The sequence below is a fragment of the Camellia sinensis genome, chromosome 4 (assembly GCF_055761805.1).
Source record: "Camellia sinensis isolate YWXY chromosome 4, ASM5576180v1, whole genome shotgun sequence".
Classification (NCBI taxonomy): domain Eukaryota; kingdom Viridiplantae; phylum Streptophyta; class Magnoliopsida; order Ericales; family Theaceae; genus Camellia; species Camellia sinensis.
Window position 1 is genome coordinate 15,097,594 of NC_138964.1, and position 72,089 is coordinate 15,169,682.

At 39.0% G+C, this 72,089-nt stretch overlaps 3 protein-coding genes and 1 long non-coding RNA gene across 5 annotated transcripts in view; all 4 read right to left on the reverse strand.

The window, feature by feature from the left end:
• Positions 1-9,627: 9,627 nt before the first annotated feature.
• On the reverse strand, positions 9,628-10,317 carry LOC145823595 (uncharacterized). The gene has a single exon (XM_082923082.1). The coding sequence runs from the start codon at positions 10,315-10,317 to the stop codon at positions 9,628-9,630; it is 690 nt and encodes a 229-aa protein (XP_082779208.1).
• Positions 10,318-12,685: 2,368 nt separating this feature from the next.
• On the reverse strand, positions 12,686-13,387 carry LOC145823596 (uncharacterized). Its single transcript, XM_082923083.1, has one exon. The coding sequence runs from the start codon at positions 13,385-13,387 to the stop codon at positions 12,686-12,688; it is 702 nt and encodes a 233-aa protein (XP_082779209.1).
• An 11,988-nt stretch (positions 13,388-25,375) lies between these two features.
• Positions 25,376-26,578, reverse strand: LOC114308099 (F-box protein At5g07610). The gene has a single exon (XM_028253593.2). The coding sequence runs from the start codon at positions 26,576-26,578 to the stop codon at positions 25,376-25,378; it is 1,203 nt and encodes a 400-aa protein (XP_028109394.2).
• A 45,493-nt stretch (positions 26,579-72,071) lies between these two features.
• Positions 72,072-72,089, reverse strand: part of LOC114308094 (uncharacterized) — an 11,612-nt gene continuing 11,594 nt past the window's right edge. For both annotated transcript variants that reach the window (XR_014366060.1, XR_014366059.1), the window contains one exon: positions 72,072-72,089. This exon is cut by the window's right edge and continues 296 nt beyond it. This is a non-coding gene — a long non-coding RNA (uncharacterized LOC114308094).

Genomic DNA, 72,089 nt, shown 5'->3' on the forward strand with positions numbered 1-72,089 from the left:
GTGTCGCTGTAATCTAAAGTGAAGCAAGATGAAGAACAGAGGAACAACCCATTACAGGACTGGGAAATCTTACCCCGCTGGGGTCATTGACGAAATCGAAGGATCGAATTGAATTGGAAGGAAGTAACGAAATGTGATTGAAATTGATAGTGCGAAAGGAAGGAGTTGAGTAGCGTCGGAGGAAGAAGGAGGAAGAAGAAATTGGGGAATCCAGTCTCGATGGACATAACGATCGGAGATGAGAGAAAGCCATCTCTTTGAAACACGCTTGAAAGAGAAAAGAGGCATGGCAGGAAGTCGAATTAAGATCTGTTTGAGAAGATCGTTGTTGTTGATGACTCTTTCGGAGGAGGTGAGAGTGAGGGCGGTGGAGGAGGGCAGAGGAAGACATAGCGGCGGCGGAGGAAGCAGAGGAGGAGGAAGAGGGTGTGGGGACGAAGAAGATGGAAACGAGGGTTCTATATATATAGAGATAATTGAATGAATGTATAGTTGAGTTGAGTTGAGTTGCGATTCCTCTTCGTTTTTCTTTTCTGGCAAATGGCAATGCTGTTTAGTTCTCACACGGATCAGCTCTGATACATACATATATAAGCATCTCCAACGGTAGTAGGCATTTTAGCTATCTAAATATTACTATAAAGTATATATTTTATTTTGCCTATCAACTGTTTTATGTTTTTACTCCAACCATGCTCTTTATTTTAGCTATTTATCCAAATACTATTAATTTTATAGAATGCCACATTAACAACAAAGATGGAGGGAAATGATCCTAATGATTGAATGCATTTTGCCTAGCGTTGAAGGCTAGCTACATGTAGCTAGTGAATATGAGTTGAGCCAAAATGACTAATCATATGCCTAGTGCATTGGAATTGAAAAAAGTGAATCACACTAGGCATTTTAACTAACAAGTATTATATGCCTAGTGCATTGGAGATGCTCTAAGAGACGTTGCTGCTATCCCTTCCCTCCTTCCTCAAACTCCTCTCTTTTTTAAATTTGAAAAAAAAAAAATTAATCAGTGAGTTGGGTTTGAGTTTTATGGATTAAGTTTTTTGAAAATTAACGCCTTGTTTGGTTTATTTTTCAAAAAAAAGTTTTAGAAAAAATTCTCTATAAATAAATTTTTAAGAGTAATCAAACCAAACAAATTTTTCTAAAAAAAATCTCAAAATTTTGTTTGATTACCTACTTTCCAAAATCATTCTCTCTCTCATACACATTAAATCAATTACTTTTTTTAAAACTCTCTCTCAAAAACAATTTTTCAAAATCATTTCTGAAAAAAAGCAAACCAAACATGTTTTCGTACTTTTTATCTCAAAAACTACTCTACAAATACAAACCAAACACACCCTAAGTTTTTTGGTTTTTGTATTTTTTTATTTTTAGTGAATGTTTTAAAATTTTCAACATTTTTTTTTTTACTTTTTTAGATGCACCTTATTTAAGCCTCGTTTGGGAACCTTCCCTTTTAGTCAAAAAGCTAAAAAGTTACTAAATTGGCCAAAAAGTCAACAACCCATACCAAAAAATCAAAGATTCTCTTCTCTCTACTTTTTGCACATCTTTTCGTAAAAAGTCAAAAAATCATCCCAAACATACTAGTTTTTTTTAGCTCATATTTTAGCCAAATAGCCAAAAAGTTATTAAATTAGCATGTTCTCAAACGAGGCCTTAGATGTATCTAAAGTAAAAATTTTGTGAAAAAATATTTTAAAAAATTAATAAATACATAAAAATACAAAAAATATATATATGATGAATTCTTGTATTTTTTTTATATTTTTGGTATTTAGTGAATTTTTAAAAGGTTTTTTTATAATTTTTTTACTTTATAGGTGTATTTATGTTTGTTGTGTCTAAAAAGTAAATTTTTTTTTTTAAATATTAAAAAAAATCAGTAAAAATAAAAAAACAAAGAGAATAAGAGAGTAGAATTTTCTGAAAAGTGTTTTTTGAAAAATGAAAACAAGCAATTAAAGAAAAAATAAAATAAAAATGTTATAATTATTGAATCTGACTTTATATTTTTTATGAATGATATTTATTGATAATCTTACAAAATGAACATTTCATATCATTAAAACTAAACCTATGATAAGCTCTACAATTCTCAACCCAAAATAACTCTTCATATTTAAATTTTAAAATAGATACCCAATTTTGACATTTGACTTTTAATTTGCAATTTGTAACCATTAATTAAAAAATTTAGGTGTTGTTCGGCAATATTTACAATTTATTGTTTTGAGTAAAAATAAAAACAAAAAACATGTTTGATACATAAGTATTTTAAATTTTTATTTTCAAAACAAGTGAAAATGGGGGTTATGGGAAGTAATTTTTAAGAAAATCTAGTGGCCGAAGGTGGTTATTGTAAGTAAGAGATAATTGGTTGTGATGGCAAGTGGTTAATTAGTGATTGAGTGGCCTAAGGTGGTTTGCCGAGGGAGATCATTGGCAAAGATAGCCAATAACGATGAGTAGGGAAAACAGTGGAGTAATGGGTAGGATAATTACTAATAAAATTGAGACGAGAGTAAGATAGATCGAGGTAGGAGAGTAATGGGTTGTAGTCGAAAACAGTGGGAAAAAGGAAGAAAAACTGAAAGAAGAAAATTAAACAAATAGTGAAACCAACTTTTTTGTGTTTACAAAATATTTTGTAGATTGTTTATCATTTTTTGAAAAAGAAAGCACAAATTAAACGAGTTTTTGTTTATAGTTTTCAAAAATTTTATAAATATAAATAAAAAATAAAAAAATATTAAAAATATTATTGTTATTTTCATGAACATACATTCCGTCTGTTAGCTGTGGACCAATCACAAATAATGAAATTTATCTATCTAAACATAGTGTACGGGGGCAAAATATCCTCTGCTTTCCGTACTCCTTGGACTCAAGCTTCACGTGACGGCGTCTAACCTGGCAACACAGAAACGGTGAGCTGCCCAACGGTAGGTTGCCGAATAGACCCTACGATGATCAAGTCAAATCACTTGAGGAAGAAGAAGGTTGTTAGAGGGAGAGAGAATGTGTTTTAGATGGCATCAATTGATTACCTCTAACGTTCATCTTCTGCTCCTATTACTAGGTTGACCATGCAGCCTCAGGATTGTGCGCGCACTACCTCTGTTGTCCTTTCCGAGACAGGTGGCAGTGCTTGCCTCTTACCACCTTACGCGTGTAAAGGCCTAGTCCTCCAACCAATACACGCAGAACTGCTCAACAGTATTGACGCGTGCCTAGAGCAGATTTCTCTCCCTCACGCCATTGGCCCAGGTGGCGCACTTAACCGGAGTACCACGATCGGCCTATCCCTCGTGGAGAATTGCCACCACAAGTAACACAACCGAGTTGTGTCTCGCCGATCTGTCCCTTCAGAAGAAGCGAAAGTTTGATTCTCATGGCCGAGCTGCTCGTGACCAGTCCATCCTGACTGACCGGCCATGAAGCATGCCGGCCTTTCCCCGCTCTACCATCGTTCTAGGTCATATGAAGTCCAGCCATCTCGGCTAACCGATCGGAGGCATGCAGGCCCTCGCCTGTCCTCGATCATGCCCGGGCTGCCCTTAGCTCGGTTGCTTCACACCACCGCGCACCCATTCGAATGTTTAACAGATCCTAGCGCGGCCAGATCTTATCCCATGTCTGACCGGTCAATCTAACTCGGTAGTGCAAGACAGGCCGGGAGGCCACGCTAATCGAGAAAATAGCTCGGCACCGCGAGGTTTGCTAATCCCCGAGTTACCGTAGCTCGGCCGTACTGTCAGATGCAAATCTCCCCTCTCAATTGCCCCTTAATCCCATCCGAGCTAATCGTGATTGGGGTTACCACCATGACCGAGCTAATGGTCCCCGAGTTGCGCCAGTGCAAGCCGAGCGTGATAGGCATCAAAGCCGTTTCCGAGCTATTCCATTCGGTCGGCCATTGTCTCAATAGTCTTGTCAAGGATCGAACAGCCGTACTGACAGCCGCGCTCTCAGTGCCACATGGCCTCACGCCATTGGACCGTACAACCCAGCTGTCTTCCATGCGCAGAATTCAAACGGCTACCGCCGTTTGGGTTTTCCCCCCTCTTTAAACACTAAACGAAGGGTCATTCGAGCCTTCTACTATTCATCTCCTTCTCCAAGCCAAAACCCTAGCCTTCAAACGTCCCACTTCTGTCATTGCTGACCCCACTGTGGTTACTGTCTCTGTGCTTCTCCTCGCTCATTCTTCATCCTTTCAGAAGGCTGCAACCAAGCTCGCGTGCTGTATCCTGCTTCATATCTGATTTAAGTAGGCCCTTCTATCATACTTTCGTACTTTCATGCTCGAGTTCTTCGAGTTCTTCATTTTCGTGCTTCTGTTCTTGCTTAAAAGTGTTAGGAACCTATCAATACCTCCTCTATGGGGTAGTATTGGCACACCTTAGGGCAAAGTGGAACTGGAGGAGTGGATGGGGCCGTCGCGCCCGTTTCTCCTTGGCTCAAACGAACAAACTCCATTTTTGGGATGAACTAGATGAACACTAGATAGAACCGAGCTAAATGCTCATTTAGATCCGTAGGTAGAGCTTCAACCGAGCAAAAACTGGTTTGTGGCTTCTCGTTGAGGCCGCAATCGAGCCGAAAATAGGGAATCAGAACCGAACTAGGAAGGCCAAATCAGCCAAGTTGTCTAGCCGAGATAGGGTCGAACCGGTTAAACATCCAAAAACCCTTCACCGAGCTAAAAAATCCATATTGCAGCCGCGCAATTTATGTCGTGCTAACCCTTGGACTTGTTTCTTAACAATGCAGAACAAACTAGGACCGACCAGGCCAGTCCAGAACTGTCACTGGTGGAGCTCAAAGTCCGAGCAAATACACCAAAATTTTTCACCGAGATACAAATTAAATCACCGAATAAAACCGAGATAGATGAGGAAGTATCGATTTATGGTGAGCTCGCCCGGTGCGCTAGCCGAGTTTCGTAGGGAGTACAACATTCCAGACGATGTCATTTTAAAGCTGGCCAAGAAGGGAGTTACCCCTTGGGGCAACCTAGACCGATGCCCCTTCACGATCATGTCCATAGTCGAAGGAGGACTTCACTTCCCAGTCCAACCCTTGATCTACGAATTTTTGAGGCAGACAAGGCTTTGTCCAACCCAGGTGTCGAACAACACATATAAGATAATAAACGGTGTGGCCGAGCTAAACAGCAGGCTCGGTCTCAATCTCGGCCTCGCTGAGATATTTCATCAATGCAGCCTCAGCAAGAATAAAGGTGGGTTTTGCTAGTACCTAAAGGTAAAGAAGGGCCAAGCAAAACTCATCGAGGGCAACCCAGACAAGGAGACCAATGATGATGACTTCTTGTGGATGTCCGGTCACTACGAGGACACCGAGGCGCCCATACCGGGCTGGTATATTAGGAAAGATTTTGGCAGTGCTGGTGAGTAGCTCGGCTAACCGCACTATCTTCTTTCTGCATTAGTTTCTCTCTATGCCGGTCTGACACTCCTTCTTTTTGCAGATTATAAGCACTTAGCAGAAGACTACAACCGGGCTAACCAAGAGGCCATTAGAGTCTTACTGCGTCATCCAGAAGAAAAAAGAGAATCACCAAAGCTGCTTGGCTTTGAACCGACCTACAACTACAAGGCACCGCGCAAAAGCCAGGTCACCGACTTTCTTCGTGCTCTTTCCCCAGAACCTGACCCAAATCTTCTGCCGATCAAACTTGTTCCTACCACCGCCGAGCAAGAAATGGCAAAAATCTGGGCTATCAAATCAATGATCACCGGTGAACCGAACGACTCCCAGCCACCAGGAGCTTCTGGGGGGACTTCCTCCACTCCAGCCGGTCAAAATGAAGGGGTTGTGCTGGCTCTTGCCAGTGAACAATCAGCTGGCCGGTCGAAGAAACGCCCGAGGAAAGATCTGGCTGGACAACATCTGGTGGATGAGGACTCCACCGAGCAAGCTTCGACCAATCTCGGGGACCAGACCGAACAACAAATCAGCGGGCCATCCAAGAGCCCAAGTGCCCCCCTCGGTCTGGTCGCCAAAATTCAAGTACAAAGGCCGTGCTGTTTCTGCAGCAGACTCTGTCTACGCGGACAAGGACTACTCGCTCGGTTTTAACATGACCAAGGGGTTGATCCTACCCGCCGACATGAAAAAACATGACGAGCTGTCCGACCTGAAGGTCCTCCGCTCGGCGGCGAAATCCATAGTGCTGGTAAGTTGTCAGTCTCCCTCTTTTTTTTTTTTCCTCAAGTTATCGCCCGGTTTTTGCTCGGTTTCCTTAATGCTAACAATCTTTCACTTGTTTGTAGGCCGTGCAAAAGAACTATCTCGCCCATGAGCGCATGATCGCCGTGCGGCAGAGTTTGCGCGACACCATTGCTGAGAACAAGGTGCAAACGGCCGAGATAGCAAAGCTCAAGGCCGCGCAGGAGGCGGTTGAGGCCGAGCGAGATACGCTAAGCCAAAAGTTGGACCGGGCTGAAGTGGACAAACAACGGGCCGTGAAGACGACGAAGACTCGGTACCTCACCGAGCTACGCAAACTGTGCGATGCCCACAAGGAAAAGAAAGACAAGGTAGTTGATGACGCCGAGGACCGGGGATACGCGCAGGGCGAGAAGACTTATGAGCGGCAAGTTCAGGCTACCAAGGACATCTTTTTCCAGTGCGGTTGGAAAGCTACCGTGGAAAAAGTTGGCCTTGGTCAAGATGCTGATATGTTCCTGAATCCCCTTGCAGCCTATATCCCGGTCTACATGCAAGCGTACGCTAATGCCGCTCAAAATCGGCTCATCGAAGAGGCAAAGAAAGCAACCGAGGAAGAAGCCGCCGTCGCGCAACAAACCGAGCAAACTTCTCCCGAAGCATCTCAAGATGTCCAAGATCAAGTGGCTGATCGGGAGGTTGTCACGATGGAAGGCGCTGACGACGAGGCCATGGATGGGTTGCTCGAGCAAACGGTTGAGGTCGCCGAGCAAACAGTTGACCTTGAGCTAGATCGATGATGTTCCTTTCTATTTTCTGTTTTGTTTTTGCTTCTTTGCCTTTTTGGAATGTAACCGGGCTATGCCCCACAGTTGTAATGCAATTTCCTTGGTCAATGAAATTCGAACTTTTTTGCTCGCTGATCTTCTATTTCTATTCGGTTGACACGTGCAAAATTTCTTCATTCAAATTTTAATGCATCACGACTGGTAGGTCGGCCATGCCGCACAATATGCCAAGCTAAAATTAGAATTTCATCAACTCAAATGTTCGCAAATCATAACTGGAAGCTCGGTACTTTGATTCTTCGAATGAACCTAGACATTCTCATTTGGCCGAGCAAAGTCAGCTCGGCCTTAAGTTGGGCAAAGTGCGAACATTTAGAGTAAAGCGAGCATAAATTAGCTCGGTCTTTGTAATTTTGAAAACACCCAAACATTTTATTCTGGCAGAGCAAAAATCACCTCGGCCGCTCTAGCTTCGACATCACTTCAAGTCTCGTATTTGGGTGGGTAAAGATCAGCTCGGCCCTTAAGGAAGTTGGACAAATTAGCAATATTTCATTTTGGCCGTGCAAGACCTGCTCAGCCTCTAAATTGGGCAAAACACCAATGTGTCAATGTGGCCGAGCAAAATTAGCTCGGCCTTTTGAGTTGGATAGAACGCCAACACTTCTTTTGTCCGAGCAAAGTCAGCTTGGCTTTTTGTAAGTTGGACAAGGCACCAACGGATCACTTGGCTGAGAAAAATCAGCTCGGCTCTTATCAGTTGGACAAAACACCAACATTTCGTTTTGGCCGAGCAAAATCAGCTCGGCCTTTACATTGGACAAAACACCAATATTTCAATTAGGCGAGCAAAAATCAACTCGGCCCCTACGCCGATTGGACAATTCACCAACTGTTTGTGCGGTCTATTTTTATACCGGCCATAGGGAAATCGGTTCTGCCCGGTGCAGGTTGGTCTCCTTGCCCCTGGCCTCTATAGTGGCCCAGTATCCTTGCCATGTCATTCGTACAGAAAGATATAATCCAAAAGAACAATAGGGCTATTTTTCATTACAAAAAGCAATGCTATCTTTTACATCAAGTGCCGAAAGGCTAAAGGTCTAGAAGCAACAAAAGCAAGTACATTTTAAAAGTAAAAGATCTTAAGGTTGGCCGCATTCCACGGTCTGGGGATAGCTTTACCATCTAAATCTTGCAGAGTGTATGCCCCTTTGCCTGCCAGGCCAGTCACCTTGTATGGTCCTTCCCAATTTGCACCAAGTTTTCCTTCGCCAGGGACCACCGTGTTGGCCATCACCTTTCTCAAGACCCAGTCCTCGATTTTGAACAGCCTGGGGTGCACAACCTTGTTGTATTTCTTGGAGAGTTCCTGCTGATAGGCCGCTATGTGGATCAGAGCCCGTTCTCTTCTTTCCTCGGCTAGGTCAAGCTCCAACGCGACTGCCTCATTGTTCAAATCTGACTGGAAATTCTCAGACCGGATAGTTGGCATACCAATTTCCAACGGGATAACGCCTTCCGTGCCGTAGGCCAAGGTGAATGGTGTCTCTCCGGTCGATCGCCTCGGCGTAGTGCGGTATGCCCATAGCACATTAGGGAGTTCTTCTGCCCACTTCCCTTTGGCTTTTTCAAGATGCTTCTTCAGCCCAACTAGGATGGTCTTGTTAGAGGCCTCTGCTTGCCCATTTGACTGAGGATAGGCCAGTGTTGAATTGTAGAACTCAATCTTCAACTCTTCGCAAAATCTGCGAAAGAGTTTCCCATCGAACTGAGTACCATTATCTGAGATGAGGGCCTTTGGTATACCGAAGCGAGTGATAACATTTTTCCAAACAAACTTCTTCACATCTTTTTCCTTTATGGTTGCTAATGGCTCGGCCTCAACCCACTTGGTGAACTAGTCGGTAGCAGCGATGAAGAACTTGTGGTTACCCGGGGCAGCTGGGAGTGGCCCCACAATATCCAGTCCCCAAAGCGCGAACGGCCAAGGACTTATACGGGGGAGCAAGTCTCTGGCTGGCTGGTGGATTTGGTGAGCGAATTTCTGACACTTTTCACACCGGCGAACGTATTTCTGCGCGTCTGCCTGCATACATGGCCACCAGTAACCTTGGGAGATTGCTCGGTAAGCCAAAGATCAGCCCCTTGTATGGCTCCCATAGATGCCCTCATGAATCTCATAGAGGAAAGCTTCCACTTTGGCGGGATGGACACACTTTAGGATCGGCCCGGTAAAAGACTTCTTGTACAAGGCTCCGGACGGCGAGAGCCAAAACCGCTCTGACTTAGCCCGGATTTGGTTGGCTGCCTTCTTCTCTTCTGGCAAAATTCTATCTTTTAAGAATGCAATGATGGGGTCCATCCAGGATGGTCCCAAGTCGGTGCAGAGTACCTTGGGCACTTCTGGTTCCTCAATGCTTGGCCGAGGTAGGAATTCTATCAGAAAAGGATTGGGGAAAGCTGTTTGCGTGGACGCAAGGCCGGCTAGTTCGTCAGCCGTGCTATTTTCTTCATGGTTGACTTGCTCTACGCTTATTGCGGCGAACTTCTTAATTTCTGCGCGCACCAGCGCCTGATATCTGGCCATTCTTTCATCCCTAGCTTCATACTCCCCAGAGACCTAATTGACCACCAGCTTGGAGTCGCTGAACACCAGAAGAGCCGAAGCTTTCATTCTCAATGCGCTTCTTAGTCCGGCAAGGAGGGCTTCATACTCCGCCTCATTATTGGACGCTGGGAAGCCGAGCGTAATTGCTTGTTCGATGACTAGCCCGTCTGGGGAAGTCAACACGATACCCAGCCCGGTGCCATGCCTGTTGGATGCCCCATCAACGAAGAGCTTCCATATCTCACCAATGAACAACCTCCAGCAATCAGATGGGTTTTGCAAGCTTCTTAACTCCAAGGTTCTGGTCGGCTCATTCTGGTCTCTTTCCTTGCCTTGGCTGGGTTCATACCCCAATGAGTTATCCGGGCTCTCAAGTTCGACCGCCATTTGCTCTTCTTCCACTTGCGAGCCAACATTTGTTACCATTACCTGAACCACGGGCTGTGTTAAATCCGTACAAGCCAAATCAACCGGGCAAACTGGATGCGTTCCATGGGCAAATTCCGCCACAAAGTTTGCAAGAGCTTGAGCCTTGATTGCGGTGCACGGGCGGAACTTGATGTCGCATTGCCCCAATTCCACGGCCCATTTCAAAATTCGCCTGGTAAAGTCCGTCTTTTCAAAAAGTACCCTAAGCGGAAACTCGGTTTGCACAACTATTGTATGGGCATGGAAATAGTGCGCCAGCTTTCTCGAAGCCATCATCAGAGCCAAGGCTAATTTTTCTAGCGGCAGATATCTTGATTCAGCAGGGAGCAAGATCTTGCTTACATAGAAGATTGGTAGGTGCTAGATGCCTTCAGCACTAACCAATATCGCGCTCACCGCATGTTAAGAGACAGCCAAGTAGAGATACAACTCTTCGCCCGACTGAGGTGTGACCAAGATAGGGGCTAAGGAAAGGTACACTTTTAAGTCTGCCAGTGCATGGTCACATTCGTCATCCCAGAAGAACTTGGCCTTCAAAGTTTTAAAAAAGGTCCTGCAACGTTCTGAAGACCGTCTGATAAATCTGTTCAGCGCGGCTGCCATCCCAGCAAGATGTTGTACGTCCTTCGTGGAGTTCGGGCACTCCAACTCTTGTATCGCCTTGATTTGGGATGGGTCGGCTTCAATTCCTCGGTTTGTGACCAAAAAGCCCAAGAACTTCCCAGTGCCGACTCCGAAAGCGCACTTGGAGGCATTCAAACGAAGCTTGTGGTGTTTAAGTATAGCAAACATCTCTGCTAGGTCGGCGAGGTGTTGAGACTTCTCCTTACTTTTTACCACCATATCGTCGATGTAGGCCTCCATGGTGCGGCCTAAAAGGGGTGCGAACATCCTTGTTACCATCCTCTGAAAAGTTGCCCCGGCGTTCTTTAGTCCGAACGGCATGACTTTATAACAATGCAACCCTCTAGGGGTAGTGAACGATGTGATCTCTCGGTCCGGTTCATACATGGCTATCTGGTGGTAGCCGCGATACGCATCCAGGAAGCTAAACCTCTGATGGCCAGCGGTCAAGTCCACCAGCTGGTCAATTCGAGGGAGGGGGAAGCTATCCTTTGGGCATGCACGGTTGACCGTTTTGTTGTCAACGCAGACTCACCATTTGCTATTCTTTTTCGGGACAACTACCGTGTTGGATATCCATCGAGGGTATTGCACTTCTTCTATTGCCCCTGCTTCCAACAAATTTTTGACCTCTTCTGCCACTACCTCAACATGGTGCAGAGCCGAGCGGCGAATCCTCTGAATGACCGGCCGCGCATTAGGGAAGATATTCAACTGGTGGCAAATAAAGCTAGGGTCGACGCCAGGCATGTCATAAGGCGTCCACGCAAAAGCCTCCAAATTGGAAACCAAGAAGTTGACATAATCTAACCGCTCGGTGCTAGACAAAGATGATCCCAAGAGGAAGAACTTAATTGGGTTATTCTCGTCGATGCGCACTTTCACCAAATCCTCGACCGATTTTTCCTCGGCCTTTCTTCCTACGTCTTCAAGGACCTCCTTTCCCTCGGGTCCCTCAATCATTTGGACAAACCCTTTGGCTGCTCGGCTGCCATTTACCGCAACGAAGCATTGTTTTGCCATCACCTGGTCTCCCCAAACTTCCTCTATTCATCCGCTTGGCGCCGGGAAACGCAAAACCTGATGGTAAGTCGACGCTACTGCTTGCATGGCGTGCAACCAGCCCCTACCCAAAATTAAGTTGTAGGTGGGTGGGACTTTGAGCACCCAGAACTCTGCTTGCTTTGTGACTGAACCTGCTTTGACCGGCAATATGATCTTCCCTACCGGCCATTCTAGCTGAGAGTTGAAGCTAATCAAAGGGGATGTCGTAGGGGCCAAGTCCTTGTCCTCCAACTTCATTTGTTTGAATGCATCATAATACATAATTTCGACCGAACACCCCTAGTCGATCAAGATCCTCTTGATGTCAAAGTCTTTGACGCGAAGAGTTACCACTAGGGCATCATTGTGGGGCATCTGGATCCGCTCCAAGTCCATGCTCGAAAAGGTAAGGATGTCCTTCTCCTCGGTCTTCCCTTTCTTCACAACGGGCTAAACGGAGAGCACTTCCCTTATGTGCTCGGCTTTCTTAATCATCCCTCTGAGCTCGCAGACCCTTGCTGGTTCAATGATGCCATGGATGACGTTGATTATGCCTTGAGGTGCTGCCTCTAGGGCGGCTAGGCCGTTTGGCTCGATTTGCCCCAATGGCGCGGCTTTCACACCCCATCTATGTATTGGTCAAGATGTCCCGCGGCCACTAGCTCCTCCAAATGTTGTTTGAGCGGCAAGCAATCCTCCGTTCGGTGTCCCCGTTCCTCATGGAAGGTGCAGCGATATCTTGAATTGAAGCCTCTCTGTGCATTCCCCAACTTAGCCGGCCAGGGACCAAAGGCTCGCCTCGGATCTCACTCAAGATGCGGTAGATAGAGATTTTAAAGACCGTGGTGATTCCAGTCCGCGCCTTCAATTTTCTCTTAGCATCCTCCTCTGTGTCACGCGGAGCGTCAGCTTGGTCATTTCTGTGACCTTTGTTTCTATCATCGCAGTTTGGGCCACGACGTTGATCTTTTCACTAGTCATTTGGACCGTTATCCTCCTGCTCGACCGAGTGAACCTTCCCCGCCACCCTTCTGTCCACCACGACCAGATTAACCTTCTCGGTCGCGGAGGTGGCATCATCCTCCACACGAATGTGCTCATTGATCCACTGCATCAAGGACTCCATGGTTTTGGGTTGGTGCATTGTGAGCGAATCTCGCAGCCTATGTCCAACTGGGAGACCCCGCTTATATTGAGTGATCGCCAGATTGGTAGGGCAGTCGAGGATTTCGTTGTAAATTTCCCAGTACCTTGCATTGTATGCCTTCAACGAACCTCCAGATTCCATCTTGACGCCCAGGAGATGGTCGACCTCCTTCGGTGTTCGAGTGTTGGTTTTGAATCTGGTGACGAAGGCTTCCGCTAGTTGCTGCCACCCATCGATACTCCCCTCTGGAAGCCTTTCGAACCATTTCAGGCCCAGTTCTCGCAAGCTTGCCGGGAATATGAGGCACATCAAGACGTCATTGCACCGGTGGCCAGCCATTACTTGCCGGTAATGACTCACGTGCATGTACGGATCCGTCTTGCTGTCGTACAAGGTGAACTTAGGCTGGTGGAATCTGGCAGGGAGCGATGTACTCTCGATTTTTGGAGACAGCGGTGTGGCTGTAAATCTCGCCAGCTTTTTGTCCACTAGTGCAGGAGCCATCACCCTGGGTGTTGGCATTGCCATTTCTCCGCTACAACGAACTTGGGTGCCCAACCTCTGCAACGCCGGGACTCTCTGAGCCTCTCGACGGTGCGCCCTCTCCTCTAACACATCCCTCAGGTCTCTGGAACGGGTGGAGAAAGAGTATCGCGACGTCGATGAGGGGCGCAAGGGGTGGTAGGTGCTGTCGCGAGTGAGGGACCTGCCCTCCTTTGGGTCGGAATCCCCAACCCCATAGTTTCTGGTGATATAGAGAGAGTGTGTCCTCTCCTAGCGGTAGCTGCTAAAACGAGGAGATGGGGTGCGCTCACTGAGGTTGTCCTCTCCAGCAACACCCTTCCCCTTAATCTGGTGTTTCAGCATCTCCATCTCAGCCGCCATCTTGCAGATGAAGGCGTCCTGGTCTTTGAGTTTGTGCTCCAGGCGCTGTGCACGGGATTCCCCCCATCGCCGACGGCCCTCTGGACTCGTCGAGCAATCAGTGCTCCTTCCGCATTTGTCTCGCGTACTTCGCGAAGAAGTTTCTAGGCCCGCCATGGCTGGAACATTTTGGGGGCCTTCTTTCCGTCGTACAGACTCTGGTGTGATACCATCGACGACGAACAGTGGAGTTTCGTCGTTGTTGGCCATGGAAACGGTCGAAGAAACTCGAAGAGCAAGGTTTGAGTATCAAAGACTTCTCACAGACGGCGCCAATTGTACGAGGGTGAAATATCCTCTGCTTTCCGTACTCCTTGGACTTAAGCTTCACGTGACGGCGTCTAACCTGGCAACATAGAAACGGTGAGCTGCCCGGCAGTGGGTTGCCAGATAGACCCTCCGACGATTAAGTCAGATCACTTGAGGAAGAAGAAAGCTGTTAGAGGGAGAAAGAATGTGTTTCAGATGACATCAATTGCTTACCTCTAACGTTCATCTTCCGCTCCTATTACTAGGCTGGCCATGCAGCCTCAGGATTGTGCACGCACTACCTCTGTTGTCCTTTCCGGGACATGTGGCAATGCTCGCCTCTCACCACCTTACGTGTGTAAAGGCCTATTCCTCCAACCAGTACACGCAGAACTGCTCAACGGTATTGACGCGTGCCTGGAGCAGATTTCCTCTCCCTCACGCCATTGGCCCAGGTGGCGCACTTAACCGGAGTACCACGACCAGCCTATCCCTCGTGGAGAATTGCCACCACAAGCAACACAACCGAGCTGCTCGTGACCGGTCCATCCTGACTTACCAGCCGTGAAGCATGCCGGCCTTTCCCCGCTCTACCATCGTTCTAGGTCGCATGAAGCCCAGCCATCTCAGCTAACCGATCGGAGGCATGCCGGCCCTCGCCTGTCCTCGGTCATGCCCGGGCTGCCCTTAGCTCGGTTGCTTCACACCACCGCGCGTCCATCCGAATGTTTAACAGATCCTAGCGCGGCCAGATCTTATCCCATGTCTGACCGGTCAATCTAACTCGACAGTGCACAGCAGGCCGGGAAGCCACGCCAATCGAGAGAACAGCTCGGCACTGCCAGGTTTGCCAATCCCCGCGTTACCGTAGCTCGGTCGTACTGTCAGGTGCAAATCTCCCCTCTCACATAGTGAACAATTTAAAATCTAAAACAAATAACAATTTAATTTTGTCATTTCAGAACTCTCAATTTTTTATTTTTACATCTAAAATACGGACTTGATTTTTGGATTTGAACCTCCATTTTGCAATTCTAGTCAACAATTGGAAATTGGGTTTGTTTTGTTTTCAAAATTTGTTTTATGAAAAGCACTAAAAACTAATTTTGTGAAAAAAAAAATAAAAATGAAACTCAACATTTTAATATTGTTGTTCTTTTTCTTTTCTTTTTTTGGGGGGCCAAAAAATAGTTTTTAAAAATTAAAAAACATCTTTTTGGTGTTTATTCACCAAACTGGTTTGTTGTAGTTTTCAAAAAACAAAATTTGAAAATGAGTTTGGTAAAAATAAACAAGATTTTTTGAAAAAATTTCAAAAATTAGTTTGATGAGAAAAAATAAAAATAAAAAACACTCATTATTTTCATATTATTTTCTTTTTTTTTTGGGTAGAAATATTTTTTGAATATTCTTTTCTTTTTTTTCTTTTTTTTTTTTTTTTGGTCAAACTAGTTTGTAATTTTTCCAAAAAAAAAAAAACTAAGGCCTCGTTTGGGAACAGGCTAATTTAGTAACTTTTTGGCTATTTGGCTAAAAAGGTAGGTAAAAAAAACTTGTATGTTTGGGATGACTTTTTGGTTAATTACGAAAAGATGTGCAAAAAGTAGAGAGAAAAGAGAATCTTTGACTTTTTTATATGAATTGTTGACTTTTTGACTAATTTAGTAACTTTTTAACTAATTAACTAAAAAAATAAATCCTCAAACGGGGCCTAAGTAATAAACAAATAATGATACATGAAGAGTTTTTGGAAGGAGAGAAGTATGAGTGACAACGTCTTGGCTATTAAGCACATATATTAAAGTTGAGTATTAATATTTGCCAAAAAGGAGAATCATAATGAAAGTAAGAGATCTTTTACTAGGTGGGTGTCGAGATAAAACTCTCAACACCTATATAAAATTGCCCCCAACTTACCACTAACTACATTACATATGCTTAATGACTAAGACGTTGTCGCTGGCCCTTCTCTCCATCCTCAAACTCCCTTCATATCACATTCCTTATTTACAGTTCAATTTATTTATTTTTTTAATTTATAATTTCTATTTCTTCTAAAAAAAATATGGGAAAAAATAGAGTGATATTTCTCTTACAATGAGTACATAGTACTAGTTTAGGAACATAACTAGTCCATTAGATTTAAAATTTGGAAAATGTTTGGGACCTGCTTTTGGAGATGACCCCCATATCTCTAAAGTGATCCTGACTGTCCATGTATATATGGGATCCATTCATGTATGTGTAGGATCCACATCATGAGTGGTTCAAATTTATAGGAATCTCATGAAATGGACGCCTCAATCATTATCCTTAAAATTTTAGGAAAGAAGTTCTCTTTATCTCACGATTGTACTTTGTTTTAACTGCTTTGCCCAAAGCGACATCTACTTCTTTCGACAATGCTACGTAGCTCAAATTTTGTGGCTCAAAAGTGGTTCAAATGGTCAAAACGACGTCGTTTTGAGTACAGAACAACATAAAAATGGCCAAAACGACGTCGTTTTGGCCATTTGAGCCACTTTTGAGCCACAAAATTTGAGCTACGAGACATTTTTCCTACTTCTTTTTTCTTTGTCAATAGATTTGCATAAATGCCATCCATAACTAAACCTCTTCTTCCAACCCCTCTTCAATGTTTCTTTCACAAGCCTCTGTCACCCATTACCATTAAGCAAGGCATTGGATAAAAAAATTTTAGAGATTGTGTACTTTTATTTATTTATAAGTTTTAATTTAATTTATAGTCTTATTAGAGTGGTCTTCTATTTTTGGTAACTTAGTTAGGGTTTTAAACTTAGGATCACGCTTGTCTCCGGTCCGATTCGAAATGGAGCGTATTATTGGGCCTGTGAGGCCTATCACAGGTTTAATTTCGATAATTTGAACTGTTCAATATATAGGGCTCATCGAGTACTTCATCTCTGCAAAACATTACGTTGATTGGATATTAATAGATACTTAATCAAGTCATATTTTTGTCAATAGTAAATATGATTTAAAAAATGAATTGTTAACAGAAATATATTCTAATTAAGTAACTATCAATATTCGATCAACTTGAATTTTTTGTAGTGATGAAATACTCGACTAACCCTACACATTAAACAATTCAGATCATTGAAATTGGACCTATAGTGAGCCCCACAGACCCAAACAATACCATATAATCCACAAAGTGGACTGGAGACAATCTCAATCGTTAAATTTATAAATATTATGTTTTTGCATTGTAATCTTTAGGTTTGAAAATATTATTAAAACTGTAACCATTATGTGAGATTATTTGACCCTTTGTATTCTCACTACTAAAAAATAATCAATTTTTGTGACTCCACAAGCCGTCACAAATAATAGAAAAATGATTGTAAAAAACCTTTTGCAACGGCCATGTGCATTGACAAATGAAAGATGAGAATACGAGTGTGACAAATACTTTTTGCGATGATAGAGTAGCAGTCACAAATTATTATTTTTTTGTGACTGCTTAATCTACTTATTTTGTTGTTTTGTAATTGTAAAAAATATACCTACTATGTTTTAGCGACCATCTTTTCACCGTCACTGTCACCCATAAATGATACAAATGGATCTTTTTAGCGACAAATATTTTGTTATCGCAAATAATTTATCATAAAAACTATATCTGCATTTATTACAACAAAAATATCAATTGCAAGTGCTTGGCAAAAAAAAAATTTAATGAAAAATAACGTCAAATTAACAAATTAATTTAAACATGTAATAGAAATATCAACCTATATTCTCATATATATATATATATATATATATATATATTCAAATAATATATACAGTAAATATAAAGATTTAAATTGGCAAAAATTCCGACATTCATGCATATATACATATATATGCTCATACAAAATATAAACTTCTATACATGCAAAACAAATATCCATCAACCATTTTTGAAAGTGTTTATACAAAGTATTAAAAGGATTTAAATTCTCAAAAAAAAAAAAAACACAAACAAACAAAAAAACAAAACAAAACAAAAAAGAACAGTATATTCTCAATTTGGCTCTTAATATCACCCACTTGATCATATCAGTTACTCCCTCAACAAAACCTGCCAAAGCATATATTTATATTAAGTTTAACACTATAATATTAAAATTTTAAAGTCTAGTAATAAGTTATTCAAACTTAAATTGAAAATTTAATGAATTTCCATATATTAATTTAATTTATTTACATAACAAGTCGAGTAATGTTGCCACATGCCTAATAACACAAGAATTACATAACAAAGTCCCAAGACACGTGGAAACGTACGATTTTCATACAAATAATGTTATATACACCAATTGACATATCAATTAATGTATTAACGGATGATGTGACATAATTTTAGAGGTTTTGGGTCTTTATAATTTATATGATGGATGAGATTATAATTATGAAATGATTATGTCATAACACATGTTGGTACACTAATTAATATATCAATTGATGCATGTAGCACCACTGTTTTCATATGGGGCTGAAGACCTTGCTAATTCATGCTTTGTTCCAAGTAATATTCCTGTTTATTTTAACTAAGGTTCAGTTGTGCAAGGTATATTGATGAAGCTAAGGAGCAAATCCTAAATAAGCCCAGAAAATATGCAGGAAAACACTAAAAAAACTGATTATTAACAACATATGCAATACTTTTGCAATCCAAGGAACATATAACAAAGCTACAATGAGTGAAAAAAACATTTATAACAGCAATTTTTTTTTTTTTTAAGTGCTAAAGTACACAAATAGTTTTTAAAAAAAAAAAACAATTCTATAGAAAATCCCCCAACTTTAATAAATTGTTTTAGCAACGTTGACCCAATTGCAAGAAAACCTTAGCAAAAAACACATTATTTGAAACTTCAATCATAACCCAACCCAACAAAGTAGTCCAAATACAAAAAAAAAATTAGCTTAAGTACACACAAAGACACCACCTAATACTTAAAAACCTCCAGAACAAAACGACACACTAGAACTATCTCAGCTTGGCAAGAATCCATATGTGGAAACTTAAGACCAAGGTGGACACACCATATTACAACTCCAGCATATTTTCAGGTTTCAAGCCATTAAAAAATGTCAAATAGAGCAATACTCTTTTCCTAAACTCACAAATTACGTGCGAGAGTTCCTCAAACCGAGGAGTAAATATGTGGAACTAATGGCTTCTTATATCATGTTGTCAGAAAATATTTCAAATTTAAGCTCAATTAGTGGCATATTCTTCTCAGTTCAGTTTTCAAAGGCGATCAAGATTTGAATTTAGCTGTATGTGCCTACAAATACAACATATATAACAAACAAAACAATAATGTATCTTGGTTTCCAACCAAGTGAGCTTGTTTCAAGCAGAGAGAGGAACCAATATCTCAATTCAAAAGAAAGGGGTAAAAAAGGAACTGCCTAAGTTCACATTATAGGTTATTATCTCCACAGCTTCAGCATTTGCAAGTCCATACATGTGAGGGCGTAACAAGATTACCATTGACCTGCAAACAGATAAAACTCCAGCAGTGAGATGTGGAAATCTAAAAATAACAAGTCGACAGTTAAAAAGGTAAAAAAGAATACCTTTGCACCAACCATTTTGTTGCCAAATTTAGTGTGCATCATATAAGCATAGTCAATGACAGTTGCCCTCTTAGGCAGATTTTTAATCTGTATGCAATGTGAAAGAGACCATTACGACATCAGGCAGCAAAATTTTTGTATGTGTGGCAATCATTCTCTTGCCTCTCCCTGTAGGTGTAAACACGAAGACACGGCTACCTAAAAGATCTCTGGTGATAGTTTCTACAAATTCTCTGGACCTCATATTTCCAACAAATTCCTCTTGCTATTCTCTAATTGCATTCAGAATGGATTTTATGGTACATTTAGATTATTGAACGGATTTCTTAATAGCCATTCTACATCATTACCTCATCCATATTCCCCACCAGTAGCTAACAACAGAACATAAAGAATCTTCATGTTACTGGAAAAGTGACTTCAATTTGCATGAATAATACAATGCTATTGAAATTAACTATTGAGGACCAACAACTAGCTACTAAGTGAACTCCATTTCAAATTATGCTATGACAGTTTACTGATCACACCTTTATCCAGTTTCCATTACTGAAAATGTTAAATACATTCCCATTTGATAGCCAAAGAGGGTCCTTTGCCTCCGGAGGATGCACCACTCACTGTTTCCAGCTGATCCACACACCTGGAATTGAAAGCCTTACAAATCTATTTTACCTTGACATGCATGTTCTAAGAATAGCCAAATAATACGAAAGTATACCTTTAACAAAAATTAAAAAATCAATTCTGTTGACAAAATGATACACTAATTGGTATGGAATTCATACCCATAAGGGTTTAGCTCAAATGGTAAGTCCCCAAGTAAATAACCAGAAGGTTTTATGTTGAACTTTGCCCGATATGTGAGGCTACACATATCCCAGGTCTCACTGAAGGTGGAGTCAAGGGTTCCTTGTTATCAAAAAAAAAATAACAGAAACTGGTGTGGAATACAAAACTTTCTCTGCCAACCACATATCTAAACAAAGAGATATAGAGACATATAAGCTCAACGTAGAAATAGAAGCTCATTTGCACAAGTAGCAGCTCTAGGACTGAACCTGTGAAGTAATGCCAGTTACTCGCTTACTTGTTATGCAGTAAATGAGCCTATATCTTTGGCTCATAAGCAGTTATGCAATAATCCTGTAACATAAGCAAAAAAACTAAATTTTTAGTTTTGAAGAAGAAATGAAATATCATGCACAATTTAGAAGAAATAAATCCGTCTTTCAAGATTCTGAGCATATCAATTGAGAATGCAATAGCCATTAAGGTCCACAAAACTAAGAAGAAAGCATAGCATCAACTGAAAGAATAGCTAATGACAACAGTTCAAGTGCTTTCCTGCCATCTTCACTCCCTCTCCCTCATATATATAAATATACATGTATGAAGGTTTGTTTTCTTGTCAAATGCTTAATTCTATCTATAACCAATGCTTTTCACAAGTACAAGGTTTACAGACTGATTGCCAACCAACTCATGAAAGATATTAATGAAGCAAACGTCTTTAACAAAGCTACGCTAGTAGCATGAGTTTAATCTTCCTCATTAATGTAGCACATTCCTAGAATAAAGCTCTTTAATGAAAAAAGGATTGCCATCAAATGCATAAAATGATTTTCACATGACAACGAATTTAAAAGACAAAAAGGAAATGGAAAAGGAATACAACCTATAGAAGGGTAAAGTACAAATCTAAGGCAGAGAAAATTAAAATAAAACTGACTAAATTAGTGTTTTTGTTTACCAGACAGAGGTTTCATCCATTTATTCCTAGCAGACACGATTGCTAATTAATACAATACAACTGTTCTCTTTTAATAAGTCTTGATAACCAAATTCTGCTCTAATTCGAATCTCAACAACATAAAATGAGATCTTCGATAACAGACATCAATTTTGCCAAAATAAAGGAAATATCCGTTGATAGACATAAAATTGTCACTCATGGAAGGAAAACAAATAATTAACTAAGTAATATATACCATGAAGGAAAATGAAATTAAATTAATGTATACATATGAAATAATTATCTAAGTGAAACTAGAGATCAGAAAAGTCGCTGATAATAACACCATGAGTTTATCATAGAAACTACACAAAGTTCACAAGGATTGGTTGGCTATGTAATGTAGCTTCAATTAGAAAAGAAATCCATCAATACCATGGCCACTTGAACAACCACCACCATTGCCACCAAGGCAATTGATGCCACCACCACCACAATCATGTTAAGCTGCAATTCCTCTGCCTCCGCTTCTACTCAACTTCAAGTTGACAACCTTCATCACAAGAGCACAAGCACTACAATTAACAAAAGAACACCACCTCAACCACCTAACGCTGGCAGTCCTTCCGACAGCACTACCACCATCAAAATTGCATGCCATCTCTACCTTTAAAGGGTGATACACACTCTACTAGTGATGAAGGACTGCTTAGTATATATTAAAACAAAAAAATAGTGATCAGTTTGTAAAAAAATGGATTCCAAGAGATAAGTTCAGATTCTGATGATTAAGGCCGGTTCGAAAAATTTGAATGAACAGAAATTCAGCCAATAGAAAAAATAGAAGAGAAAAGTACCTTACTCCGTAGGGGCTGCTTCAGTTCCACACTCGAGTCAGTAGAATAATTCAACAATCATGCTTTAACCAGGAAAAACTTTCATTACAACTACAAATTTTTTTATAGAAACTACACTACACAAATTCGTAAAGATAAAAATTTCCTACAACCATGGCTTTATAAACTCCTATAACAGCATACCTAGTCCTAGTCAAGGATTTTTAAAAAAAAATAGAACTTTTGCAATAAAAAATGTATCCCTAACCCATAAAATCACTAAACTACCATATACTAAAAACAATGGATTGTGAACAAGTCCTTTCTCCTTCTTGTTTTTCCAACATCAACTAGATTGTAGAAACTAACAATATAAGTTGCAAAATCAAACTCTTAAAGAAAGCATTGGACTTTGAACACTCAAGACTATAAATATAACAAATTATAAAGTCTGCGTAACAGAATAATGGAATCTGGGATGATTTTATTGTGTTGTTAGGTCACTGACTCACTGCCTACCTTCCGAAATACACCAATTCTAACATATGAATAATTTTAAATGAGACTTCACATGTCTTTAGTCACTCTAAAAAACATAAATGACTGCACTATCCGTTAGGTTAAAGATCTCACCCCAGCTTTGAAATTGAAATCTGAAATCCGAAACTTGAAAGAACATATGGCAATAGATTATTACAAAGAAAAATCGGCCATTATCAGATTTTGTGTTCTTGGCTGCAGGGTCTAGAAGCACAGATGTGCTTAAAACCTAACAAACAAATTATCATTGCTTTGAGAAATGAAACACTCTAAACAACAAACGATAGACATTTTTGGTCTTTGGGAAACATACATGCGTATCCCAACAAGGACTCGAACTTACACCATTTTAGCAACAAGAGGAGATTCCACTAAAGATAACACATTGTATCAATTTTATAACCACATCTAAACTAGTAGATAGTAAACTACATGTCTACAATAGTATATTCACACAATCATATGACTAAAAAAAAAGTATAAAGTTCTTGTCAAGGAAAGAAAGTCAATATAATCATAACAAAGATATTAACTATGCAGGCATAAAAAATATATGTGAAGAAAGAAAAACATAAAAAGAAAGAAGGAAGAAGGAAAAAATGAGAAATAAAAGAAGAAAACTATATATAGAACGGCAGCATGCTATTTAACATCCCTGATCAATGACTCAGCCCCCAAGACCATGTAGAAATACGTTGATGTAAACCTAGTAGTCATTCATTTAATTACACAAGATCACCTAATAAATGTCTTGGTCAAGTTAATATTTTTTGGCAAGGAAAAGCATTTAGAGAAAATAGGGGTATCATACAAGACTCAAACACAACGGAAGGTGTTTTAGGTTACGCAAATTAATTTAAAATAGAAAAAATGATGACTTCTTGCAAAAATACAGTTATTAGGTTTGGATGGTACCATAAGTAACCCTAATAAAGACTTCAATTGCAAATTTAATGGCGCGAAAGAATACAGGCTCCAAATGTTGTTGAAATTGAGTTTTAGGTTTACGATGGTAGTACAATGATTACTATGATTGTATCCAGATTTTACGTTTTACTAGTCATTGGCATTAACTATTCAATCAATCTATTAAACATGCATAGGAGGAATTAGATTTTATATGAATTTCCACTCCAAAACCATATGAACAGTCTCACAATACTTTGAAGTTTGAAGTAACAGCAGAGAAAAAAAACATGTAGAAAACAGTTGACAATCAACCTCACGTATTATAAGTACAAACACATTCATTTACTAAAACAAACAGATCTAAACTTGAAAATAAGAAGGAAAAAAAAGAAAAAAGAAAAATATACGAGCTTTTTAAGTAGGAAAATAATAGGGATGAAGAGGAGTAGAACCAATCTGTGTCATCTACTGAATTTAACTAAATCTGAGTCAACCAATCATTCTTTCTTTCTTTTTTTCCTTTTTTTTAATAATGTCATCACTGACAACTACTAGAAAGAAGCAAACCTATATATTTGGTCTGTTAGAAATATGACGTGTCACAAAAAATAAAGTTTGGAAGGAATTGAAAACAAATTTGATTTTAAATTTGGTACAAACAAAATGAAATATTAACGTAGGACCATATTCTTGAAGGAAATAAAAAAAAAAAAAACTAGTGACGAAAGAGAAATCGCAAAAGAGAGAGAAGGTTCATAGATTACAATTCAAATCTATTACAGCAAATCACTGGGCGTATAGGCCAAACACAATCTGATGCTTTGTGAACCTTAGATGTTACAGGCTTAAGTCCCCTTTTGTCTTCCCAGCCAAAGAAGAAGAAGAAGAAATAAAAGCGATGAAGAGAAGAGGTCTATTGCTTTGTCATGTCTACAAAGCAAGTACGTGACTGAGATTCTAAGGAAAAAATACAGGAAAAAGGGAGGTGCATCAATGATTTGTTGCCAAAGAAATGCAGGTTATTGGCAATAAACAGCTTCATTTCTGAGAAACAAGAACAGAATTATAAAATTCAAACAATAATCACGATGAACATATACTAACAAATCTTATGTTGACATGACATCATTTCTACATCTCTATGCTGAGACCCTTTAAGAGGAAATGCAAAGCATCCTAAACCCTATTATTCAAGTCTTCAACTTGTTTAACTTCATTAATACATTAATTCTTCTTTCTGATTATTGTCCAACCATGTTTTTTAATGTATTTCATTCACTCATCATTGCTTTGGCACCCACCGATAGTAAAGATAACGTAGGTTTTTGATTGGTCACAGCCTTTGCAAATGCATCATCATTTCATCACCTCGCCAAAGTTTTGAATTATGTTCTTACTTAGAAACTCAAAAAGCTCAAACAGGAAGTAAAATCAATCATACTAGAAATGACACATTGTTGATGTTACAAAACTATTTCATTCCAAAAGCCATATATAAATTTAATCAAACAGGAAATAAAATCAATTAAACATATCATAAATGACACATCCTTGATGTTAAAAACCATTTCATTGCAAAAGGCATAAATAAGCTTACAACTGTTGAAATTATTACACCAAGAGAGGGGAAAAAACATTCTTGACTAGAAGGAAGAAAAAACTAGAAAGGAAACAAATGAAACATTGAAATGGAGATAACACCGATTATTTTCCAAAGAAATGCCATCAAACATTAAATATGGTTTCCATGCATGGATGGATGAAAGCCGATGGACGCATTTGTACATTGTCAATATCACAAGGACGCAGCTTCAAATTGCAAACCTTCCTAAAACTTCTATCCTTGAAGTTATAGGATATGACTTGACAGGATAGGTAGAAGATCAAGCATGAATCCCCTTCAACTTCTCCTCCGAGGAAGCAAAGCACTTCGACTTCATACGTTATCCCTGGAAAAGCCAATGCACCCATCTCAAGGTCAACATGATATTTCACAAACCAGTGAGAATAGTCGCTCTCTAACTCCCACACATCAAACTGATCACCCCAATTTTGAATAGATTCAATGAACAGTAGATGACCTCCAGACTCCCCAAAATACGCAGGGGACTTTGTGAGACTATATGGCATTGGGAATGGGAAAGATTCATCTCGATCAATATCATAAGCTATTGATGTTTTTGAGCGGCAACGAAGCCAATGGATCTTACCATTAGAGAAGACACCATTTGCAATTATCATATCTGATGGGTAAATAACGGGTACAGAATTCACCCAAGTTCGAGTTTCGGATGAATATACCGCAATTCGATATTCAGGGCTGCGGTCTCTTCTGGAAATGAGAGCAATAATTTTGTAGTGAAGTGAAAGAGAGGGGTCAAATGCTAAGTTGATGGAAACTATGCGGTCGTACTGATCCCCGTTAACAGGCCTAGGAATGGTGGAATATTGCTGGGTGGTAGGGTTGAGAACATAGTAATGGCTGTGATTACAATAATACAAACCGGGCAAAGAGGAAGTGCAGAGCAATAAGCCATTACAGGACTTGGAAATAATGACATGGTGGCGGTTATCGAAGAAATAGAGATATAGAGGAGCAATTGAACGGTTGTGTTTAACAAGACCATTGAGAGATACGTGATTGAAATTGAAATCGTAAGGAAAGCGAGAATACCTTCGTAAGAAGAAAGAGGAAGGAGATTTCGGAGGAATCCAGCGTTGAAGAACGTAAGGATCCGAAATGAGAGAGCACCATCTCTTGGATACGGTCTTGAATCGGAATAGAGGTTTCGCCGGTAGGCGTATGAGGATCCGGCTGAGCAGATCGTCGTCTCCGATCACTTTTTCGGCGGCGGTGAGAGTGAGGTTGGCGGTGGTGTTTACAGAGAGACGGCGGCGTTGGCGGCGTTGGACGGAGGAGGACGCCATGGCGGCGGAGGCGGTGGTGCAGGAGGTCGATCGGGAGGTGAGGCGAGGGAGAGGGAGAGGAGTAGGGTTAGGGTTAGGGTTAGGGGTGGGGAAGGAGAAGAAGGAGAAGAAGGAGAAGAAGAAATAGGAAGAGTGGAGAAGAAGGGATTATACATAGCGAAGAAGAGAGCTTGGTGAGTATTCTCCAATCTGGCAAATTGCAATGCAAACTCCCACTCAGCTCTCACCCCAGCTCTGATACATACATTTTTGCTTCTTTGCTAAGAGTCGGTAGCCTTTCCCTCCCCGTTTGAATTGGCTGATTTGGAAAAAAAACAAAAAAATATTTAATAATAATAATTGAGTAATGCTATATAAAATAATAATAATAATAATAATAATAATAATAATAATTCATACATAATTGAAGTGACTTATTACAAATCTTTTAATTCAAAATAAAATATTATTAAAGATAAATTTATTTACAATAATAACATTATCATATCATTTTTATTAAATTTTTTTATATAAATTTTATGTATATTTAGAGTTTTTCATAATAATACTAAATACATTTGGATGGTGATACGTCTCTGATTTTGTTATGGAGCAAAATTAGAGATGAATCAGTATTTATATATTTTTTTATAGATTTAGGTCCCATTTGAGAATTTGTTATTTTAATTAATTTTTTTATTTTTTGTAAAAATATGTGTAAAAAAATAAAAAGTGATATGATAACTTATTGTCATTCTTTTTATTTTTTTTATTCTTTAGCTAAAAAACCATAGTTCCCAAATGGGCTTTAAATTCTCTCAAGTTGGTTATTTCAATTTAAAGGAGTATTTGGACTTAGTATATATATTTTGGAGCCGATCTTAGTGATATAAATCGTTCATTTTTTAGTACTGATTGAGTAAAATATTCCTGTCAAAATTTAAGATAATCAAATTTCGAAAGCTATATATTTGAATCATATTTGCAATATAAAAAATGAATACCTACTTTTGAAATTATAATTGTCATCTATTTTTTAAAAATAAATGTGATTCAAACATATAACTATTAATTTCTGATCATTTTAATTTTTTACAGTAATATTTTACTAAATGAATTCTAAAACATCAACAATTCGAATCATCGAGATCGGCCTCATAATAGGCCCACTAAGCCCAAACTGTCTATCAAGAGAATCCGATTCTTTTTTATATATATATTTATATCACTCGTATAAATAAATAAAGAAAAGAGTTTTTTTTTTTTAAGCTAAAAAACTCATCTTTTTCCAATTATTTTTTGAGGATTCTATTTATACAATCAATTTAACTTTTACATCCTCAAATTTTACTTTTTTTATTTTATATTTTTATAATTTATACAATTCCTTTATTACCCTCTCTCTAACCTTCGTCCTTCTCCTTCTCTTTACACCCAAAACCTAAAAAACCCTAACCTAGTTCTCCATTATCACCACCACCTCCATCAGCCCACTACCGGTACTGCCACTTTGTTACCGCTCCACCACCCTTCGCCTCTACCCAAACCATATTCCAAAAATTTGTGATTTTGTTTTCGGTGATTCAAAAAAGGTATGAATAAAACTAGAAGCACAGAGGAAGGTATGAAGATGAAGGATACTAACGAATATGCATTTTTAACGTGGGGATATTTTCCCAGAGCTTTGCTAGATTGATCGCCGCTGATTTTCCGGTTTCCAGCGACGAACATCGTCGACGATTCGTGGAAGGACATTTGCGATGCTGTGTGTGGATTCGCCATGGTCATTTTAGGTGGTTCTTCAATCCTTAAATTACTTCTCTCTGTGATTGATTTTCAATTGTTCTTTGTTTGATTGAATTCGATTGTTCACGAAACTCTTACTTGAGATGTTTAAATCTCTCTCTCTCTCCGATTCAAAATCACACCGATGTATCATTTCTTTAATGCTCATACATTTATCACTGCTTTTGTCCATGTTCTCTTCAATATAATGAATTCATATATATGTTGAAAGAAAAGAGAGAAGAAGAAGAATAGGAAAGAGGAGGCAGCCAGCGACAGCGAAGGAAATGAGTGAGGCGGATGTAGACGTCCCCGAACGCCCCGGGAGGGAATCCCGTTTTGTTCATTTGGGCTTACTACAGTTCGGACTCAAATTGTCACGGCTCTTAATCTGATCTCACAATGTGCGATGTGAGATTGATAAATCACCAAAGAGTCCAAATCCGACAAATCATTTTGAAAAACAGATTTTTAGAAAAGAAGTGCCAAGCATGGATTGCTTTGCCAAATACAGAGTCGCCACCTACATATTTTGTTTTGGGGGAATTTTGGAAACCCTGACTCGCTGTCTAAGGCCACATGTCCGTCATCACCAAAGTTGCCTCGGCTCAGGAACTTGGGTACGATTGGGGAAGGTCAGCTATGAGCACCCCCGCTCGCCCGATCAAAGATTGGCCACTACTAAACATGATATTTTATTTTGAAAACATATGTGTTCTTATTCCAGTTAATTAGCTAGAATTTACTGTGTGATGCGCACAATACACAAGTATAGACTAGATCGCCTAATTTGGAACAAAGCATCGCATACCCGTTTGTTTTGAAAATGGATTGAAATTTTCTACTCATAAGTAGGCTAAAACACGGGTTTCAACGAATTATTCCAACTCAAGCAACCCAACCTTCACCCACAGGCATTCAGGTAGTAAATCAACTAAGCAATTAGCCTCATGGCAAGCATGCTTTCATGTTAACACTCACACGCATGCAAGGATGCTAAAGCATAAAAGCTTACCTAGTACTCCGAGCCAAAACAAGAAACTAGTTAGTAATCATGCATGATCCTAGTTCATATTAGCAATGGCTAATGCAACGCATGCGAAATGCGACTAAGATAGGCTCGGCTACCCTAAGAATGGCATGTGAAATGGGACAACTCGATACACATATTCAAGTTGGAATTGAAACACAATGCAGTTAGCATGATGCGTCGAGCCCAGTGTATGCAAAACAGATGAATGATGCAAACATGCGAGCATAAGTATGCTAATTGAAACATGTCCTAAACTAACCATCAAAAGCTAGTAAATAAAAGGGAGAAAGACGTGGGGTTGGAAGACATTCACACACGCACGCACACTTATTTACAAATTCGCCCTCTCGATGGAGGTTCCGAATAAATAATACAGACCAAATAAATAATCGACTACTCTAGCTAATTAAATATTACAAAACTCTAACTAATTAAACAAATTAATTAGAAAAGGAGGTGGCCGCGGTCCTGCCTCGGAATGATGGAATGATGCATGCTCGATTTGTCTTGCTCGGAAACCCGTTGCCATGCCTCGGTTGCCTCTGTTTGCACTGTTCTGCACCTCTGATAATTGTGAAAATTCTTGGGATACTTCTGAATTACTCCCTGATAATTATGGGATATCACCGGCCGAGATATCTGACCACGGGCTATGGAAATATGGTAACCGACCAGAAGTTTATCCACCGGCTGAACTTTTGTGGTCGGCCGGAACTGAAGATTGCCGACCGGCCATTTCTTCCTGCAGAATACTAGTTTTGCTACAACAGAGGACAGACAGTGCATGGCAAGGTATTTTCAAGGCAATGTGTGCATAGCCACTCTCCTTATCATGCAATAAACTCAATGGAGCATGGCTTTCAGTCCTCAGGCCACCAATCACGTATTTCGATGCATGATGGCCAAAGGTGCCAAGTTCGCAAATCAATGTAAAATGAATGCAACGAAAACAAATGAATGCTACACACTCTATCATGTTGGGATCAAGAGTGTCGGCGACCGAGGATTGAGGCATATTTCGTCACTTTAAGTACGAACATACCTCATACCTCATGTTTGGTTTGGAACCCCAAACCAAACACAATGCAATGTATGTATGCAATATGGCTCAAATATGCAAAATGGTTCAAGTATGCAATATGGGGCTAAGTCAGCGAAACATGCCAAATGCGATGCAACTTAAACATGCGAATATAAAATGTGCTAAGCATGTAAGATATAATGCAATGCAACCAAACATGCAAGCTAAACTAATGTAATAAGAACATGCAAACATGATATAATGCAAGCATGCAAATGATGTAACAAGATGCAACATGCCAAACATGCAATCATGTACAAGGGTGGACTTAAACCGGAATGGGAGGCCTCAGCCATGCCCCAAAACAGTGGCCAAAATACCAGAAATAAGACACCAAAATGCGAGATAATCATGCACACATGTTGGTCCATCAATTAGGCCACAATGCATAACCTTCAAACATGAGCGAGATGTGATAAATATGAGAATATGGCATTACAATAAACTCTGAAATCATATGAAGAATGATGCCAAATCGACTACACAATGCAAACATGGCATGTTAATGCAGTTAAAGCTCAAAGCTAGCTACGAGACTTGAACCATGACTATGTCAACCAAGCCCCAAATGGTCAAAGCGACTCAAAATAGTCCCGAGGTAGACCAAAATGAAGCTAAAACTCATATGGAACAAAGCCAAAACATGCTGTAAAGAAGGGCATAAAACAAGACGCATACAAGGCCCAAAAGGGCAAATGCACTACACCTCTTACAACCGAACATGACATGACTTAGGCAAATAAAATCAGAGTTATAATACACCAAAACAAACCCCAAAACCCAATGAGAAGGTCTTCCAAAGACCAAATCATGGAGGCACATGCAATGGTCCAAATAAGGAGCATGAAACAACAACTCTCCAAAGCATAGAATAGGTGATAAATGCAAGTGCGTGGCCACGAAACATGGACTGAAATATGATGACAAGTGATGCCAAATCACTGAAATAGCTCAAATGAAGCATGCTAATGACTCACACACCCGAAGCCAACAAGCTAGAATGCAAATAGGCTATATAAAGCATGGCAAGCTTGACCAAATTGACACCAAACAGAACTTAAACACGTTAAAACATGACTAAAAACTTCACAAAGCTAAGTCAAAACATGCAAGCATGGTGGTCTAAATGCATGATGCATTTCTAAGCAAATAGAAGAATGCAAGGCAAGTGTATGTTGCATGTAAGGGGTCAACAAACCAACCTAAAACAGAGGTAAACTATGACCAAATATCACTAAATACCCAGTGAGATGGAGCCAAAATCGACTAAGCATGCATGCTACCTTTATGAGCCAAAAACACAAGCATATGAGACACAAAGGGAGAGGGGTGTCCCTCCCCTATACAAGACCTCAAAACCACTTCACCACCACTGAAAATCCTCTAGATTTCAGTGGTGAGAAGGCCAATACACGAAAGTTCCAAAGTTCAACAAAGAAGGCACAAAAAGAGGCCAAACAAGGCCTAAGAGGGGGAGGACAACCCCCAACACCAAAATGACCTTAAACAAACATCTTAAGCATGAAAATAAATAACTTTTATCAGTTATACACTAAGCTCAAAACAACATGCAAGATAGGCTAAAAGCTAGTGCAAAAATGGGAAATATAAAGCAATAGTGCTCATACTTGAAGAACACTTCAAGAACAGCAACTCCAGCCCCCTCTTTCTGATCAAAACTAACTCAAAACTCTAAGAACAACCTCTCAACACCTCAATAACCAAGGTATAGTGTGACACTAGGTGCTTTAGTGCAAAAATAAGAACAAAACACACTTTTGAACACTATTCCACACACAAATGTAGAGAGAGAGAGAGAGAGAGAAAGATATAGAGAGGGAGTGATATATGTGATATATATCTCTGATTTTCTCAACCTCTCTAAAGGAGAAGGGAGGTCCTCTTTTATAGAACAAAAAAGGGCCTAAGCTTCTTGGAGAAGCTAAGACAAAGGGGTCAAGCTTCCTCAAGAAGCTAAAACAAAGGTTCAAGCTTCTTGGGGAAGCTAAGGCAAAGGTCCAAGCTTCTTGGGGAAGCTAAGACAAAGGGTTCAAGCTTCCTCAAGAAGCTAGAGCAAAAGGGTGCAAAGGGTGCAAATCCTCCATACACGTGTATGGAGAACAGGTATGTGTGCTCCAGCTGGCACAACTGGCATGCAAAATGCCTAAAAAAGGCAAAAAGAAGTCTCGGCCAGAAAATATGGCCGATTGACCAAACAAACGGCCGACTGACCAAAAACAATGCCGACCGACCTCACCAATGGCCGGTAGCCTCAAGCCCAGGCCGGTGAGGTGTGTGGATGACCAACAAGTCTTCTCTGCCCTCAGAAGCAAAACAAACAAGTTCTTGGTCCACAACCAAGCACAGAACAGGCAAGTTAAGAGATCTTGAGGCAAGGCGCGCGGCCGAGACCTTCGGGAACTCAAAACGAACACGAACATGGATGATCATCGAGTGTTCAAACGATGACATCCAAGTCTTGAGGACGGTCAAAAATAGGGTGTCTACAGCGGAGAGTGGCAGGGTAGAGATGAAGAGTGGTGGAGTAGTGGCAGAGTGGGGGCACCGGTAGTGGGCTAGTGGAGGTGATGGTGATGGAGGAGAACTAGAGTTTGACTTTTTAAGGTTTTGAGTGTAAAGAGGAGGAGAATGAGAAAGGTTAGAGATGAGGATAATAAAGGAATTATATAAATTATAAAAATATAAAATAAAAAAATAAAATAAAATTTGAGGGTGTAAGGAGTTAAATTGATGGTGTAAGTAAAATGACTCTTATTTTTTAAAAGTTTTATCTTTTTGGAATCAATTTTGAATTGATGTGGATTAGAGTATGCATACTATGTTCTATTTTAATTTTTTTTTTTTAAAAAAATAGAGACAAATAGGTTTTGTGCTTTTCTAAATTAAAAAAAAAAATAGAGACTAACAGGTCTATTTATGCACTTCTAAGTTAAAAATGTGATATCTGATCAAATTATAAAAAAAAGGACAAATATTTGTGCATTATATGTTCATTATCTAGACTCACTTTCTAAATCTAGTATTGTAAAAGAGCTTATTGGGTCAGATAATACATAAGAGAGAATTGCCTAAGACATTTTAATAAATTGACACATTATTGGATTTAAAAAGATTCAGGCTAGTCTCTAGTTCAAAATCGTACTGGAGCATTGTAGACACCCTATTTTTGACCACCCTTAAAACTTGGGCGCTACTGATGGCTTACTTAGTGATGCAAGTTGTGCAGTGTAAAAGTTCGATTTCTTCTGCAAGAGGAGAGTCAAATCCCAACCTTACACCTCATTTTGGACCAAAGCTATTTTGAATGGTTTTAAGACCTTAAAACCCTCTCTTTCAAAATATTTTTGAGATAAAGTTCCTACGATGTTCCGAGGCTCGTATTTCGTGAAATGTTATGCTTTTCGGTAAACCAAGCAAGGACAAAGTGAAAATGAATGAAAGAGAGATGAAATCTTTGAAAAATATTTCAAAACACCTTGTTTAGGGGTTTTGAGTTGCAGGAAAGAGGAGAAGAGGGAAGAAACCAAGTTGGGGAAGAATATGGGCATGAACCGTTAAGAGAGAGTCAAGCATCCCTTGCTAAATCAGGGCTATCCTTTTATATACTTGGATTTCATCTATGAGGCCACCACTATTGGAAAGCTTACTTCTGAGGCTTCATTTTTCACTTAAGAACCTTCTCAAACCGAGTCTGGGCGGGAGAGATATATCTGGTTGAAATTAGGCATCAATCCGATTGGACCGAAAATGAGCAATCTTCACTAAAAAATGGATATCTCTTAGCACACTTCGAATTTTGATGCAAGGCTGCCACCATTGGAAATTTTACTTCTGGGGCTTCAATTTGCACACAAGAATGACCTGAAAAGGCATCCAGAAGAAGGAGTTAGGCTTGCTTCAAGTCGGGGACTAGGACTGATTTTTGCTGCAAACCACCAAGGCAGTGTGCCGACCACTTTTTGAGCATGCCGACCATATGCTGACCAAAAATGATCCTTACAGACCAGAAAATGTAGCTGACCAACCAGTTGAGGTGGTCGGTCAACCAAAAATTTCCAGAAAGCCCAGAATCTGCAGATATTTCTTTTCCAGCTATTGCACACTACCTCAGATATTTGCAATTCAGATATTTTCAACCCAAAGCTCTTGAATTGCTGTATATGGAAGATATATCTCATATTTTGCAAGGATGGAAGATTTGGGAGCTTCTCTCTCTAGAATTCTCTCTCTCTCTTGTCCTCTTGTGTATAAAAGTGGGGAATCACTTCTAGTTTGCATACAAGCCCTTAGCTTTTGCATATCAATCCTTGACCAAATACCTCCACCTTTGGGCTGAGATAACTTTGGACCTTCTTGGATCTCAAGAAGAGGATTTCAGCTTGGTTTAAGCTTGTTTTGTTGCTCTAAAGTGTGCTTGGCTTCAAGAGGTATAACTCTCTCCTTTTGTACTTGTTTTGCACACTTGCTTCACCATCCTTTTTCCATTGTTTTGGACTATTTTGGGGCTGGTTTTGAACTGTTAGAAACTCTATTTTTGAGGCATAAAAATGGTGGTTTAAGCCTTGTTTGGCTAGGGGGTGTTTCCTCCCTTTTGCTCCTTGGCTTGTAAAGCCTTTTGAGCTATCTTTCAAGCTTTTCAAACAGCCTCTTTTTGGCCTTTTAACCATTGAAATCCAGGGGATTTTCAATAACAAAAATCTTGTTTTGAGGTCCCAAATGGGAGGGGATAGCCTCCCCTCCTTGTTTCTCCATGCCATGCCTTGTTAGCACTATAAAGTAGCATCTTCTTGTGACTTATGTTAGCTCTTTTCAAGCATGTTTTTGTGACTTTTAGGACCTGATATAACTCTGTTTTGGGTTGGTTTGGTTACATCTTGCATGTTCCTTTCCCTTGTAGTGCAATTCCACTCACTAGCCTAACATGCTTTATGCTTTGGACCACTATTTTAGCATGTTTTTGGCTCCACTCCAGCAAGATTTTATTCATATTTTGGCATGCCTTAACTCAGTTTTTGGTTGGTTTGTCCATTGGTTTCTTGCTTCTTACACTTGTAGTGTAATCCTTGCAAACTAGCCTTGTATGCTTAAGGTTTTAGCTCATCTTTCTAGCATGTGTATGCTTTACTCCAACACATTTTTGGCCATGTTTTAGCATGCTCTAGGTCTGATTCAAGTGGTTTTGGTCATGCATGCCTTGCTTTGTATAGCCATAGTGCATTCTTGCTTACTAGCTTTGAGTTTCCAAGTCACTAGCATACATTGCTTGGGCTACTTGCATAATTTAGCATCATTTGATATGTGATTTCAGAGCATGTTTCATTGTCACGCACTCACATCTTTTACTCTTTCAATGCTTTTGGAAGGTTGTGCTTTGTGCCTTAAATATGAGCCAATGTGTATGCCATCTTGCCTAAGCTTTTGGGCTACCATTTCAGTGTATTTTTGGTGTTATTTTACCATGATACAACTTTGTTTTTTATTGGTTAGAGCATCCCCCATTTGCTTTTTACACTTGTAGTGTAATCCCCTTTATTGGCCTAGCTTACTTGATGTTTTGGCTTACCATGCTAGCTTGTTTTGTGCATGTTTTAGCCTTGATTTGACATGCTCTAGGACTATTTTAGGTTGTCTTGGCCATATGGTTTATGTAATGCATAGCTGTAGTGCAATGGGCTTGACTGGCCTTGTGTTTTGATGCCTCTAGCATGCTTTGTTTGAGATGTTTGCTTGCCGTGGCATCATTTAACATGTTATTTCAGAGCATATAGCATTGCCATGTTCTCACTTCTTTCACTCTTTGAGTACTTTTAAGGGTTATGCCTTTGTGCCTCACTTATGGCCTAACTTGTATGCATGCATGCCTAGACTTTTGAGATCCTATCTCAGCATGTTTTGGTCTTTGTTTTGACCTATTTTAGCTCTGTCTATGGTTGGTTCTATCATTTATGCCACGTATTGCATGCCTCTTGTATAGTCCCCTTTAGTAGCCTTGTGTTTCAAGCTTCTTGACATGCTATCTTTGAGCTATTTGGGTGATTTGGCATCATTTAATACTTGTTTTCAGAGCATATAGCATTGTCATATTCTCATGCATATCACTCTTTAATTGTGTTTGAGAGTTGAGCATTGTGCCTTGTTTGTGGCCTAACATATATGCATGTTTGTTTAATCCATTGAGTTTCAATTCCAGCATGCTTAGGCCTTTGTTTTGGCATGCATGAAGTCAATTTGAGGATGGTTTGGTCAATTGAGCATTGCATTACATAGCCCTTGTGTTGCATCCTTCACTAGCTTTCATGCTTAAGGACTCTAACTTGCCATGCTTACGTTGTTTGCATGTTGTTTGGAATGTTGTCGCATTGCATTGTGTTTGGATTGAACGTTAATCCAAACACGAGAACCAAGGGACGTTTCACACTTGAAGTGATGAAACGTGCCTCATTTCTCGGTCGCCGACCCTCTTGATCATGCATGATAGAGGTTAAGGCCCTTATATATTATTTGTGCATTCATTGACATTGAATTGAATTGTGCAAACTTGGTTTCTTGGCCATCGCGCATTGCGATGCTCAGTTGATGGCCCGAGGGTCGAGTACCGCACTCCCTTAAGCATGAGAAATTATAGGGAGGGTGGTTGTGCACACATACCTTGCAAATACACTGCTGTGCCCCTTCTTGTTCTCTGTTGAAGCAAAAATGGAGTTGGGCAGAATTTCTGGTCGGCAGACCAGAAAAACTAGCTGGCCGGCCACTTTTTCTGGTCTGCAGCATGTTTAGGTGGTCTACACCACCCTTTTCTAGTCGGTAGCCCTCCAGGAGGTCCCCATGTTGGAGCAGAAGCATTTTGGAAGTTTGTGCACTTCTCAGAGATCAAATCAAATGCAAACAGAGGCAATTCAGGGCACAGTAATGGATTTCCAAGCGAGAAACCAAGTGCATGCATTGTTCAACTTTTCAAAACAAAGCTGAGTAGTGTAGTTTAATGCTTACTTGTTAATTAGCATGTTTCTGTAACTTAATTAATTTGTTTAATTCATCAAGTAATGTAATAATTAGTTGTAGCTAGTTATTCGATTTGTGATGTAATAATTAGTTGTAGCTAGTTATTCAATTTGTTGTGTAATAACTAGTCTAATTAGCTTAATTAGATTAGTTGCTTAGCTTAGCTTAGATTAGCTTAGCTTCTCTTCGGACCCTCCGTCAAGAGGGTATATTGTTGTAATAAGCGTACGTGTGTGTGATGCATGTCTTCCAACCCCCATTTCTTTCTCCCTTTTACTTATCAGCTTTCGATGGTTAGTTTAGGGCATATTTCAACTAGCATCCTTATGCTTTGCATGTGTGCATCATTCATTTGTCTTACATGCACCGGGTTCGACGCATCATACAAACTGCATTGTATTTCCATACGTATTTGAATACATGTTATTAAGTTGCATTCACATGACATCTTAGAATAGCCAAGCCTATCTTAGTTGCATTTTGCATGCGTTGCATTAGGCATCTTGTATAATTAGGATCATGCATTGATTTCTAATCGGTTTCTGTTTTGGCTTAGATTACTAGGTAAGCTTTTACGCTTTAGCATACTGCATGAAATGTGTATGTTGACATGACAACATGCTTGCCATGAGGCTATCTGCTTAAGTGCTTAACTATATGAATGCCTGTGGATGAAGGCTTTATTGCTTGAATTGGAACAATTCATCAAAATGTGCGTTTTAAGCCCACTTTGCGGAGTGGCAAAATCATGTCGTTTTCTAAGCCCACTTGAGAGTGGCAAATCCGTGTCTTAGCCTACTTGCGAGTAGCACTTTCAAACCATTTTCAAAAAACAAACATGAGATGTTTTGTTCCAAATCGAGTGATTTAGTCTATACTTGTATGCTGTGCGTATCACATAGTAAGCTAGCTAATAAATCAGAATAAGAACACATGTTTTCAAAAACAACATATCATGTTAGTAGAGGCCGATCTTTGATCGGGCGAGCAGGGATGCTCATTTCAGGACCTTCCCCTCTCGTACCCAAGTTCCCGAGCCGAGGCAACTTTGGTGATGAAGGACACATGGCATGTGGCACGAGTCAGGGTTTCCTAAATTTCCCAAAATAAAATATTTAGGTGGCGATTCTGAAATCTGGCAAAACAGTCCATGTTTGGTGCTTTTTGATTCAAAATCTGATTTTTCAAAATGATTTGCCAAATTTGGACTCTTTGGTGATTTATCAGTCTTACATTGCACTTTGTGAGATTAGATTCAGAACCATGATAGGAGCTCGAACTGTAGTAGCTAGAACTACAATTCGCGCTCTCACGCGCGAAACGGAGTTCGGGCGGTCTACAAGCATATTGTTGGGCTTCGCAGACCAACCACAGAGTCCACTTCGATAATCTGAACCGTTCAATATTTAAAACTTGTGAGTACTTTATCCCTACAAAAAAATCACGCTAATCGGATATTGATAACCACTTGATCAAATCAAATTTGTATCAACGGTCACTATGATTTTAAAAATAAATTATTGACACAAATGTGATATAATTAAGTAACTATTGATATCTGACCAACGTACTTTTTTATAGGGATGAAATGCTCAATAAACCTTACATATTCAAGATCATCGATGTGGGCTCCATGGTGGGCCTATGGAGGCCCAACTAGTCCCAACTAGAGACAAATTGCTCCATTAAAAAATGTCTAATCTTTTGGCTAGAATAGCACTACTCAAAAAATCAATAAAATACCAAAGTAAAGTATGCTTTTGTATTTATTGATTTTTTTTATATTTGTTCACAAATATTTTATTTTTTAAGTAATTTAGATTAGGTGTATCTAAAAAAAATTGACTAAAATATGAAAACAAAACACAAAAAATAAAAAATTGAACAACTACTTTTGAATAGTTAAAAGAAGAGTGCTGATATTAGCACTTACCAAAATTCTATAGACACCCCATTTTATAATTTTTTTTATTACAATTATACCCTAAAGTAAAATTACATTAAAAGATATTATTCAATAGAACACTCACCTATCAAATAAGAACTAAAACTCTATAATATTTGACACCCACCCCCACCTCCACCTCCACTTCCAACTCCAACTATACGTATTTCATGTTTGTAAACTCTAAATCTATTACTTTTTATAACCAACCAACATAAACCCTAAATCTATTATTTTTCATAATCATCTTAAACCCTGAATATGTCATCTTCATCATTATTATCAACCCTATTGAACTTGAAAGTTTTGCTTCAAGTATAACGTATACTTCATCACTTATTTCACTGTATAGAGTAATGGAGGATGAGGACAACAATTCTAATGAGACCAGCGTTCCATTGGTAAGTTTATCTGTCTTGTATTAACATTCTCGGTCATTTTTAGTCGTTCTTGTTTTGTTCGAATTGTTCGGTACTGGTTTGCCCACTGTTAGGATTATGTTCAATAATACAGTACTGAACATAATCCTTTCGTTCAATACATAGGTTCCGAACATTAATGCAGATAGTCAGTACTGTTAACCAAATATCATCTTTATTTTTGGCATTGTTAAACTGAACAAAATCATTAGTTTCAGGACTGTTGAAATGAACATCATTTTTTCAATTTTGAAATTACATTCACATGTGTTTTCAGGGTGATGCTTCGACTAGAGGTAGTAAGGTTGATTCAGAAGTTGTAATGGATTATAGTAACGAATTTGTTACTCATGAGGTGATTCTTTGATTATTTTACAAATAATGTACCTTTTTTATGTGCAATAATTGGTTAATTTAATTAATTTATTTCAAATATTCAAAAGTTGAGATGAGTTAATTTGATGGGCACGTCAAGTTGGAAGAAGAAATGGATTCGTTATTGTCGTGTAGAAATCAGATGGAGGTGGTATTCGTGGTAGGAAGCCAAGACTTAGCTTAGCTTGTGAGAGGAGTAGATCTTATAGGGACACTCGAAAAAACAACAAGCCTAAGACAAAAAAAGCAAGACTGACTGGTACAAAAAAAATGTGAATGTCTTTTTTTATTGAAGGGCAAAAAATTAGCCACAAATGATGACTAGATCTTGATGGTTGATTCTGGTGTGCATAATCATCCTACTGCAGAATATTTTGAGGGTCATTCTTATGCTGGAAGGTTGTCACATGAGGAAACCTCTTTGTTGGTAGACGTGTCGAAGAGTATAGTACGGCCTAGTGAGATATTGGTTACATTGAAACAATGTGAGGATGCAACTGCTTCCGCAATGAAGACAATTTACAATGCACGTCATAAGTATAAAGTTGCTGAGAAAGCTGGGAGATCTCAAATGCAACAACTATTAGGTCAGTTAGCGGTGAACAAGTACATTGAGTGGCATAAGAGCTGTGCAGATACTGAGACAGTGACTGATTTGTTCTTTACACATCCTGCTAGTTTGAATTTGTTATGTGCATTTCCAAAATTATTGTTGATGGATTGTACTTACAAGACCAATCGATATCGGTTGCCTGTTCTGGAGATTGTAGGTGTGATATCGACAGACATGACCTTTTCAGTTGCATTTGCATACCTCCAGTATGAGAAGGAGGATAACTACACATGGGCACTTGGTATTTTGCGTAGTGTCATAGATGAAAATACTCTTCCTTCTGTTATTGTCACAAATAGAGAATTGGCCCTTATGAATGCCATATGTACGGTCTTTCCTAGAACTACAAATTTGTTGTGTAGATGGCATATTGGTAAAAATGTGCTTGCTAATTGCAAAAAGATGTTTGAGACAAAAGATAAATGGGAAATGTTTATAATGAGTTGGAATATGTTGGTTATGTCATCGTCTGAAGAAGTATGCATGCAACGACTGTCTTTGTTATATAGTGAGTTCAATACTTATCAAGATGCACTTTATTATGTTACCTCATCTTGGTTGGATACATACAAGTCAAAATTTGTGGCTGCTTGAACTGACACATTTATGCACTTTGAAAATTCTACAACAAATAGGTAAATACGAACATTTAAATTTATTAGTTGTTCAGTTTTTTGTAATATTATTTTTATAACTGTTTATTTTCATGTATAGGGTTGAGAGTTCACATGCAAAACTTAAAAGATATCTTGGATCAAGTTAAGGAAATTTTGAGTCGAATTGGACAAGGATATACAATTTACTTGAGTTGCAACCTAGTGAAATAAAATCATCATTTGAGAAAAGTAAGATAGTTGTGCAACATGATTTCAAACATGCGTAGTTTAAGGAGCTTCGTGGTAATGTCTCAATTAGAGATCATATTCGCAGAGTCTAAATGAGCATCTTCTATTGGTATTGATATTACTATATGTGGATGTGTCGTTTAACGTACTCATGGTTTGCCATGTGCACATGAGATAACAAATTACATGAGGGAAAATCGACCAATTCCCCTCACTTCGGTTTATTCATATTGGACTAAGCTTGATATGTTGAGTACCCCACACATTGTAAGTGAAGAGTGGACTTGTACACCTGAGTCAGAATTGTTTGCCAAACAATTCAAGAAGGTGGATCCAAATGTGAAGAGGTTTTTGTTACAAAAATTGAGAGAGTTAGCCAAACCTGATTGTACATTTTTTATTGAGCTGGAAGTGAAGTCTAATCCGCGAATTCGGCCAAAATTGAAGATTGAGACCTCTACACATTGTGAGCCATCTGCGTTTGAAATAGTTGCTTCAGCACAAAATAGTTATTCACCCGGAGTCATTCCCAAGGCGAGTGTAATAACAAAAAAGGTGAAAATAAAGAAGATAGAAAAGGTACGTGGTTTACTAGTGAGGTATATAATTGTGTCATGTTATCTACTTTATTGTCTAACATTAGCATTGGGCTGTGATAGGTTCACTGATTTCGATCATTGAATCCAAATTGCTTTTTAGAGGCATTCCCTTCAGAATTGAGACGATATATTAAATAGTTAAGGATGTCGCAACAGATGGCAATTGTGGGTTCCGAGCTATTGCTGGTTTGATGGGTTTTGGAAAAGAAGGATGGTTACAAGTGAGAAAAGATTTACTTAAAGAGTTGCATGCGCATAGTGACCATTACAAGAAATTATTTGGATCATAAGAGATAATCGATGACCTTACCAATATCTTGGCATATTTTGAACCAAACCCTGGGTTAGACCGGTGGATAACGATGCCTGACATGGGTCATCTTGTATCGTCTTTCTACCAAGTCGTTTTGGTCCACTTGTCCATGTAACAATGTTTGACATCCCTCCCTCTTAGGTCAATACCGATGTCTGTTACCTCTTGCAAAGAGATATGTATTGGCTTTGTCAACAACAACCATTTTGTTCAAGTATTGGTTTCTAATATTTTTGTACATTCAAACGACAACATTTTTTAATAAGGACAACATTTTTGTACATTCTAATATTTTTTAATTTTTTTTTTTTGTAGCTCATTTTAGGGCCTGGTCATCCCATTCCACCCATAGCAACTAACTGGCAGAGGTACCATGACCCTTGTGCAGTAGGCTGGGAGGTTGCATACAGTTCTAGAGTACAACATTTCAAATCACTCATCAGTCTAGACATAGCCACAATCGAAACAGTAGACCTGGATGAGGACTAATGTCATACGAGTAAGCTAGGAAATCGAATTAGAATGGATTTAAGTTATGTAATTTTCTTTGTTATACTAATGTAGAATGGAAAAGAGTGAATTGGAATGGATTTAAGTTATGTATCTTGAATGGATTTAATTCATGTTATTTTCTTTGTTCTAATGAATTGGAATGGTAAATAGTGAATTGAAATGAATGTTATTGTCTGTGTTATAATGAATTGAAGTTGACGAAAAAAGTGAATTGGAATGGATTCAAGTTACACAGTGGTGAACAAATTTTGTTCGGACATACAGTGCTGACAGGATCAATTTTATTCGACAAAACAATTCTGAACAAAATATATTTGTTCGGCCATACAGTGCTGAACAAATTGTTTTTATTCAGTTCTACAGTACTGAAATAAGTAGGCCAACAACTATGATTGAGACAGTAAGCAAATATGTTCAGCACTACAGTACTAAAAAAAACCATATATGTTCAGCATTATAGTGCTAAACGAAGACTACCTGTTCGACATTACGGTGTTGAGTGAGTCATTTTGATTCGGTTTTACAGTGCTGAACGAGAAGGATTTGTTCGGTTAGTCAGTGATACACATAAAATTCATGTTTATTCATTAGTCCAGATTTGTTTATTCAGTGATGACCATAAAGCAATAAACAAACCAATATTTCAAACAAACAAATTATCAAACCAATTCAAACCATCAAACCAATTCCAAACAAATTCATTGACTTCAATATCATTACTAAACCATCAAAATAATTCATTGAGTGCCCAAAACGGTATGGTAAAGTCATATGCAAGCCTAGCTCATACTTGTGTCATATACAAACCACCATCAAAATGTATGCTAAAAATATTTCTCAGACAAACTGACATATACTAAAGTGTTATCTGACCTTTGTTATACTTGTGTCTAACACCATCAAAAATTCTAACATATGTTTGAGACTAAGATTTCAAAATACACATTTAAAACATTTGAACCTAACAAATACTAAAGTCTAAGACATTGCTCCATGATTCTTGTGACGAGTGTTCACCAAGTTCTCTGATGGTGCATGTTCTTCAGTAGAATGTTGGCCCTCCAAGACTTGTGTTATCTTCTTCATAGCATTGCATAACATATCTTAGGTGGGAGCTGCTTCATTGTATCCGATTTCAAGCATTGAACGTGAAATGCTCAAGGCACTGTCAATACGTTGCAAACAAGAAAATAAAACTTAACAATTGCCTTTAACAAAATATATATGAAAATGAAAATGGTAAAAATTGACATACAGATTGAAGTTGACGATAATCAGCTAATGTCTCAGTGCGTGGGTTATATTTAAAACAATGTGTCAGGTTTTGAACTTGCACATGTGAAATGGAAGTAAACCAGTCCAAGTAACCTAGCACACAATCCCATGGATGTAAGACTAGAACACTACACGCTGTCTCAGATAACAAGTGATTTTCCCAACTCTCCCAAATCGTATCTATGTATTTATAGGCAACGCTGTACTGTTTTGCAGTGGATCCTCTAGAGGCTTGAACTAGACCAAGCAGAGGTGAGGGAATAGTTTGCACCCTACCAAACTGTCTCAACACCCTATCTGGATGGTATGGTTCAACAATGTGCATACATTTTAAGCATCCACTATAGTAAGCAACATCAGAAAAAGGATGCTCAATATGCTTATCATGGTATGGATCCCAAATAACCTACAACAGTAAAAAATTTATGCATAAGTTATGAATTAGGTTGAATAATAGCAAGTAATATGTACATACAAATGTGATCTGATCAAGTGATTATTTTTATCCAATCAACGTAATTTTGTATAAAAATATATCACTTGATAAGTCTTATATATTAAATGATTTAAAAATTAAATCATCGGTTTAAGTTCCATAATGCGTCCACAGAAACCCACCAATACATGAAAATAATAGACAACTTAGCAATTAGGCACTAGGAGACCATTTGAACTTTCATTAGATGATCAAATCAAATGTCATGAGATCTACATAATGGACACATTTGACCTATGAATAAAAAATTATAAAAAAACAAGACATAACAGTCAAATAACTTACAACAGCAAAATATTTGTATGTAAGTTATGAATTAAGTTGAATAATAACAAGTGATATGTACATACACGGAGTTAAGATTGACACTTATGTCATGGGCCTCTAATCTGTTCGAGGTCCTCTCGCAACCTTTGTAAAATAGACGTTGACGAACCAGATTGGGTGCGAGAAATCCAACGAAAAACATGAGGCTGATCTTCTTTATAGTCCAAATTGGGGTGGGGTCTAGCACCATCAAAATGCTCGTAAATCCAAGCTTCCAGCAATCACATGTATCCCGTCATCTGTTTCACGGCATACCTTGTGGCAGTACCCAATTGCCGGTATAAAAAAGCCAATGCGGCTGCACCCCAAGCATAAGAAGCAACCGATCGCAAATCCATAAAAAAGACAAATACACTACCGGAACATGTATGCCAGTCTTGTCTGCAAATAAGGTACAACCTAACAAATATAACAAATATGCCCAAGCTGCCCACTCAATGGTATTATCATTGTTAGTGAGAGGGTAATTTATATATAAATTAGGCCGAGCTGGGTAATGGGCCATTCATTGGGCCACGGTAAGAAGGGTTGGATAAACAGGGGCTTGGAGTTAGCCCGGTCCTGAGAACGCCTTATTGTTATCCCGGTCCAGAGGAGCCTTGCAGTTAGCCCGGTCCGAAAGAGCTTGGTGGCTAGCTCGGTCACCACGGTTGGCGCGGTAACAATTAGCCCAGTCATACCATATTGATCCAAAGTATGTTAAGCCTTCCTCAGAACCATGCTATGGGTTAATTTGGTCCTAGCTCAGTATGGTTAGCATGATCTCAATAGCCTGGTTGGAGTACGTCGAACCGAGGTACACCCTGCAAAAGGAAGAACCGAGCTAGATGAAGCTCGGTCTAGTCTGCGGCTTTAGCATGGCCACATTATCCCGGTCGTATTAATATCCGACCTAGGTAAAACCATCTCACTTGGTTTAAGCAGTGAGGGGGGTGTTGAAGGATAAATATTATCTTTCAGGAATGTGATTCCTAGGAGGACTCTACATGGAGGAGTAAGAGTCCTACGAGGATTGTGCCACGTAGAACCTATAAAAGCTCATAACATCACCTATGGAGAGGTAACACAACTTTGATTCTCGAATACACAGAGCTTTGTCTATTTGTCTATTTTTGCTGACTTAGGCATCGGAGAGCTATCCGGCACACACCCGCCGGCTAGCTCACGTTTTTGTTTTCAGGGAGTAAAGCAACGACGTATGGAGGAGCGTAGACTTGATCAACAAGATTATACGAGAAAGTTTATTTCTTTCCCGTACAATTGGCGCCGTCTGTGGGAATACCAGACAAAGAACAAAACCTCTTGATCAAGTTTCCCTCGCTAATTGAATGGCGCACAACGAAGATCTGCCGCAGTTCGCCGTTGATGGACAAACCCCAGAGGGGGGTGGGAGGTGTGAAGGATTGCCCTCTATCCCTCCCATGGCGGACTTAGAGCCCCAGCGACAGAATCCCCGAAGGGATGCAAGGAGGAGGCGGAACAACAGCCTCCGTCGCTCTCGCTCACAAAGTCCTGAAAGGCAAAGGAAAAGAATCTACCCTCAAGCTCTGGAGGATCGTGTAAAAGAGCAAGATGAACTAATAAGGAAGATGACGGCGGACATGGAGGCCGTGAAGCGCCAGATCAAGGGAAAAGGGGTGGCGACAGGAGAGGGGCGCAAAGGCAATACGCCTCCTCGCCACTCAGAAGATCATGGTAGGCATACCACGCCATCACAAGCAGAGAGTAGAAGCCTCAGGACAAGCGACACTCAATCAAGGACCTCCAGAACTCGTTACTCCAGGTCTGAGAGAACGAGATCATTGAGGTCTTACACTGAGGGAAGTACCTATCAGCCCTCACATACGCACCAAACATCATCCAGGCAAACGGAGTTGCCTAGATCGTCCGACTTACGAACTGTGCTTGAAGAAAGGGCGTGACAGAAGGAGGATGCCAGGGCACGCAACCCGCACAGAATTTCAGCCTTTCAGCGGTTGGCTCCTCGGATGCATGGAAGCGTCGAGGTTGGAATGCCAATACCGCACCTTGCCTACGAACCAACAGATAAAGCGTTGGCAAGACTACATAGCTCGTCGTTCGTTCCGGCGATTGAGAACGCACCATTACCCTCAGGCTTCATCCAACCTAAATTTACCACGTACGAAGGGAAGACAGACCCTTACATGCACCTAAGCCACTTTCGCCAGGTCATGGCGGTATACTGGCGGAATGAAGCTTTGATGTGCATCCTATTCCCATCCAACCTTGGTGACCTAGGTTTAACCTGGTTCAAAAGGCTACCAGAAGGCAGCATAGCCTCCTGGGCGCAATTAGCGGAGGCGTTCGTGACAAGATTCAGAACGAACACCAAGACGCCAGTGGAGATTGATCAGCTACTCTCCATTGACATGGGCGACAAAGAAACACTGAGGTCCTGCAACAGTCGCTACTGGGAGACGTTCAACTAGATAGGGGACTACCCCACCAATCTCGCCATCGCACAATACAAAAGAGGACTTCCAGTCGAAAATAGATTGAGGGATTCGATTACAATGACTCCACTCCTCACGATGGAAGCCTTGATGGAGAGAGTGCACCAACATATTCGGGTGGAGGAGGATGGCGCTCGTGCCAAAGCAAAATCTGGTGCAACAGCAACACCAGATAAGAAGACTACAGCAAAGGTCAATACGGTAGAACGTCAAAACAAGATGAGGCAGGCGAGACAACGAAGAGGACCGAGATAAAAGATGGTTGAGAGTCCGCACTGCCATTACCACGGTATTCAAGAAACCAATCTACCAAATTCTCAGTGAGATACGCGATAAACCTTTCGTCAAATGGCCAGCTAAATTGGGAGAGGCACAGAAGGACTACGACGAAAGATCTCGGTGCACCTTCCATAAAAAAAAGGGGCACCGCACTAAAAACTGCATGCCGTTAAGACAGCATCTAGAGGAGTTAGTGGCAGCAGGTCACTTAGACTGGTACATAGAAAGAGGGACGCAGCCAACCCCCCAAAACCATGACCACCCAAACAGAACACCGAACGACGCCCACCTCAAGACGTGATAAACGTAATACATGGGGTATCAGAGCCTGAGCGAGTATGTGAGCTCAGGGGCATAATAAAGAAGACTGAGCACTTAAAGGAGGTATTAAGTGCGCAGCCCACCATTAAAAAGGGAAAAATAGAAGCCACGAACGTCATATCTTTTTCAGATAGAGACTTGGCAAGGATATACTGCCCTCACAATGATGCACTGGTCGTCACTCTCCGAGTCAAGGATTTTGACGTCAAGCGGATTTTGATTGACCAAGGGAGCTCATGTGAGATAATGTACTACAATACCTTCAAACAACTGAAATTGGAGGATAAAGACTTGGCACCAGCTGTATCCCCCCTGATCGGATTCAACTTAATGCCAGAGTGGCCAGTCGGCAAGATTATCCTTCCAGTCAGGGTAGGAAGCGTGACAAAACAAGTGAAATTTTGGGTGTTGAAGGTCCCTTCCACTTACAATATAATCTTGGGAAGAACATGGATGCATGCCATACGAGCGGTAGCTTCATCCTACCATCAAGAAATGTGATTCCCCAACGAAACCGGGGTAATTGAAGAGTTCTTTGGAGACCAAATTATGTCCAAGCAATGCTTTGTCACGGTTAATGGCAGCCGCACTGCCAAGGGATATGTTCATTCGGTGGAAGAACCTGAGAGCAATGAACTGTTTACAGATGTCAGCAAAGCAGCTGATCAGAAAGCGGTGGAAGACTTGATAGAAGTAAGAATAGATGAAAAGAACCCGGATAAGTTCTTTTTGCTCGGTTCGTCGTTGTCCAGCACTGAAATATTAGAGGTCTTGGAATTCTTGACCTCTAACATCGAAGTGTTCGCCTGGACACCCTACGACATGCTAGGCATTGATCCAAACTTCATCTGTCACCAACTCAATGTCCACCCATCCGCCAGACCAATCATTCAGCGCACTCGCAGATCGGCACTCCACCACGCCGAGATAGTGGCAGAAGAAGTGGGAAATCTGGTAGAGACAGGAGCTATCAGAGAGGTGCACTACCCCAGATGGATTTCCAACACCGTTGTGGTGCCAAAGAAGAATGACAAATGGCGCGTCTGCGTCGACTATAAGACAGTCAACAAAGCATGCCCAAAGGACAGCTTTCCCCTACCACGGATAGATCAACTAGTAGACCTAACGGCGGGGCACAACCGACTTAGCTTTCTTGATGCGTACAGAGGCTACCATCAGATCGCCATGTACGAACCAGACCAGGAGGTCACGTCCTTTACAACTCCAAGAGGACTGTATTGCTACAAGGTCATGCCCTTTGGCCTAAAGAACGCAGGGCAACATTCCAGAGAATGGTCACCAAGATGTTTGAGCCGCTGTTAGGCAGAATAATGGAGGCTTACATCGACAACATAGTGGTCCAGAGAAAGGACGAGAACCACCATCTAAGGGACCTAGGTGAGATGTTCCAGATTCTGAAGAGGCACAAGTTGCGCCTTAATGCATCTAAGTGCGTGTGCGGTGTAGGATCTGGCAAATTCCTGGGCTTCCTAGTGACCAACCGGGGTATAGAGGTAGACCCCTCCCAGATCAAAGCTATTCAAGATCTGGAGAGGCCTAACTTAGTAAAAGACGTGCAGCATCTCACCGGCATGGCAGCTGCACTCAACCGATTCATTAGCCGGTCATCAGACAGACTACGACCATTTTTTCAAGCATTAAAAGCCAAGTTCAAGTGGGACGAAGAATGCGACCGTGCTCCGGAAAACTTGAAAGAATACATGCCTTCTCCACCACTGCTTGTCACCCCAATACCTGGAGAAGAACTCTTCCTGTACCTGGCCGTCTCTCAGCACGCAATTAGCGTAGTGTTGGTCCGTACGGAAGGAATCCAACATCTGCCCATCTTTTATGTCAGCAAGACATTGCTGGGCGCCGAAACAAGGTACTTGCCACTGGAAAAACTGGCCTTAGCCTTGATGATGGCCTCAAGGAAGTTGTCGCACTACTTTCACGCCCACACCATAGTCGTCCTCACAGCTTTCCCATTAAAAGCTTTGTTTGAGAAGGCGAACTTTTCTGGGCGAATCTTGAAGTGGGCAGTAGAGTTGGGACAGTTCGACATCAAGTTCCAACCCAGAACCGCGATAAAGGCCCAAGCTTTGGCAGACTTTGTTGCAGAATTCACCCCAAGAAGACATCATATCTGCCCAGTCGACCTGATTGACGCAACTGAACTAAGGATAGAAATTGACGCCGGAATAGCGCAATCCCTGGTGCAGGATACTCAGTCAGACCCCAAGGCAGACCACAGTAACGAAAGCAAGGAAGAAGCAAACCATGCTACACCAAGCCAAGACTCACCAACAAATAAAGACTTGGTACAATCAGATAGCGAGGGGCAGACAGCAAGCATGGACCTTGAAGACAACACCAGTAACATTCTTGATCCCACGGCATCATATGACCCCTCCACTTGCTGGAAATTATTCGTTGGAGAGATGTGGAAGCTTTTCATAGATGGAGCATCCAACCGGCACGGCGCAGGACTTGGCATAGTCCTCATCTCACCAGATGGCCTAGTTGTGGAGCAAGCAGTCAACCTTGGCTTCCCGGCATCAAACAACGAAGCAGAGTATGAAGCGCTTCTTGCAGGTCTCAAATCAGCATTCTACATTAAGGCCACCGAGCTAATGGTTTACAGCGACTCACAACTGGTGGTAAACCAAATTTCAGGCAACTACGAAGCAAAGGATGACAGGATGGCTAAGTACCAAGACTTAGTCAGAAAAAAGATCACTAGAACAGATTGGCAAGGAGGAAAACAGCAGAGCAGACGAACTAGCAGGCTTTGCTTCAATGGCAAATACATCCATCCCTCATCTGCTGCTAATCGACTACCTACCAAGACCAAGCATTGAAGACCCCGAAGCAGAAGAGGTATGTTGCGCCGAACTAGGCCCCTCATGGATGGATCCCATCATACTGTTCTTAAAAGACGGCGTTTTACCGGAAGAAAAGAAAGAAGCCAACAAAATTAGAGCAAAGTCGCAGCGATTTTGGCTCTCCCCTTCTATGGCATTGTACAAAAAGTCATTCTCATGACCTTATCTAAAGTGTGTTCACCCCAGCAAAGTGGAAGCATTCTTGTTCGAGATACACGAAGGGGTGTGCGGAAGCCATCAAAGAGGAAGATCGTTAGCTTACAGAGCCATTTTCCAAGGATACTGGTGGCCATACATGCAGGCAGACTCGGAGAAGTATGTGAAAAAGTGCGAGAAATGTCAGAAGTTCTCACACCAAATACATCAGCCACCCAGAGAGCTCCTACCATTGACCAGTCCATAGCCCTTCGCAATGTGGGGCTCGGACATAGTAGGACCACTTCCAACAGCACCCGGAAACAGGAAATTCTTTCTCGAGCAACAGACTACTTCACAAAGTGGGTGGAAGCAGAAGCATTGGCATCAATCAAGGAAAAAGATGTGAAGAAGTTCGTCTGGCAGAATATCATCACTCGGTTCAGCATACCTAAAGCCCTAATATCAGACAAGGGCACTCAATTTGATGGCAGAATCTTTAGAGGCTTTTGTGAAGAATACAAGATAGAGTTCTACAATTCTACACCAGCGTATCCCCAAGCAAATGGCCAAGCAGAAGCATCAAACAAGGTTGTCTTGGATGGATTGAAGAAGAGGTTAGAAAAAGCAAAAGACAAGTGGGCTGAGGAACTGCCTCATGTTCTGTGGGCTTACCGTACCACACCTCGGCGATCAACTGGAGAGACACCATTCTCTTTAGCCTATGGCATGGAGGCAGTAATCCCACTGGAAGTTGGCCTCCCCACAATTAGAAGCGAAAATTTTGATCCAGACTTGAATGGAGATGCCATAGCATTGGAGCTCGACCTCGCCGAAGAAAGAAGAGAAAGTGCACTGCTTCACATTGCCTCGTACCAGCAAGAGTTGTCCAGAAAGTATAACAAAACAGTACATCCAAGATAATTCAAAATCAGAGATTGGGTACTGCGCAAAGTGATGGGAAACACCGTGGTACCAGGAGATGGCAAGTTAGGGCCTAATTGGGAAGGACCTTACAAAGTGATCGGATTAGCTGGCAAAGGGGCATACTACTTAGAAGATGAGGACAACAAAGCAATTCCCAGGCCATGGAACACTGCCAATCTCAAACTATTTTATTTTTAACCTTTTTTCAGAATACTTGTAATTTTTTCCTTTCTCAATAAAATAAATAGTTTCTTTTCAGTATAGTTGTTTCCTTCTGTAAAAGATCGTTTTAGTGAGTTAGGGACATTGAAAGCAAAGTTGGCCGGAAAAACCAACACCTCCTAAGCCCAGGATAAGGACCCAGGCTGCAAGACGTTTGGTCGGAATAACCAAACACTTTACTCTAGGTTGGCTGGAAAAACCAATCTAGAGGTTGGCTGGAAAAACCAACACCCCTCCTAAGCCTAGGATAAGGATCCAGGCTGCAGGACGTTTGGTCGAAATAACCAAACACTTTACTCTAGGTTGACTAGAAAAACCAATCTAGAGGTTGGCTGGAAAAACTAACACCCCTCTTAAGCCCAGGATAAGGATCCAGGCTGCATGACGTTTGGTCAGAATAACCAAACATTTTATTCTAAATTAGCAGGAATAACCAATTTAGAGGTTGGCTGGATTAAACCAACTCTTGGTACTCTTCAGCCGAGGTGAGGATCTCGGTTAAAGAGTGGTTGGCTGGATTAAACCAACTCTTGGTACTCTTCAGCCGAGGTACAAATCTCGGCTAAAGAGTGGTTGGCTAGATTAAACCAACTCTTGGTACTCTTCAGCCGAAGTAAGAATCTCGGCTAAAAGAGTGGTTGGCCGGATTAAACCAACTCTTGGAAATCTTCAGCCGAGATAAAGATCTTGGCCAAAGAGTGGTTGACAGGTATACTTATAGTTGCAATGTTAAGACCGAGATAAAGTATCTCGGCAAGAGAATGTTGTACGTCATCCAAGACTTCAGTTAGAAAGTAAAGTATAAGCATAGAGATCAACCGAAATAAGAGTTGGAACAAAAAAATAGACTTCATTAAAAATTCAAAGCAAGTACAAAGGATGTACAATCTGTGTCCAAAAGCAAAGAAAAGAAAATACAGAAATCAAGCAAAAAGAAGAGAAATACAAAGTCAGGCAAACAGATCATCAAGATTAGCATCAAGTTCAACTCGCAGCCCGGTTTCAGTTGGAAGCTCGATTTCGGTCGGAAGTATGGTCCCGGTTGGAAGCACGATTTCAGTTGGTAGTTCGACAATCAAGTCTTCCACCATTGGCTCTGCCCGAACTGACTGATTGGCAGGTTCATTGACGACCGGGGTATCGTTGGGCACAATTTCTTCTTCATCATCTGAATCATCAAGAAATTGTTGCTGAAGGGTCGCAGCATACTCTGATAGTGAGCTCAGAATGAAGTATGTAGGAGGATTGAAGACCTCGGTCTCAGGTCCATGACCGAGCTGCACCACGGCCCCCCTCTAACCGCACTTAAAAAAGAGATCTTTCACAGCTTCACACTGCTTGACATAGAGGGCTTCGCCTTCCCTGAAGCCGCGGGTCTCTGCATCCTCTAGTTGCTTCCCAAGCTTTGTTATCTCGGCGTTCTTCTTTCCTTCAAGTTTAGCCAGTTCATGCAGGTATTTGTCTTTTATCACGGCAGCAGCCTTTTGTTTGTCTGCTTCTGCCGAGCTAACAAGACCGGTCAGACGTCCGTTCTCGATTTTTAGCTCGGCTATGTGCTTTCTGGCCTGTTCTAGCTCGGTTGTTTTCTCGGTTACTTCGGCCATGGCTTGCCTTGCTGTTTTTCGAAGCACCAATACACGTTTATGAGCAATATGGTTCTTTTGCATGGCCTAAAAAAGAATGGGAAGAGACTTGTAGTAAAACCGAGCAGAAAGTTGTGCAAATTAGAAAAATCAGCAAAGAAAGCTACTTACAAGCACCATGGATTTTGTGGTCGAGCGGATGGCCTTTAGCTCGGTCAAATGGTTGTGGTGCTCCATGTCTGCTGGAAGGCAAACACTCTTGGCGAGGTTGAATGCCATTAAGTGATCTTTTTCAGCAACCACTGAATCAGTGTCCTTGATAGCCCGATTTTGGAAAGAAATCTTTGGAGCCCACTTAGAAGAGCTAGCTCGGTCTGAACGCTCCGGCTGTGGGCTCGGTGGAGGAGTTGGTAGAGTGGTTTGAGGAACCACGGTTTTGTCTTCATCAACCAAACGTTGCTCGGTTAGAGTAGTCTGGGCATGCTTCCTTTGGCGGGATGATGAGGGTTGATGAGATGGAAGGGCCACCACGATCTCCTGAGGTTGACCAGTTGGTGGTACCTCGGTTGGATTTGTTTTGGTGAGAAGGGCTCGCACGGCTCTCTTCTTGGCAATTTCTTGTTCGGCAGTAAGTGGGATAAGGTTGATTTGAGGCAAGGATGGGTCCGGTTCAAGAGAGACTTCTAGAAGAAAGTCAGTTACCCTGGCCCTTCATTTTCCACTATATCGGTAGGCCGGTTCAAAATTAAGCAGGTTAGTCCAACTTCGGTCTGGATATCGCAGCGTGGCGCGAAGCACGTTCAAGTTAGGGTAGCTGTATTAGGACTTAAGAAAGTTTCTATCTGCAAAAAAGAAGACAACATTTAGTTCAGTTCACAATTAGAAAACCGAAATAACAAGAAGAATGCAGTAAAGCCGAGGTAACCCTACCGACTACACCCTTGTTCCAGTTTATTCTGTGGCCTAGGATCTGGGCTTGGTGGTCTTCAAAATTCCCAGATACCCAGAAAAAACCATCATCGTTCAAGTCTTTGTCCGGTGTGTCCTTTATTATTTTTTCACACCGGCGCTTTATTCGTAAGTAGTAAACCCAGCCATCTTCGGCTGATCCTATAGAATACTGGTGGAAGATCTCGGCGAGACCGAGGTTAAGGCCAGCCCAGCGGTTTAGCTCGGCTATTCCATTTATTATGCAGTAAGAATTGGTAGAAAGTTGGGTAGGGCAGGGTTTGGTTTGCTTGAGGAATTCACAGAGTAAGGGCTGTACAGGGAAGTGTAGACCGCACTCCACAATGGAAATAACATTAAAAGGGACAAAGCCCTATTTACCCCAAGGAACGGTTTTTAGTTCGGCCAGTGAAAGGTGGATGTCATCTGGAATTTGATAGTCTTTTCGGAATTCGGCCATGGCACCTGGTGAGTTTACTAAAAATCTATACTTTCCCATTTGTGGTTTAAGTTATGAATAAATTAAACTCGAGTGTTAGCTCGGTCGAAAAATGATTCTAAGTAGCTCGGTTGAGCCCTCAAGGGAATGCCTGGGCAACCTAAGTCTGCAAGGTAAAAAACAAAGGTGTTAAGCACAGATCGTGGGACCGAGCAAAAAGAAATAAAGGCAAGATAAATGAAGTCCTAGCTCAGCTATGCGAGATGCTATGGATCATAGCTTGGTTTGAGCAAGGGATTTGGTACCTCGGTTGTGCGAGGGGTTTGTTATCTCGGTTGTGCAAAGGGTTTGTTAGCCTGGTTGAGCCTCTAGAGGCAGCGCTTTTAGTTCGGTCTGAAATAAGAAGGCTGGTTTAGCCCCATGTTATAACTCGGTCGTGGTTAAGACTTCCAAGCACACTATTGCGCAGACTTAATACGGTTTGTTAGCTCGGCTAAGTTAAAATCAAAAGGAGAATTTACTTGTTGAAACTAGTGGCATAACATGAAGTGTTAGTTCGGTTGGTTAGTTTGGCTAGTTTGACATTAGCTACAAACAACTTTTTAGTTCGGTTATATTGTGATTTTGGATCGAAACCAATGTTTCTCAGATTATTTCGTGAATACAAGTGATTCTATTACTAAGTTTTTTTTCCAGAAAACGCAAGCCCACGCAGAAAATGGTAGTAATATGTTTTGCAAAAACACAAACACTATGCTATGGATTGTAGAAAGCAAGTGCAAAAAACAACAAAAACAAGAGAGATTTGAGTAACTTACCAGGACAAGCGGCACTAGAAGATGGAAATGGCACTAGGAGGCAAGAGCTTCGCAGTTACAAGATTGAAGAACAAAAGAGGCTCAGAGACGAGAGAGAGAGACGGAGATGAATAGTATGGGAGTGATTCAAAACAAGGGTCTGTTTTGTGTAGAAGGAAGAACGAAAAGGCGGGAACTGTTCAAAAAACACGAGGTACGAAGACGGCGTGACAGCTGCCTTCAGCCAATGAGAGCATGCCACGTGTCCTTGGAATAAGAAGCGATTGAAGAGACACTTTGACTGGACAAATAGAACCCAGTGTAAATTTAGCTCGACTGGAAAGGCTAAAGAGTTTTAGCTCGGCTGGAAAGGCTAAAGAGTTTTAGCTCGGCCGGAAAGGCTAAAGGGTTTTTGAGCTCAGTTGGAAAGGCTAAAGAGTTTAGCTTGATAGTAAGTTTTTAGCTCGGCTGGTAACAGGTAATCCCTATCATGCTATGCAGATAGAATTAAGGGGCAATTGAAAGGGTAATTTATATATAAATTAGGCCGAGCTGGGTAATGGGCCGTTCATTGGGCCACGGTAAGAAGGGCTGGATAAACAGGGGCTTGGAGTTAGCTCGGTCCTGAGAACGCCTTATTGTTATCCCGGTCCAGAGGAGCCTTGCAGTTAGCCCGGTCCGAAAGAGCTTGGTAGTTAGCTCGGTCACCACGGTCGGCGCGGTAACAGTTAGCCCGGTCATACCATATTGAGCCAAAGTATGTTAAGCCTTCCTCAGAACCATGCCATGGGTTAATTCGATCCTAACTCAGTATGGTTAGCATGATCTCAACAGCTTGGTTGGAGTACGTTGAACCGAGGTACACGCTGCAAAAGGAAGAACCGAGCTAAGTGGAGCTCGGTCTAGTCTGTGGCTTTAGGATGGCCACGTTATCCCGGTCGTATTGATATCTGACCTAGGTAAAACCATCTCACTTGGTTTAAGCAGTGAGGGGGGTGTTGAAGGATAAGTATTATCTTTCAGGAATATGATTCCTAGGAGGACTCTACATGGAGGAGTAAGAGTCCTACGAGGATTGTGCCACATAGAACCTATAAAAGCTCATAACATCACCTATGGAGAAGTAACACAACTTTGATTCTCGAATATACAGAGCTTTGTCTATTTATCTATTTTTGCTGACTTAGGCATCGGAGAGGTATCCGGCACACACCTACCGGCTAGCTCACGTTTGTGTTTTCAAGGGGTAAAGCGACGACGTACGGAGGAGCGTAGACTTGATCAACAGGATTATACGAGAAGGTTTATTTCTTTCTTGTACAGTTAGCATCAGACACTGACCCAAACCGTTGTCTCAACCATTCTATCTTGATAGACTGGCTCCGTGCTACCTTCAACACTACATTTGCCTCATCTATTGTTACTCCCAAAGCCTCAACTAGCAGATTTGGAACGTCAACATTTGATAACTTCTTGCAAGAGACTGATTTACCAATCACTAGAATCCCTAGAATTACACTAACATAATCTAATGTTGGTGACATCTCACCAAATGGTAGATGAAACGTGTTTGTCTCTGGCTGCCATCTTTCCACAAAGGCCAAAACTACAACTTTGTTTACAAATTTATATGAGCAACTCACTGAAGAAATCAACCCCAAATCCATAATTAAACCATGAAATTTGGACTGTTCATTTTCTTCCAAGTTGAATGACCATTCACCAACTTTAAAACCATGATTTAAGCATTTAAGTATTCCGCGTTCCTGCAACATAGAAAAAAAAAATAAAAAAACAATTAGTAAAGTTGAAACAAAATTTAAAACATTAAATTAATTAATGTAAGACAATGACTTACATCATTATGCCAAATTTTTGCTGCTACGTGACAATGAAAACTTTTCAAAATTGAAGGATCATATGGCCCTTCAAGAAAAGGTCCAGTAAGATCTTCATTAACTTTTTCAGTTGTATCTGCTGGTTGGTCTTCATAGTCACCCATGTTTGTTAGTTCATCACCCAGATCATCACCTGTATCTGTTGGTTCATTACTCATATCTATTGGTTCATCACCCAAATCATCACCCATGTCATTGACATTTAATTGATTGCCCCTATCGTTTTTAACCTCAATCATTTTTGCTAGAGCAGTACCTATGTCATTCATGTCATGTTCATTAACTCCACTACCTTGATCATTAGTCTTACGAGTGCGTCGAGGTCTCTTAGCCACTTTTTGAGAAAATACAACATTACGTCTCCTAGACGCTGTTTGGCAATCTTGAGCAGTTTCCACCGTAACTGTCCACCAAGTACAATTAGATGTTAGTTAATGACAATGTAAGCAAATATATCCAATGTCAATTACCCTTAATAATATAGTCAGTCCTTCCTATGTGTCGAAAATGCATGTCATCGAGGGACATTATATATATAACTTATAAGCCATTGAAGCCTATCTTAAATAGGTGTATCATGACCAATGAGGCAAAAATACATGTATGATCAGAAGTATATATACATGTATTTTTATATATGTAGATATCAATTAGAGACAGCTTTAGAAAAGATACAAATTCAAATAGGAAATAAGAAACTAAGATAGTTTCTTGCCAAACACAAAATGAATAAACGATAAAAAGAAATTACTAAAAATAAGAAATTTGAGTTGGACCAAAATTTGAGAATTGTAATGCATTAGAAGCATGCCAAGAGAAAGGCCATTAAAAACAAAAAAAAAAAAAACCTAAATAAAATTATAGACAAAAACAAAGCTTTCCAAAAAAGTGCAAAAATTTGAGAGCCTAAACAATGGAATTTGGTATTAAAAACAAAAAGGCTTGGTACACAACAAAAGATGTGTGTTTCGCTTCTTAGGACATTTCGGATTAATTATAAGCACTTAAAGAAAATTCAACATTTTCCTAAAGCCTATAATTGCAATATAATCACATGCATCTCCAAGTTGATATAATATGCTAAAATTAGCACTGTTTTCAAAAAGCCCACTTACCTCTTGTTAGGGTTATGATTTGCTTTGTGCTAATTAGAGTTAGTTTATATGGAAGGCAGCTAGTACAAGTGTTGTGTGATTGTGTGGCTATAAGTTGATGTATGAAAATACATGGAAAAGAAGCTTAAAATGTGAATTAAATAATCTGGAAGGTTGCTGCCCTGTTTGCCTTCTCTCTTTTTTTTCTTTTTTTTTTTTGTGCAGAAAATTCAGATATAAGTTTCTTTTTGTGGAAGAAAATTCAAATGTAATAGAAGTCTAAATTTTCATTTTCTTACTTCTTACCCACCAAACAAATATAAACTTGGAATTTATTCAAAATTCTACGGATAACTCTGGCAACCATTGTTGTGTGCTAAGTTAGACTGTAGTACAGAAAAGCTAAAAATACTTCTCAAAAGATCAGTCAGGCTAATGAAAAATATTTGTTAGAGAATCAACCATCAAACATAAACAAATTAGCCAATGTATGTAATTGATCTTTGAAAAGTTAGCCATTCAGCGGTTTGTCTTACAAAATCCTCATCCCCAGCACGATGAGTTTAAATCTTACCAATTGCTGAAAGAACATAACTTTTTTGGCTCAAATAGGGTACAATATTATAGAGTCAAGTGCCCTTTTCTTTGTTGACAATTTCTGGTTTGTCATTTACAACAAACAATGTATAACAAAAACTAACCTAACCTCACTGCTATTTAATGTTTAAGTAATATAAGTAACACAAAAGAAAAAGAAAAAAATGAAAACAAAATTTTTAAAAAAAAATTATGAATAGAAAGTATTTCTAAAGCTTATTATAGAAAACAGAGGCAAAACCAATGGCAATGGCAATGCCTTACAACAATAGAAAAGGGACAATTTTATACTATATGTACAGTACAGACATAAAAACCTTACACTTAAAAAAAAGCAACTGGTCCCAACACTCCAGGACAAAGGATTAGCCAAACAAATTTGTTTTCTTCATGCACAAAAAAAACACAACCAAAATATCCAACACTCCAAGACAAAGGATCAGCCAAACAAATTTTCTAAAAGACAAAGGGTTCCAATATTTTTATTTTATTTTATTTTTAGTTGGTACGTAGACTTCTATTACATTTTAATATTCAAGCCATCCATCAGATTATAATATTCAGACCTCTATTTCCAAAAAAATTTGAATTTTATGTGGAATCAAGCCATCCATTACATTATAATATTTTCCCACAATTAAGGTTTTGTGTGGTTGTGGTTTTGGTTGGTAAAGGGTTTTTGTTTGTGTGGTTATGATTAATTGAAAAGAAAACAAAAGTAAATTATACCTTTGATGGTAGATGAAAAAGTCTACAGCTTGTCTCAACACTATAATGCTAGCTCGGTTCGAAAGTGTTGAATTTTCACTAAACGAATTTCAACAGCACTTTGTAAGGAGGAAAAAAAAATAAAAAAAATAAAGCGCAATGTCCCAAGCACTTTTAGCAGCACTTTGAATGGATTGAAGTCGAAGCGGAGGAGATGAATAGAGGAGACGAATGGTCAAGGAAGGAGAGGATATGAAAAATTGGGTGAGTGTGCATTTGATTGTGAAAATATTATGAATAAGGGTAGATTCGGTAATAAGTGGGGGTGTCCAAAAAAATATTATTAAAATTTAAGGTTTAGGGTTGGGGTCCAAAGAAATGAGGGGTCCAAAGAATTTTGACAGGTGCTAATAGCAGCACTTTAAAAGAATAAAATGGTCTTATTAACAAGTGCACCTAAGGGACAAGTAAAAGACAAAAAAATTAAAGAATGCAAGACATTTTTCACTAAATTCAGTGCACTTTTACTGAAAGCAATACATTTTTTTAATATTTTTATATATTTTCAAGATACTTTATACACACTTTCCAATATTAAACCATGCATAGGAGACTTGCATGTATGTCCCAATAAATAAACATATTATCCAATAAAAAATGTTACTAATTATTAGTTTTTAGCAACAATTTAAAAAAAATCATCATAGAAAAACATCGATAATTTTCAATTTTTAGTGACATAATTAGAAAATTGTTACAGAAAATGTCACTAATTGTCAATTTTTCGTGACAAATTCAAAAAATTGTCACAAAAAATCTCTTTAGCAACAAGTTTGATAAGACCAACTTTCAAAGATGAACACTAATTGTTAGTTTTTAATGACAAATTTACAAAATCGTCACAATTTTCTTTTAGCACTGGTTTTGATAAGACTTAATGAATTTACTATTATGGTCTTGTTTGGTAAGTACATGTTTTAGCTAAAAAATCAAAAAGTCACTATAAGTTGTTATATCACTCTCTTCACTTTTTTACACATTTTTTCGTAAAAGATAAAAAATGACTAAAATAGCTTATTTCTAAACGAGGTCTAAGATCGGATAATAATTTAGCCATAAAAATATAAAGTTATAAAGAGGTGTTTCGGTGGTATAAATACACGCTCCTAACATTTCTCCCTTATTGTAAGAGAGTAATTAATTTTTGGATTGGACTTTTCTCAACCTTTAGTATGAACATGAGAGAATTTGAGGGATCCGTAGAGTTCACTATGTGTTATGTTTTAAGGATTTGATCTCTCAATAAATATCATTCATAAAAAAAAGATTAAGTCGATTTAATAATCGTAATATTTTTATTTTATCGCGTTTGTTTTTGAAAAATAAACAAGTATATTTTTTAGAAGAGATTATTCATTTTTGTAGAGACAAACACAATAAAATAAAAAGATTAAGATTATTAGATGGATTTAATTTTTTTTCATGGATAATATGTAGAAAACTCAACAAATGAATAATTCAAATTATCGAAATGAGACACGCGGTGAATTTCATATTTGAACTTGAGGAAAAGCTCATCGAGAAAATTATAATTAAAAAAATAAAAATTTGACTCATGTAACAAAATAAATACTAAGTTTTTAATTTGTCAATTTAAATCATATGTCTCTTTTTGTTAAATAAAATCAATAGGAAAACGATATTTTATTCATTAAATTCAATAAAAAATGATATTAGACATTTTATGTGCACCTACATTGAGTTTAATGATTAAAATATCTTTTTTTCTCATAAGTTTTACTTAACAAAAATAGGTCAATAATTTAGATTGATTAGGATTTAATCGACAAAATTAAAAATTAAAAATTTATTTTGTTATCAAAATCAAACCCGATTTTTTTTAAAATAAAAAATGAAATGGTAAGTCCACTTTCTAAGCCCTCTTCTAGACTTTAGTAATATTTCAAAAAGGTGATTGACTGATAACTAGAGAAAACATACAAGAAATAAAGTTGTTTTACATAGGGTAAATTATCAATAAGTCCTAATAGTTAGACTTAATTCCTATCAAATTATATTAAAAATAGATCCTAATAAAATCGTTGCTAAAAATAATTTTTTTGACGACTTTTTACATGTCTCTAAAAATTGACAATTAGTAACTTTTTTTTTATCATGATTTTTAAAAAATTGTCATTCAAACTTATAATTAATGACTTTCTTTGCGACGAATTTTTTAAAATTTCATTGAAAGTTAAATATTAATGACATTTTTTTTTTGTGATGATTTTTTTAAACTGTCGCTAAAACTTACAATTAGTGACATTTTTGTGACAATTTTCACACTGTCGCTAAAAATTAACAATTAGCGACGTTGTTTAATGATGTTCGATGAAAGTTACTAATTGAAGTTTACAATTATTTTTACCAAAATATTAAACTTTAAAATAATAGTATAACTTTTAATCTAAATGTCGATTTTTAATAAAATTAGTATTTTTATAATCCTCTCATCAAGATTTATCAAATAAAATTTATATTGACTACAAAAAAATTTAAAAATTATTATTACTGTCAAAATTGATATAAATAGTAACATGTTACTCTGATTACTCTGATTCACTTTAAGATGTTATTTTGATAATATTGTCTAAGAAAAAAAAAGACATTTTATTTTATCTCTACTCAATTACACGCTTCATCTCTAGGGGGTTTATCGAGCAAAATAAATTAAGCCGTCCTTTTCACCAAATAAGGATCCAATAGAGGCGTTTTGACTAAATTTCTCTTTAAAAAATTAAAGATTTATTTAGTTATAAAAGTAATGAGATATAATTTTTTTTTTAAATGATATACAAGTTTACTTTTTAAACTTATTTTTAAATCCAATAATATTATTTCCAATAATATGTAAATAATATGATTAATTAAAAATTAAAGAAAATATAAAACCAAAAAAGTCACCTTTAATATCTTATTAAACTATTACATCATTAAATTTAAAAAATAAATTTAATTTTTGTTCTTCAAATAAGAATCTTCATTTAAAAAACGGAGGTGTATGAGGGAGGGAAGAGATAGCGGCAACGTCTCTTAGCAATAAAGCAAAACACAGCACAGCACACCAACACCAATATATATGTATCAGAGCTGATCTGTTTGCTTGAAATTGATAGCATTGCCATTTGCCACAAAACAAAAACAACAAGAGAATCGTAACCCTTGTTTTCAATCATCTCTCGCTCTCTCGCTCTATATATATGGAACCCTCGTTTTCATGTTCTTCTTCTTCGTCCCCACACCCTATACCTCATTGCCGCCATGTCTTCCGTCGAAAGAGTCATCAACAACGACGACCTTCTCAAACAGATCGCCCATGGTTTATAGTCCATCCATGCATGGACACCATATTTCCTGTTTGTATTCTTTGCAAAATCGTTAGTGTCGTTTCCATTTCGTTGTTTACATTTGTTTCATTTTGTACTTTAAGAATGTTTTTCCCCTCTGTTGATGTAGTAATTTCGACAGTTGTAAGTTTATATATGCCTTTTGCAATGAAATGAATTATGGTTCATTTCAGATATGTTAAATTGATCTTATTTCCTGTTGGATAAATTTATATATGGCTTCTGCAATGAAATGGTTTTGTAACATCAACAATGTATGTGTTCTAATACGATCGATTTTACTTCATGCTTTAGCTTATTGAGTTTCTAAGTAAGAATGTAGTACAAAACTTTGGCATGGTGATGAAATGATGCATCTGCCAAGGCTGCGACCAATTAACAACCTACGTTAACTTTACTATTGGTGGGTGCTAAAGTAGAGTTCGGATCCCCTCCTTGACAATCCTATTTCATCTCCTACTTGCAACAGCTGAGATCAGCCATTGCACATTCAACGGCCATAAAAAAAAAAAAAAAAAAATTTATTATATTATTATTATTATTATTATTATTATTATTATTATTAATTGAAATTTCAGTTTCCCGCCCAAAACAAAACACAGCTGAATGTGTTTTACAGATTTGATGCGCACTCATTCTCACACAACCTACACTCACCCCTTCTTATTCGTCGAACCCAACCTCACCAGCGACCCAATACCCGTGGCAACCCACTCTCAACGCCGTTGCAAATCCGACGACGGTGACCCATTATCGACCCAATACAGATTTTGTCTGCTTGCCAAACCAGAGTCGTCACATTCTTCTCCTCCACCTCACCGAAGTCGCCGCACCGGCAGACCCTGTCTACAACGACCCACTCCCCAAATCGAACCCATTGCTTTGCCCTCATTCTATCTACCCTCACTTCGTAAACCAGAGGTTAGTCTTCTTCATTGCCTCTGTCTCTGTAATTGATTATTTGAGCTTCATGTCAGTAGATGGAACTGCATTTTGTGTGTTTGGAATTTTTTCAAATTGAAATTAGTCTCTAAGTATTTCTTTGTGGAATATTTTTTTGTGTCTGGAATTGAGAAGAAATAGAAGCAATTTATAAACTGTAATTAACAAACTGCAATTTATAAACTAAAATGGTTAGTCTTCGTCATTGTCTCTATCTCTGTAATTGATTATTTGAGCTTCATGTTAGTGGATGGAACTGCATTTTGTGTGTTGGGAATTTTTTCAAACTGAAATTAGTCTCAAAGTATTTCTCTGTGGAATATATTTTTGTGTCTGGAAATATTTTGTGTCTGGAATTGAAAAGAAATAGAAGCAATTTATAAACTATAATTAACAAACTGCAATTTATAAACTGAAATTAGTTCCATGCATAACTAAATTTAATGATGGCTTCATGGGTTTTTAACAAACTGTAAATCAAGAAAAAGTTATTTATAAAACAAATAGAGCACCAAAGTAGAAATGAAATACTACCAGCATACTGAGGACATAGAAGCATGAAATAAATATTTAATTTATGTAGCTAAGATTTTATTTATATGGGTTTTCAGTTGCATTTTGATATGGATATGGAACCTGAGAATAATTGTATTTGGAAGCCAAAGCAAGGAATGACATTTGATTCTGAACAATGTGCGTATGATTTTTATAATACATATGGAGGAAGAATGAGATTTAGCATAAGAAGGGATTATTGTAGGAAGAACAAGTTCACTAACTAACTTATTTGTAGACTTTTCGTTTGTAACAAGGAGGGATTTTGGAAGGTTGACAAGCGAGACCCATTGGCAAAAAACCCTAGAGCTGAAACTAGGACTGGTTGTGAGGCTCGCATTTATGTGAAATTAGATGAGGGTATTTAGAAATTTGTTGTGACTGATTTCAAAGAAAAACACAACCACGATCTTGTACCACCCGAGTGTGCCCACATGTTACCGTCACAAAGAAAGATATCGGCTACCCAAGAAATTGAGTTGGATTTGGTGGCACAATCTGGTCTTCGTTTAGGCCAGTCTTTTGAACTCATGGGTAGGGAAGCTGGTGAGAGGCAATGTCTTGGGTTTACGAAATTAGATCAAAAAAATTATTTGAGAACCAAAAGACAACAAAGCTTAGCATATGGGGAAGTAGGCAATGTGTTGAAACACTTTAAAGAAAAATCTTTGCAGAATCCTTTCTTTTTTTATTAGTTTCAGTTAGATAATGAGGAGCAAATAACGAATATGTTTTGGGCCGATACACAAATGATCATAGATTATGCCCAATTTGGTGATGTTGTCACATTTGATACGACTTACAAGTTAAACAAAGAACATAGACCCTTTGCATCTTTTATGGGATTCAACCATCATAGGGAAATAGTTATATTTGGTGCAGCCTTGTTGTATGATGAGACCGCCGAATCGTTTGTATGGTTGTTTCAAAATTTTCTAGAGGCTATGTCAAGAAAGACACTAAAAACTTTGTTCACGGATCAAGATGCTGCAATGGCTAAAGCCATACCCATTGTTATGCCTAACACGAATCACTGATTGTGTACATGACATTTGATGCAAAATGCATTAAAACATGTTAATTGTTTGTTCCAAGATAAGGAGGTAAAGGGTGTATTAAATAAATTCCTGTTTGACATTGAAGATGAAAATCAATGGAAGTTAAAGTGGGCTGAAATGCTTGAGAAATATTATGTGCATGATAACAATTGGTTAAAATTGACTTTTGCGGTGAAAGAAAAATAGGGCTGGTCATATGTTAGATCAACATGGGCTGCGGGAATGAGTATCACACAACTTAGTGAATCTTTTAATGCTTTTTTGAAGGATTACATTCGTTCGGATTTTAATTTAAATAAATTCTTCATGCATTTCGAAATGGTACTTTATGAGAAGCGATACAAGGAGTTAGAAGCAGAATATGCTTTGTGCCAAAGGTTGCCAAAGGTGAAAGCAACTATAAGAATGTTAATTCAAATGGGTAATATGTACACCAAAAAGATTTTTGAGGAATTCCAAAATGAGTACTTTCGATCCATTGAATCGGACATAGAAGCAATTGAATATGGCGAGACTTGTACCATTTTCACAGTTGTTGATGTTAGTAGGAAATATGCAAGGAAAGTGAAGATGGAGAGGGATGGCTCTTTGGGTTGTAGTTGTACAAAGTATGAAAGAGAAGGAATTTTGTGTTCTCACTCTTTGAAGGTTATAAGAGACATATTGAAGATGAAAGAGGTTCCTTCACAATACATTGCAAAGAGGTGGACAAAACAAGTAAGAGCTGAAACTGTGAAGGACTTTTATGGGGAATAACATTCAAGTTGATATAAAATTCCAACAAGCCTCGCAGTATAAGACATTGATGACCGCATTTAGAGCAATAGCATGTAGAGCTACTGAAACTGAAGAAACCTATGATTTGGCAATTGTACAACTCACTACATTAGTTGGAAATGTTGAATGCAAGTTAAGTGCTCATTTTGCTGTTGAAAATGAAGTACGTAATGAGGATGAAACCCAAAGCGTTGAAGTGGATTGTGAAGATGAAAATCATGTTGTGCAACCAAGAGGCTTGAAGAAAAATGTGGCTACTACTAAGGGCAAAAGGAGAGTGAAAAGTGGATTCAAAGCGGTGTTGGTAGCAAACTCGAGAAAAAAAGCCCGTGCTAATACCTTGGCTACGCCACAATCTATTGCAAGTCCAACAGTTAGACCTTCACTATTATCTGTTCGAGGAGATGTCTATAGTCATTAACATGTTCCTCATCATCATCCTCTTAATCCATCTGTTGTAATAGGTGGTAATTCAATACCTCCTTCATTCATATATCCCACATATCATGTGAGTGTTAGTTTCAGATTTTATTATTTTGTTGTCGATATAATATAACACTCTGACTTATTGTCAACCATAATATAATGTTGTCCTTGTTGTAAGCAAACAATTTGCAAAATATGTATGTAGTGCCAAATTGTGTACCAAATCCAATGCCTCGGCGCTATTATGGTCAGCCAACATTCCAGTCAGTAGGAGAAGGTTCATTTGGATATGACATTGGATTTCGATATTCTGAACAATCAAATAGTCTAATGTGTAGTCAGGTTATTTCATTAACTTTAGCAATTAATATTACATTTGTTGTACATTGTGTGCCCCTTTGCTGCTGTGTTTTGTTAATGTTGTTTTTTTTTTTGTGTGTGTGTGTTCTTGTCTTAGGCTATCGACCAGCACAAACAGGTGGAACGCACTGCAAATTTCTACAATAGCAGCTTATAACATTAACAAAACACAGCACGTGTCCATGTGTTGCTAAAACATGTGTTACTGATATGATGTTGTCCATGTGCTGCTGTTGTCCATGTATGTTGCTGTCCATGTGCTGCTGCTGTCCATGTGTTGCTGTTGTCCATTTTTTGCTGCTGCTGTCCATTTTTTGTGCTGTTGCTGTTCATTTTTGTGCTGCTGTTGCTGTGCTGCTGTCCATTTTTTTATTATGCTGCTGCTGTCCGTTTTTTGCTTAACTAGTACTGTTGAAACTGTTTTTAACTTGTATTGGTGCTCCAAGAATGTGTGTTGTTGTCCATGTTTTTAACTGTTTTTAACTTTTATTGGTGCTTAAGTGGTAATGTGTGTTACTGTCCATATTATGTATTTAAGTTATTATTTTATTATGTGAGATTGAAGTCATATTTATGTCAAAAAATATGAGTGTTATTATTGTTGGTTCTAGTATGCTGTTAGCCTCCAAGAATGTAAGTGTTATTATTTTATCTGTTCTCTGTCCATGTGTGTTGCTGTCCATATTGTGTTGTTCTGATATCTGTTCTTCATTGATCACCCATATGTTCTGCTACTGAGGTTATGTTGCTGTTATCTGTTCTGCTGGTGGTTCTAATATTGCTGGTTCTGCTATGCTGCTGCTAGAGCTTCATGTTGCTGGTTCTGGTTCTGGGACTTGGGTTTCAAGGAACATGCCGGTGCCATACTCATAGAACCATAACATGTATGAGGTTCTTTGATGTGAAACCAAAATGTGTCTAAGGTGTGAAACCAAAATGTGCCAAACCTACAACAAATAGCATCCAGAGATCTAGATGACTACAACTGAAACAGTACCAAGCCACCTCAAGCAATGTTAACCAGATGATTGGATCATAGAGTGAGGCAGAGACCACTCCTGTGTATGCCAACCATTAGAATGATCTTCTTTAAACTTGCTAACAAATAATAGTCTATGTCTGATAAGTGAGGGCAATCAAAAAACTTGCTAACAGATAACAAGTTGAGGCCACTGCCAAATTGTTTAAGAGAAAGGGAAATCAAAAAATAAGTGATCATGGTCCTCATTATGCTTCTCACACAAAACACGTGTAGCTAAGTCTCTAATACCAAACATAACCAATTTCACATTTTTACAATGCAGAATATGCCTCTGGTTTGCAAGTGGTGCCTATTGACTACGGCTGAATTTAAGAATGGGAGTAAGCTCTAATAATGAGACCAATGTTTCCCAAAATTCATTCCGTAATGAAGTAATGGCAGTTCTAAGTTCAACATTAAAATTCATTCTGTCACACCCCAAACCCGGGTATGACCGGCCGTGGCCCACAGGGCCTTAGCCCAAGGCACACGTAAACCTAAACACGAATCCACAAACACATTGAATAACTATACAATAGTCCAGTAACAAATATTTAAAACTCAATCCAGTGACACGCCACAAGTATAAACGGAAAAACCAACCGTAATCAATATCATCCAAACTCATGGGATATAAATAGCCCATATATCAAAATAATCCTAAATGAACCCCAATAAAAACAAAAATAAATATGCACAAACTTGACATAACCATCTAAAACAAAATATTGAATGTCCTAAAGGTCCATGCAATTGAGTCCCCGCTACACCATGAGTCCACTATAAGTCCTTCTAACACCTGGAAGTGATAAACAACTAAGTCAACTGATAGCTCAGTGAGTAGGAACATGGATAGTAAATACAGTTTTGAAAACAGGGTTCAATTCCAAAATAAGATATATATCACAGAAACTAGATTGGCATACAGTTTGGTAAAAACAATCTGTTTAAAAAAGAAGGTTCCATAGTTCAACAGTTAAAATATCCATGTCTCTCAAAAACATGATAAATGACATTTTTCACTTAAAACAGATTACAACATGAACACCAACAATTTTTTGGGTTCCAAGAAATAACAAGTAATATGCCACACAATTCTCAAGGCTATAAGCCCCGTTGGATCCAATACCGAACTAAGAGTCATCCTCAGGGTAGCAACCCGGCCTTTTCTTTAAGACAATCCGATTGAAGGTCACCTAGCTTGACCTAGGTCTTTTCCTTACAATCGTTGAGCACTAGAGTCATCACGGCCCAACCCAGATCTATTCCCTAGTGGCCAGAGTCACCACACACAATGGAATAATTTCCCTGGACTAAAATATACAGATGGTCTCAATAATCAATACACATCAGTTTCGCAAAACATATTAGTTCACCATTATAAACTTGAGACCAAAACAAATAGTTTACAGTATGCCAAGTTCACACATGTTTCAGAAATAATTTGGTTTCATTGATAATATAATAATTTATCAAAACAGTTTAGTCATGAAACAACAATTTAATTTTCTAACAGTTCAGGGTAGGGGAACATTTATAAAAATATGTAGCATGAAACTACTCACCTGAAAACGAAATAATATAATTCTAGAATAAATTATGAAAGTCCAACTAGTGCCATGAACCAAGTATGAAAACTACACGTCACTACTACTTTAAAAAAATACTAAATAGAATAATAAACTAAGTACCCCACACTAAAGCACACTAACACAACTCAACCCCACTCACCGTTACTCTTAAATAATACCTAAGTTAATGTTCTTCAAGGTCTAAAATTACCCAAGACATGGGTTCCGATTGAAACTTAACTAAAAGTAAATTTAAGATAAAACAGAGTTTTAAACAAGTTTTCCCAATCTATTCGCTAACTTTGAAAATTAAAAACCCACTCCACGTTGCTCGAAAAATTTTAAAACCCTCCAGATATCAACTAATATATCCTAAGTTTCAAACCCAAATGGTTTCACTTGATTTGTTTGTCAAAATAATTATCTACAATTAATTATATCTAAACAAGTTGTTTTCTATAGCATTTTAAAGAAATTAATGGTTCTCTTAGTATACATAAGAAATCAATACAAGGCCAAAAACGTACGAAACTAGGCTCGTAGCTGGTTCTAATGACACTGATTTGATAATTTTCGGATCTATACCCAAAGAGAACAACACCCCCGAACTTACTGTTTAAAACCAGTTTTCTGGACAGATTTGAACGCATCAGTTTATATGGATTTTGACTCCCAAAAATTATGAGAAAATTCAGATATGAAATTCAATATGTAATTAATCTACTGTAAAAATTTCAGTTCAAAATTCAGTCGTTTGATATGATTTCTTAATTTCTAAAGTTTGCTGGCAGATTAATATTCTTAGGAGCAACATTATGAATTCAATTAAAATTTCTAGAATATTATCCCAATCAGCCAATCCATTCCTTTTTCTTCCAACAACTCACAACACCCACATGCACCATAACTATGTATACAACATACTATAATAGAACAAGAATAGTTTTATTGTTACCTTAGAGTTGTTAAGCCACAAAGGTGCTTTCTTTCCCTCTCTCTTTTCTATCTCTTGCTCTCTCTTCCTCTCTCACGTTGCTACTAGCTGCTGCTACTATAGTGTTGTTAGGAACCCTAGGATTGTTTTTAAATATATATATATATATATATAAACAAAACTCTAAATAATTATCCTTTGTTTTATATTTTTTTTCACCATTAATTTAAATAAATATAACTATTATTATATCAAAATAAACTTACTACTTGCCCCCTATATTTTTATTTTTTTAATTTTTTTTTATAATAAATCTTGCCTCTAAATAAAGGACTTCCACCAAAAATTTATTTTAGGTTTAAAATTAATTAAAAGACCCTTCAAATATTTAATTTGCACCTTAGGATTCACCCTCAAAATATTTGAGATTGTAAAATTATTTTTATTTAATTATTTACTTTATTTTTATATTCGGGTTCTCACACATTCCATAAACATAAGTTACATTATGAAGTACAATAAAACCCAAAAT

Excerpts from the sequence above, each read along its gene's own strand:
- LOC145823596 (XM_082923083.1), bottom strand. The coding sequence starts at position 13,387 with ATGGCAATGCCAACACCCAGGGTGATGGCTCCTGCACTAGTGGACAAA.
- LOC114308099 (XM_028253593.2), bottom strand. The coding sequence starts at position 26,578 with ATGGCGTCCTCCTCCGTCCAACGCCGCCAACGCCGCCGTCTCTCTGTA.
- LOC145823595 (XM_082923082.1), bottom strand. The coding sequence starts at position 10,317 with ATGGCTTCGAGAAAGCTGGCGCACTATTTCCATGCCCATACAATAGTT.